At 29.9% G+C, this 72,089-nt stretch overlaps 4 protein-coding genes across 4 annotated transcripts; 1 reads left to right on the top strand and 3 right to left on the bottom strand.

Moving 5' to 3' along the window:
- Positions 1-21,829: 21,829 nt before the first annotated feature.
- On the bottom strand, positions 21,830-25,167 carry LOC130939116 (uncharacterized). Its single transcript, XM_057867208.1, has 7 exons — positions 25,091-25,167; positions 24,757-24,831; positions 23,573-24,046; positions 23,056-23,148; positions 22,590-22,987; positions 22,011-22,255; positions 21,830-21,936 (listed from the first exon to the last, which is right to left on the bottom strand). The coding sequence occupies exons 1-7, from the start codon at positions 25,137-25,139 to the stop codon at positions 21,903-21,905; spliced, it is 1,368 nt and encodes a 455-aa protein (XP_057723191.1). The 5' UTR covers positions 25,140-25,167; the 3' UTR covers positions 21,830-21,902.
- A 14,564-nt stretch (positions 25,168-39,731) lies between these two features.
- LOC130939502 (uncharacterized) lies at positions 39,732-43,462 on the bottom strand. The gene is made up of 5 exons (XM_057867604.1): positions 43,414-43,462; positions 43,036-43,110; positions 41,864-42,340; positions 40,620-41,017; positions 39,732-40,319 (listed from the first exon to the last, which is right to left on the bottom strand). The coding sequence occupies exons 1-5, from the start codon at positions 43,460-43,462 to the stop codon at positions 39,732-39,734; spliced, it is 1,587 nt and encodes a 528-aa protein (XP_057723587.1).
- A 2,705-nt stretch (positions 43,463-46,167) lies between these two features.
- LOC130940479 (ADP-ribosylation factor-like protein 8c) lies at positions 46,168-49,122 on the top strand. Its single transcript, XM_057868608.1, has 6 exons — positions 46,168-46,390; positions 46,678-46,759; positions 46,886-46,918; positions 47,026-47,147; positions 48,136-48,297; positions 48,729-49,122. Exons 1-6 carry the CDS (start codon positions 46,353-46,355, stop codon positions 48,844-48,846), a joined length of 555 nt encoding a protein of 184 aa, XP_057724591.1. The 5' UTR covers positions 46,168-46,352; the 3' UTR covers positions 48,847-49,122.
- Positions 49,123-58,702: 9,580 nt separating this feature from the next.
- LOC130941912 (probable inactive receptor kinase At1g48480) lies at positions 58,703-61,900 on the bottom strand. The gene is made up of 2 exons (XM_057870552.1): positions 60,463-61,900; positions 58,703-59,609 (listed from the first exon to the last, which is right to left on the bottom strand). The coding sequence occupies exons 1-2, from the start codon at positions 61,748-61,750 to the stop codon at positions 58,966-58,968; spliced, it is 1,932 nt and encodes a 643-aa protein (XP_057726535.1). The 5' UTR covers positions 61,751-61,900; the 3' UTR covers positions 58,703-58,965.
- Between the last annotated feature and the right edge of the window lie 10,189 nt (positions 61,901-72,089).

Raw genomic sequence — 72,089 nt, 5'->3', positions numbered from 1 at the left:
TGTTGGTTATATATCCAATCCGATATGTCCTGGTAGCTAACCATGGGCAGACCCTCTATGTGCGCATCCCCAAACTCAAAATTATCCATGGAAAAAATCCCAAGTTCAAATCAATATATATATATAGTTAACAGAGTATCGAGTCTCAATCTGGAGCAAGTGTCCAGGAAAACTCGTGTCTTAAATAATTTAATCACAATTCATCATTGCCAATGTCATTCTCGATCATGTCTCATTCGATCTCAAATTCATCATTATTGTCTCCATCATAATCAATTGCTTCTCTTCCAGCATTATCAACACCCCATTACGTAGTTAATCATTTCACAGATCTCCTTCAATATCTACTTAACCTATTCAACATGCTCACCCTAAGTCTATAGCTTAACAACTCACTATGGGACCTGACCTAAACAGATGTTAAAGAGGTTTGAAAGCTAGAGAATAGGTTTTAAACTCAAAAGTTTAACTTTTACCCAAAAATACCAAACCACAAGTTTTTCCAAAATTTTCAATTCAAAGCCCATCATATCACAACCCAAAATAGCCCTCATGTCACAAACCATATTCACATGCTTTCCAAATCACTTTACAACATACCAACACTCAAAATCACACAATCTATTCAACAAATTCATTCATACAATCTCACCAAATCTAATGCTAACCATTAACACTTCATATCAAATACATATATCATATTTACTCCCAATCTCCAACCACAATGTGTAACACCCTACCACACTGAGCTTCATGCTTAAGTCGTAAAACAGAGGTGGAGTGGTATTACGACCTCTAAAATAAAATGTGTATATATAATAGCAGAATGATTATAATATACTAAGTGCCTTGAAGAATAGAGGAAATAAAAATCGCGAAATAAAAGCGCAATGCTCAAGAAACGAGTTATCTTGCATACTAAGAAAGCTATAGCTGTTAAGTATAAAGTAACCAAAACCAGGAACAGAGGGTCAAAGATACAAAGTAACAAGCTCCTAACTTAGCCCGCGAAGTCAAGACTGGCCAGAGAACACACACACACACACACACACACACACACACACACACATATACATATCCAAAACCCAAATGTATATAAAGAAAATCCTGTCTCTTCATAAACCTCTAAGAAGATAAAAAAGAATAAGTTATGCGAAGAGAAAGTTAAGTATATATAATATATATATATATATATATATATATATATATATATATATATATATTATACATCAATGTACAACAAAATAACCCAGTAACTACTTCGCTTTAGGAGTCCAGACGCCTAACGAGATGCCTCTCCACCTGCATATGAAAAATAACAACTTAGTATGGGGTGAGAACCAGAAGTTCTAAGTATGGTAAAGGTGTTACACACATAATATATAAGGTCATGGAAATGTCAGAGGCAATCCTAGAATGCCGACACACAGATTATAGAGTTTAAAGTATTAAATAGAAGCCATAAAAGGTGGTTTTCTAAGAGTATCTAAGCCTAACATAACTTAATCTTAAATCTAAGTCCCATACTTCCATTCCTCCATACATCCATCTCCATTAGCATTTCACAGGCAAATAAATAGATAAAGGTAAGCACAAGAAGGTTACAAGTACTGCAGGTAGCAAATATACACTTAACATAGTAAATGCAGTTAAGCAAACCCAGTTAGAGCACAAACAAGTAATTCAAGTAATATGCACATGATGTATGCCTGTCCTATGGCTAATGAGCTCATATGTCGGTTATACAGCCAACTCGACGAGTCCGATTTGCTAAACCATTGGACTATCCCTCGACGTGTATCTCCATGAGTCTATGCATAGCTTTTACTCATATATATATCAAATCGCTCAATGGGGGTACCATTCCCGGGAATTTATAAGTGTCCAGTCACCCTTACGTCGTAAGGTCAACAGAGTATCGAGTTTTCAACCTGGTACACGTGGTGGCAAGCCATGGTACTTTATCCACAAAATCTCGTATCTCAGATCATTTAATCATTCAAGCCAAGTATCATACATGATCATTCGTAATATTTCATAATCAATTCATCACTTTTCAGCTTTACTTCACCTCCAAGTTATCCCCATTTCCTAGCTTCATCTGATTATCAGGTTCAATACTACTATTTATGACTAAAGGAATAAAAATAGAGGTTTAGAAGTTTGAAATAGGATTTAAAACTCAAAATTATGTTTGCTGGAACAGAGGCCACGCGTACGCGTGGGAATGCAAAAGTGCAGCTCGCGCGCGCGTCCCTTTGTCATGCGTACGCATGGACATGCTTGTTAGCTCTTTACGCGTATGCATAGGACCAGACATGTACGCATTGCCAAAATTCCATGCCACATGTACGCATGGATGCACGTTCTTTTAAAAAAAATTAGATTCAGTAGCAAGCTATAGAATTATAAAAGATACAATTTTCAGGTATAATCTTCCAACACCCATAACTCTTTCGATTTAAAACATTTTTCACCTGTTCTTTGAATGGTATAAACTTCATAAATCAAATTTTTATTTTAAAATAAGTTGGAAGCAAATTGAGGGTCCGGAAGCCAAGTTATGCCTCGCCAAAGTTCGGATAAAAACCAAGATTTTATAAACTTTCAAAACTTCTTCTTCATTCCAACCAAAACCCATGAGATCAACACAACAACCTACACTTACTACACAAGGTGTCCTCCATTCTCAATGCAATAACCACATAAAGGTCATACTTTAATCCAACAATAATTACATACACACATACCAAATCCTGCAACTAAAACCATAGCTCACAAGATACATAATGATATCCTCAATTCAATAATTACAATTTGTCAAACCATCAACTAATCGACAGCTCCATACCAATCCACATATAACAACAAGATGCTAAACAACAACACACGCATACATTCCAACCTATCCTATGGTCGTCTAGCCTAAGTTTTCACAGAACATTATATATTAAATGCACAAAACCTAAACCATACCTTGACCAACTCCCACGTAGCGACCAAAGCAATTCACCCAACACAAACATAGCCACAAAGCTCAATCAAAATACTAATGCCCAGCCTTCACCAAAATTCCAACGTCCACAATTTCAAGCTTCAATTATTTATTCATAACCTAATACATATATATCCAATTTAATACCCAAATCTCAAATTCAGTATTTTAAATTGAATTTATGATATCCTCACCTTACCCAAGCTTCACATAAGCAAGAGTGAACGTTTTTCTCAAGCTAATTGGATCCTAAAACATCAAAAAGCAAAGAAATTCAACATCTCTATTCAATTTTCAAAAAATTGGAGGAAAGGAGTGGCTGAGAGTGATTAATGGCTTACCTATAAAATTGTTCTGGTAGAAACGTAGAGCTCGATGCGGTGGTCGCGTGGCCGCAAACAGTGCGGCGATCGGAGCTCGAACGGAAGAGTTACGGGATTTTGAAATCACCGTAAAGGTTTTCGGCAAACTTCTCTACTCCTTCCCCCCTAATTGCTTCAGCGCTGTATATTGCTGAATTGGGGAAGAGAAGGAACGTGGGTTCATTTAAAGGCTGGTCCGGTTGGACCTACGGGCCCGGTTTGAATCCGGTTCAACTCGTTCGGTCTAATCTTAGACCGTTTTTTTCGAAATTAGTGTCAAAATTCTCGTTTCAATGAGCTCTATCCTAATTTAATATAATATTTACATTTCTAATTTTCGTTATTAAAAACTAATTTATTGACTAATTATTTACTAATTTAATGGGATTTACACAATGCACATTAGACTTCCACAATCATTTTCTATATCCACAGAACATGAACAATTCACATAATTCAGCTTATCCTACGATCAACTAGCCTAAGTTTTTAGGTAACATTAAATATTAACTACGAGAAATCAAAACCATGCCTTGAACGATTTCTCCAAAGCTTAAAACACCACAAAACCCCTCTTTGCAAGCTTTCTGACCTCCAAATCAAATTCAACGAGTCTCGACCACCAAAGCTTGATTCCAAGCACTCTAATTCACCGATTCAATCTCCAATTCAACTTAAATTCAATCTAATTCGTACAAATCACCACAATTAACACTAGGATTTACAAAATTGGGCAAACCACAAGGGTTTAGAGTTTTCTTACCTTACCCATTGATAAATGGGGTAAAACTCAACAATTATCCGCCACTAGATCGAACATAAATCATAAAAAATATCAAAATCTTCAATACCCATAACCAAGATTTACGAATTCAGTAAAAGGGAGAACTAGGATTGAATAATAAAGTTTTTTACCACTTTGTTCATATATAATTGAAGAGGATTCTGAGACGAATGCGTGGTTGTAAACGGCTCGTCAATCGGAATTCCAGATTGAAAGTTATGATAGATTGAAAATTGGGAATGGATTAGACTTAGGGTTTTTTAGCTTGCTTCATCCCTAGCGTGAAATGAAGTGTGGAAATGGAAAGGAGTGGTTGAAGCCAATTAAGTTTGGTGAATGGGTTGGATCTTGGGCCCAATATGGATCTGATTCAACTGGTTCGGCCCAATAACTTAATTTTGAATTAAAATTTTTAAAATTAGTGTTAAAAATTTGTATTTTAATTATTTTTACATCTTGAAATAATAAAATTTAATTTTTTAATTTTTTTAAATAATAATTATTTTATTGACTAATTATTTATTTACTTCGCAGAATTTACATTCAACGATGAAATTTTTAATAATAAAAAATGACTATTTACTCATCAATAAATATAAAAGAGAGAAAAAAAACATCAATTGCATAACATAGCTTTTCTAGATTTAAAGGAATGAATACCCTGCAACTTGGCCATTAGTTTAACGATCTTATTCACACTTGATTCGCCACAAAAGGAATAACCATGTCATGATCCCCACTGATATGTGCTATCAATGCGTAAAATTTATTTTCCATTGAAATCTTAATGAAAGTTTTGTTTGATCAAGTTTTAAGTATTAAAAATTTTCCAGAATCAATTAGACAAATATAATGAATAAATATTTTTAAATTACTGTAAAGGAATTGTTACAATGACTTTTAAAGGTTATATTTAGCAGTATTTTTGTAGAAATTAAAAAAAGATTAATTGAGTGTCAGAATATTCTAGAAATACTCTAAAAATACTACAAGGGATAAGATATTTTTCGATGCCAAAATTGACAGCCAAAAATTTTTGTCTTTTCGATAGTTTGTCGTCAATACAGTAAAAAAAATATAAATAAAAATAAAATATTCAAATTAATATGCAACCGTCTATTATTTTGGTGATATTAGAATGTGTTAATATTATTATCACGTTGTCGGCAGAGTAATGGGTCAAGAATGTTATTTTTTAAATAAATCAAAGAATATGTTATCTATTTTAACATTTATAATATCGACATCACTTTTCGTCGATAAATTTAGACGATAGAGATCCTTTTTAAATTCAGATAAATGGTGTAGATATATTATATAAAATAGACCACTAGGATGTTAATTTTCTACCAACTAAAATCGACGAAATTACCATCGATTTTTATCAATAAAAAATCTTACATGTGCATACTTTTCGCCACTCTCATTTCGCTCCACTTCATCATTTACATTTTACTCCAGAAATTAATTTGGGCATTTTTCATTTCACAGCCGCCATTTCACCAACTTTCTCTCTACTGTTGTCACACCGTAGTCGCTATGTTGTCGTTGCTCTGTCACACTCGCACCATCATCAAATCTACAATTAATCATTCTCTTAGATTTCATTTTTCTAGATTCTTTTCTGTAAGTTTTCTATCTTCTTACTCTATTTTATATTTTTCTATAACCTATTTGAATTGATTTACTGAAATTGAATCAATTTGTTGTTTATGTTGTGCAGGGTAGGGGAGAACACTTCGTACATGATGGTGGATCACGTGTCCTCTAACCTCATTCTTTCACTTTTCCAAAAAATGTGTTATCTTGCTTGTTTTTCAAAAAAAAAATGGACGGTTTATAACTGCTATCTTATAAAATAACATGTTAATTTAACTCGATAAAAATAACAGTTGATGGTTTATACACTACAAGAAACATCGTTAAAATCGACGGCAGAAGTGGTCGCTTTGAAACTTGTCGATTTTTCAAAATTCTATTAAAATCGACGGCTTGCCAAGATGTCGATAATAATCTAATAAAATCGACAGTATTTCTGTCTATAATATGAGTTTGAGAAGTTTGCTTGCTTAATAAAATCGACAATTTTGCCGTCGATATTATTATATAATTAAAATCGACAAAGCGGCCGTCGATTTAATTATTTAGATATTGAAAAATGATTAATAAAATGGACAACATTGTCGTCGATATTATTATATAAAATCGACAATATTTGTCGATATTTGATTCATTAAAATCGACAAGATTGCCGTTGATTTAATTATTTAGATACCGACGGCTTCTTTGTCTGTATTTTGTTTTTTTTTTGTCTATTTTATATTTAAAAAGAGACAACAATGCCGTCGATTTTAATAGCTATATTTTTTATTTTTTTATTTGAAAAATAATAGACAATTAATACAAATAAATTTTTAAATATAAAAATAAAATTTATACAAAATATTAGATAAATAAACTTCTAAATATAAAAATAAATTTTATGCTAAATATTAGATAATGAGTTTACAAACTTATCAAAATAATAAATAATCCTCTAACATAAAGACTCAAGACAAGATAAATAACTAAATTTAGACTTATATTCGTTTAAACTGCAATCTACTAATAATACAAAATATTCAAAGCAAAGTAAATAATCCTATTCATACTCATCTAAATAATGATGTATTATGTTTGGGGGACCCGTGAAAATTGTGTTTCTTCTTGTTGCAAGGTATGGTCTCCAGTTGGTACCAGCCACAAATTTCACCTGAATCCATATATTAGAGATTAACTAAAGAATCTACATATAAAAGCTTAATAGTAATAATAAATATGAGAAAAACGATATTGATGAGGAGCAAGGAAGAAATGCAGCCTATAGTAATAATATAGTTTTCCTTCAAAAGGTATAAAAGAGACAGAGCATACCATGAGCTGAATCATTGGTGCCACACACGCTATAGATTATAAAGAGGCATGGAACTATATATATGCATGCAACGGAGAAAAGTGATGATATAGTTTATTACTGGACAAAAAAGGACCAACTTCTCAATGTGTTAAATTTGGAGTGCAGTTTCAAGAACAAATGAAAGTCAGACTGCAAACAAGGCAAATTGGCAACACAAAGGGCAAGGAAAACACAAAGAGGTTCCGTAAATAACTCACCTGGAACCAACCAGTCAAGTGTTACCATGTAGTTGGAAAGGATGGCAACTAGAATATCCCCCTATCAATGGAAAGCATTGAAATTTATCAATAAGTAGTTCCAAATTTTTTGCCAGCTAACTATAATTATGTAATTGTGGTTCAATATATAGGTGTTTTCATGCGCAAATACTCTTGCACCAGTGATTGAGAGTGTCAACTGCCCTGCAGCAGTCAATTCATGATTTTGTTACCTGAATAACATCATCTATTACAACACAAGAAGTATTTGCCCAAGATGGTAGCTGCTGCACACGCAAAAGTCGAAAAGTGGAAGGTATTTTTTCAGAAGGGATATGGAAATTGCGAATAGCCTCTGCATTACTGTGTTCACCGGATTGAGAATGACTAGGCTTGTGTGCCGCTGCATTTCTTCCTTGCTCCTGACTGCAAGTCCCGTTCCTAATAAATGCAAATTTTAAGCCTATAAAATCTAATGCAAGAAACTAAATAAAATAAAATCCCAGCAGGAAAGCTTCCTGAATCAGATCCTGATATGCACTATATTGGGAGGCAATGGCTTGAGAACAAATTCCTGCAGTGTGAACCAAACTACCATGACTGTATAGTTAGTCATGTTCTCCAAGTGACCAATACACAACATCAAACAGTTTACAGCAGAGTCAACTACATATTTTCCAACCAAAGCAAAAGAGAACGAGATTGGGAAAGAAGCCAGCAGAAAAAATTATAATTGAGGTGATTTACGTACCTCCTTGCCATGTTTAGCAATGCATCCATTATGGCCCAAAGTTACCACAGCCCTTTTGCAATACTTAGCTAGAAATTCTACAGCAACAACTGGATCGGCATTATGCTCATCCCTAAATGGATGTAATGTATCAAAAGAGTGGAAAAAGACTGGAGAATACATATGAAAATTATGACAATTAATAGCATAAAAAATGGTTTATTTATTCATTTGGGGTTCAGAAACCTCCTATATGCCACAAGGTACAATCCAAATCCAAATCCAAATGACAGTCACCTCACCTTAGAGGTTTCGTTGCTTCATCCTGATTGGGAAAACAGAGGTCTATATTGCCAGACTCTAATAACTTCATAAGTGGTGGCTTAAATTTTCTCACCATCTTGTCAAAGAAAAGAAGTATTAGAAAACAGTTAGCTTCATTAATTTTTTCATGGAAGAGAATAATAAAAGAAGAAGAAAAACAAATTGTGGTGGTTAGTACCTCAAAACTGGCCAAATCCAAAGAAACAAGAAGACCTTCCTGTTTGGCCAAAGAGATTGCTGCTTGAATAACTTCTAAATTGAGAATTGCATACCTCAAAACCAGCCACAAGTGCTACAAAAAAGAAATAAATGTAATTGCTTCTTTATAATACAGAGACATTTTAGGAAACATGTGTAGAGAATCAATGAAAATTTACTCTTGAGAAACTTCGATGCATTTGGAAATGTCTTCAATAGCTGAGAAGTTTCAGAAATAAATATATGAAAAGGATTGATCACATTTAATAAAAAATCATGCTTTGTAAGAAGACACTAATGTAACAAATAATTTTTAGTAGAAAAACCTCGGGTATCTTCTTTTCTTCTACAAAAGCAATTGAGATCTCTGCATGGCATATAATAAACTCCACTGCTCCAGCACCTGAGCATACACATACATATGAATGCTAATAAAAGTCAAACTTTGAAAAATAAAGATTAAAATATTAATACAGAAGATATTCTTGGTATGAAAAGAACCTAGGAACAAAAGTTATAAACACTAAGACTTCTGATATAGTATATCTATTATCAACGAGATTCTGTGTTCTTTAAACTTAGGACAATGAATTCAAACTTAAAAGGATCTTTTAAATAATTAGTCATGCTAAACAAGTTAAGGACTCACCTAATTTATGTTGCACTTAGTCAACAAGAAACATTGAGAGGATGACGAAACAAAATGTGAAAGCAAAGAAATGAAAATGAACCTCCATGCTTATTATCCACCAGCACAATTGGCACCATAGATACCGCATTTCACTCCCTGAAAATTGGCATCATATTGATTAATCTCATACTGTAAGAGATGATTCTTCCCTAAGAAAAATAAAATAACTAAATGATCATTTCTAAGCTCTTCATGAAAAGATAGCAGCAGCATCAAAGAAGTACCATACAAGAGCATTGATCAAAACAAGTGGAAAAAAAGTTTCCTTTTGTGGTAAATAGGCATAGGTGACTTACTTGCCCGTAACCACAACTACGGATAGAGCTTCTAACTTTCTGTATCACCTCGTACACTTCTTTGTAAGTTTGCCACTTGTACTTGCCAGCCTATAAATAGTAACACAAAATTCACAACACAATGGCATCAGAAATGATCAGTAAACTTTTTATATAACTCACATGTCCTTTATGCAAAAGCTTAAAGTGTCTCTAATATATCTAGTATAACACCCTAAGTTTTATACTATCGTGGAGGTCTTTAAAATAAGGTGCCACACTTGACCAAGAAAAAGAATGACTTGATCGTTACGCAAGGAAGGAGTAAATGCGCGTAGAGCGGAAAATGAGTAGCACTAAAACGTTGGAATTTTTAAAAGACATCTTAACTATGAGTACGTTTCAAAATAAAATACTTATAGGAAACTAAAACAAGAAAAGAAACTAATTACGTCCTAAACTAATCTCGTCGAAGAGGCTTCCATACTTGCATCCTATCCTATCCTTGATCAGGACTCTTCAGTTATTCACGAATCGAGGTACCCGGGGTCTCCCTCCAACACCTTTTTGCGCAGTGAAGACCCAGTTCCGTTGCGTGGGATGAACCAAAACTCGACGGAGTACCGAAGTGGGGAAATAGGGCACGTGTTCCACCTTTAGACTTTCGCAAGGGTTCAACTCCTCCTCTGGATCCTCCTTCATGGTGTCTTCCTTCTGGCCAGGGTTGTCGGATTCCCCTTCCTCGATCTCGGAGTCGGACTCGAGGTGTACCACCTTAGGTGACCGCTACCTAGATGTTGAAGCGTTCCTATCCAGGAAGGTTACGACGGGCAGCTGGGGTCCTTCCTCCACAAGTTCTCGACCTAAGTAGATAGTTTGGAGCACGGTAGTAGTGGTCGCAACTACCCACGCGTGCTTCGAGGGGTCATACTCAGAAGTTACCCTCGGGGCACTGCGTCGTCTCTATCCGCTGTGCCATGTTCCTCTGGAGACAATATGGGAAAAGAAAGGGAGTGAGAACCTAACGTCTCAGTAGGAGTGCTATGCAACACCTCCATATCCATCTCCAGCCCACGTGCGGGGTTTAAAAAAGAGCGTATAACGTGGCATGTAATATGTATCTTTCTTGTAAAACATGTGTGCAAAAAGGAAATCATATAGGAAAATAGAAGGATAACATCTTAAGTAACATCAACATAATCATAATTAAATCTAAAGAAAAAAACATAAACATAAAACTTTCATTCATGCTTTCTTCTTTCTTAACTTTTAACTTTTATGGAAGGTATTGAGCTCAAACCGGTATAAATGAGAGTCCCCTTCCCTTACCGAAGGTTTTTATCTCGAGTGTCTTGGTGATCACCTTCCCTTACCGAAGGATCATCTCGATCGATCACCCTCCCTTACCGAGGGATCGTCTCGATATCTTGTCTTTGGGGGTCACCTTCCCTTACCGAAGGATCACTCCCTCGGTTCAATTTACAATCAAGGTTATTTAGACATACATAAGAAAAGAGTTATATCAACAAAGATATCTTATTATATAAAATTGATGGGAGTTCCCTTCCCTTATCGAAAGTTCCCAAAGGTTTGCCGATCACCTTCCTTTACCGAAGGATCATCTCGATTCGATCACCTTCCCTTACCGAAGGATCATCTCGATTATCTTGTCTTTGGGGGTCACCTTCCCTTACCGAAGGATCATTCCCTCAGTTCAATTTACAATTAGGTTGTTTAAACATACACGAGAGAAAAATCATATAAGAAGAGATCATGGAAGAAAAGGGACAATTGTGATAATAAAGGGATATATGAAAATCATGAGACTCTAGCATGTGTATAGATTTTCTAATTAAAAGATCTTGGTAATATAATAGCATGGATTGAAAGAGGTCATATCAAAGTGCAGAAAATAGGGCATTTTAAATAATTGCACAAAATATTAAAGAAATTATGTATTCTCGATCCTAAAGGAGTAATATAATGATGCAACGATCATATAATAAGAATAGAGTGTATTATATATTTGAATAAACATTTAAGAAAGCATGTACTCTTGACTTTGAAGGAGTAATAATAATGATATGCACATAATAGAATAGGGTATATAAATATTTGAATAAAATGTTTAAGAAAGCATGTACTCTTGACTTTAAAGGAGTAATAATGACATAATGATATGCACATAGTAGAATATGGTATATTAGATGTTTGAATAAAATATTTAAGAAAGCATGTACTCTTGGCTTTAAAGGAGTATGACATAATAATATAACAGGTCACATAGATGCACATAATAGAATAGGGTATATTAAATTTTTGAATAAAATACTTAAGAAAGCATGTACTCTTGACTTTAAAGGAGTAATAATAACATAATGATATGCACATAAAATATTTGAATAAAATAATATAAATAATAATAATAATGTAAGAGATCACACATGCATATAATAGAATATGGTATGTTGAACAAGACTATAGAAGGCATGTACTCTCGGCCCTAAGGAAATATTAATATAATATAGGAGGAATTGAATATTATAAAAGGCATGTACTCTCGACCTAAGAGAATATTAACAATATAATCATATGAAAGAGCACAAAATGAGTATAGTGAATAATTGAATGAACATCACAAGGAGACATATACCAACGATTCAAGAAGACATGAATGACATGGTGGACAGACATGATCAACATGGATAAAGGATGAGTGAAAGATAATTAATGCCATGATAACATTCGTGAATGGAAGAAAATAAAAAATGGAACATAACACATGCCAAGAATTTTTAAAAAAACATAATTCCCTACTCTTTTTCCTAACGCTTCTTCTTCGAGCTTGCCTCTTGTGTTTGCCCACAGAATATTATTTCTTTGTAGAGAGAGAAGGGAGAGGATTAGTGTTTGAGAGGAGTGATTTTCTACCTATGGGTGCTCCCCTATTTATATACATTTGGGGATAGGGTGGTTGGGATATTTTAAATTTCAAACGGAGGGTGGTTACTAGGTTCCTATCCAAAATTTCAAAATTCTAAGCTTATCTCCTAACTGATTTTCAAATTTCGAATTTAATTTTGTTTCTAGAAGGGGTGGTTGTTACATCTAGTAAAAAGCGTTGCAAGACACTGAAGTTCTTTACAGATTTCTTCAGCATAAAACTAGGTTACATATAGTTGATCCGCACATTGAATCTAACTTAATAAAAAATTAGAGAACTAACACCGAAAATAGAGAAGAATCCTATAAATCTATGTCAGTCATGAAGAAAGAATACAAAATTGCAGGATAACACAGAAAAATGAACAAAAGTAGTGATAATACCCGCAATGCCTTTCTTCCTTCATCAATCTTTGAATTGAAGACCTATATCATTGAGAAAAATAGTGAATCATCTACAAATGCTGAGCAAATTTTTTATTGATGAAAAAAAATCAATTGAAGAACGAAAGAGAGAGAGTAACTGATTTTGATTGAGCACGGTCAATTGAAGGCAGCAGCAACAACGACATAGAGAGACGAAGCGATTGATGAAATGTGATGAATTGATTATGCTAACTAGGTTTTAGTAATATTGATGATTGTTATTAACAAACACAAATTCAGAATTTTATTATGAAAATAGTAGATACAACAACTGCAAAAATAAGTATAATAATCAGAGAGACTGAGAGGAACTTACATGAACAGGATGGCGCGGTGGCGGGCTCGACAGAGGAAGAGGAGAAGAAGAAGAAGAAGAAGAAGAAGCTCGGCTTTCTGATGGAGGACGGCGGGTTTTCTCAGTCGTCGGAGAAGAAGAAGCTTTACTGATATGCTCTCTGCCTCTCTCCATGACGGTGACTCCGTCCCTAGTCTCTACTCTCAAGCGTTGGAGAATAAGAAGCAGCAGCAGCTTCACTCTGAACTTTGATTTTCTGGAGGTTTGGGGTTAATGTCTAGGAAATTGATCGAAATGAAAGACGCGGGTAATAAAGGTGGGCATAATTTTTTGTTGATAAAAATTGACGGTAGGTTCGTCGATTTTAGTTAAAACAAAAAATCAACATATTAACTGTCTATTTTATATAATAAATTTATACCATCCATCCTACTTTAAAAGAAGATCTCCATTATTTAAATTTATCGACAACAAAAGTTGTTAATATTATAATTATTAAAATAGACAACTGATCCGTCGATTTTAAAGAAAACAATTCTCATCGGCAATGTGACGATAAGAGGAAGGTGTTAAAAGTTGCTAAAATAATAAATAGCATTGTCATTGATTTTAATAATTTCTTTTTTCATTTTATCGATGTCAAGCCGTCGAAAAATATCGATAAAAAGTTTGGCCGTCAATTTTTAGTATTGATAATTATATTATTTTTTGTAGTGATAACTGCCTTTTAATTAGTAAAAAAATTATTATTTTATCTAGATATAACGACATTTTCTAATCGTTATTTTAAACGTTTAAAAAATATCATTTTAACTATAAAAATTGTAGCAATTTTTATTGCCGTAATTATCATAATTTTTAAAATGGCACCTCAGATTACGGTTTTTTTTTGGATATAATGATAATTAAAACAGCTGTAATTATTCAAAAAAAAACTGCCGTAATAACTTTTTTTTTTTTTTGTAGTATTCCACCACTAAAATTTCCAGTTCGCCAAAATCTGTTATTCTTGCAAGGCACATAAACACAGGTTATCATGCTCATTGTTATCCATTCAATTATTAATTTATAATAATATGCGGGAATTTGGAATAGAAAATATACATCATCACATATACAAACTTAATAATTGAGTAAATAACAATGAGAAGAATTGAGAAGAATATATACTTACTTATGGTTGAGAAGAATTGAGATCTTACTTATCTTGTTGGTTACTTGTCGTATATTTGTGCATGTTTTATTATTTTTATACGTTACAGTTTCGTATTTGTCTAATATACACTCTCAATGTATATTTTTAGGAGTAATGTTATATGATTAGTAAATATTATTATTTTTGTTTAGTGCTTAATTAATAATAATTTATATTTATATTTATATATATTTTATATACAAAAAAACATATAATTTATATCTATATTTATTAAGATTTTGCACATATAAATTAATACAGTTTATTTTTATATTTTTTAAAATTTATACACATAAATTCATAAAATTTATTTATTAAAAATATTTTAATATTTATATTTGTCAAAATATATTAAAAATTGCTAACCGAAAATTTTTTCATATTTTTAGTGTAATATTAATAATAATAAAATTAGAGAGATAGTATGTTATTATCTGTTGTAGTTGCTAATGAGATACTACTTGTACTCCCGATTTAGACGGACATTTTTTTTTTTTTTTTTTGAAGAAGAGAGTATTAGATTAAAGCGGATCTAACAAATCTAAATAGGCCAGATTACAAATTTCAAGAGGAGCTTCCTCCACCCATATAGGCATATAGTATCTAAATTGGATAGGACTAATTTTGCTAAACTATGTGCAACAAGGTTTCTATTTCTTTTTACATGAAGAATATGAAAAGTTCTAAACCTATTCAAAAGATGATTGCAGTTTGAGAGAATTAAGTTCAGACTATTCTTGTAAGACTGGGCATTCCTTAGCCCCCTAATAATATTTATATTATCACCCTCTATGATTATATAAAAAAAAAAACACCCCTGTAACGTCATATTTAGGCCAAGAAGAAACGTGGTTGCTTCTGCTTCAGCAATTGATAAATCAGTTGAGAGCTTCCATATGCCAGCTACCATAATAACTCCCTCACCATTTCTAATTACTGCTCCTGCTCCCCTCTCCCCATCGCTAGAACAAGATGCATCAAAATTGAGTTTGTACGCTCCTGATGGTGGCATATTCCATGAACTGTGACTGAGACTCCCCGATGGAGGTGCTGCAACGGGTGAAGAACGATGATTTTTTGTCTCTTTAAATTCGCAAAATCTAGCGGCAGCGCGCTCGATGACTTCTTTCGAGTTGAAGGAGATTCCATCGAAAATCAACCTGTTCTTCTAGGACATTATTAATTGGGAGGAAATAGTTAAATTTATTTTTTTAAAATTATTTATTTTTTAAATTGATTTTTAAAAAATATTTTTAATCAAATTCATCCTAAAAAAATTTAAGTTAGTTACATTAGTTCTTTTATCATTTTCGTTGCTTATGACGTCAAAATTTATTTATGATACGTTAAGCTAAGTAACATCACAATATACACTTGACAATCCTAATTGACTGCTAACATAATAAGTTTATGAAATTAAATCAATTAATTTTAAATTGAAAAATTCTAATACTTCAAAGTTCTCTTTAATTTGGTATTAATTTAATTTAATTGTATAAATTTATTATATTAACAGCTAATTAGAACTGTCAAGTACGTGTTGTAATTAGTGTGGTGTCACTTAATATATCACATCAGCAAATTTTGACGTGATTAATAATGAAAGCGATGAAAGAATTAATGTAACTAATTTAAAATCTTTAAAAAATAAATTTAATTTAAAAAAATATTTTAGAAATTAATTTAAAAGTAAATAATTTTTTAAAGATGAATTTGATTATTTCTCTATTAATTGGTGGTAAATCACAGAATTAGTATGGTGATTATTACGGATTAGAACGTGCATTTATAAGAGAAGGCCATGGACTAATAGTAGTATCCTAATCATTAATAAGATATGTTTTTGATTAAATAATATGAATCAAGTATAACATATTCTAAAGTGTTTACTAATTTCTTGATAATCAAGAATGGAATGTTGGGACTTTTGGCAAATTTATTTATTTCTACATGACCTATCTACTTTTAGGCCCTTTTTTTCCCTTGAAAAGAAGGAAAAGATTATTTTATTTAAGAGTAAAGTATCGTTTTTATCTCTAACGTTTGGGGTAAGTCTCAAAGTTGTCTCTAACATTTCAATCGTCCTATTTAAGTCCCTAATGTTTTAAAATTGACTCAATGTTGTCCTTCCGTTAGGGATCCATTAACAGAATTGATGGCAGGATAAAATTGAGACGATTTTGAAACATTAGGGACTTAAATAGGACGAAAACGTTGGGGACAAAACCAATACATAGAAATAAATTTTAATTTTATTCTTCAATAATATCAATTTTTTACTATACATAGTATTCAATTATTTTTTAATCACATCTAAGTAAATTACACTTAATCATATTACTTTTATTCTAAATAAATTATTTTTTTATAATTTTACTCTTAAAGATTTTTAGTTATCTTGAAATGTTTATAGAATGACTAGTATATAAACTTGTGAAAAAGAAAAAAAAAAAATATATATATATATATATATATATATATATATATATATATATATATACTATAAAATATAAATTATACCTTTTGTCTCTAATGTATCAAAATTCTTTAAAATTATAAAAAATTAATTTATTTAAAATGAAAGTAATGTGATTAAGTGTAATTTACTTAGATGTGATTAAAAAATAATTGAATACTATATATAGTAAAAAATTGATATTATTGAAAGATAAAATTAAATTAAAAAAATTTTTTATGTATCGTTTTTTTCCCAATATTTTCGTTCTATTTAAGTCCCTAACGTTTAGAAATTGTCTCAATTTTGTCCTGCCATCAATTCTATTAACGGATCCCTAACGGCAGAACAACATTGAGTCAATTTTAAAACGTCAGAGATTTAAATAGGATAATTGACACGTTAAGGACAACTTTAGAACTTATGCCAAACATTGGAGACGGAAATTATACTTTACTCTTTATTTAAAGATACAGTTCGGACACACTCTTATGCTTTTGTCGTGAGACCAAGAGACAATAAAATATAATTTATTAAATTAAAATGCTAAAACAGAATATATATATAATACAAAACTATATTAACAATTCAGTAAAAAATGTATAAATAATTAAAGAGATTACGTTCAATTTTAATTAAAAAAAATTCGCTTGATGTTTTATATATATGTTTTGTTACTCAATTTATTTTGTGGAAGAGGAACAACCACTTTATAAAGTTACGGATGAAATTTGAGTTAAACCTAAAATGGTTTTTGAGATTGGTGTTTTGCACTAAAATCGTTCATGAGATTTCAATTGCACCAATTACGTCCTTGAGATTGAAAAAAATGCACCATATTAGTCCCTGACCTATTTTTCATTAACGACGTGATGACATGGCATGATGACATGGACTGTAAATGACACGTGTCACTTCATGATTTGGCCACGTGTAATGATATGATGATGTGGTTACCAGTGAACACGTGACATGCTGACGTGGATGGTTGTGCCACGTGTCACAATGTTATTTGGCCATGTGTCCGGTTGTGCCACGTGTCGCAACAGTATCCGTCCACGTGTCATCCATTATGTCATCGTTGTATATGCACCAAATTAGTCACTCACTTTGCATTAAGTGACTCATTTTAATCCCTGAAATTGAATGTCGTGCACCAAACTAGTCCCTTCACCAGTTTTTTCTCATTTTTTTCGATAAATTCAAAATTCTCAATATTTTTTAATGCATTAATTTCAATTCTATTTTTCACATGTTTTTCAAATAAAAGTGTTTTTATAAAAAAAAAATTCTCTTGCAAATACCCTAATCGCCGACTTGGAGTTGATGTGAAGGCTTTTCAAACACCTCCACTACCATCTCCGACCTCTTTCAGTACTTTTATAAAATATTTTTTCTTGCGGATACCTCTAATAACCGCCGTCTTGGAGTTGACGTGAAGGCATTTCAAGCTTCCCTCATTACCATCTCCGACCTCTTTCGTCTAGACTGCAGAGGTCAAAGGTGGTAGTGAGGGTGCTTGAAGTTCCTTCAATCTAGCTCATTTATACATAACGAAAACGTATATTTCATAAGAAAAAATATTTATTTTAATTATTAATTTCTTATTAAAAACACATGTTTCTTTATGAAAAAAATGTGTCTAATCAATCATATAATTATTTTTTTATAATAACATATTTATATATTACAAAATTTACCAATGTTAAATTATTAAAAAAATTATATAATTAAAACTAAAATCTTAAAAATTTTTATAAAAGCACTTGTATTTAAACGATATATGAAAAAATAGAATTGAAATTAGTGTATCCAAGATATTAAAATTTTAAATTAAAAAAAAATGAAAAAAAAATTTGTGAAGGGACTAGTTTGGTGCACAACATTCAATTTCAGGGACTAAAATGAGTCACTTAATGCAAAGTGAGGGACTAATTTGGTGCATATACAACGATGACATAATGGATGACACGTGGACGAATACTATTGCGACACGTGGCACAACCGGACACATGGCCAAATAACATTGTGACACGTGGCACAACCATCCACGTCAGCATGCCACGTGTCACTGGTCACCACATCATCATATCATTACACGTGGCCAAATCATGAAGTGACATGCGTCACTTACAGTCCACATCATCATGCCATGTCATTACGTCGTTAATGAAAAATAGGTCAGGGACTAATATGGTACATTTTTTTCAATCTCAAGAACGTAATTGGTGCAATTGAAATCTCAGGGACTATTTTAGTGCAAAACGCCAATCTCAGGGACCATTTTGGGGTTTAACTCGATGAAATTACTATAAAAATAAAAAGTAAAATCCCCAGACAGGCAAACACCAAAGACGTAACATGGGGTCTTATTCAAACAAATTAAAGAGGACCATAGTTTTTTATTGCGGATGGCGGTTCATGGCGGAGAGTAAAAAATTCACCATAAAATAATAGCGGATGATATTGCGAAAAATAGCGAAAATGGCGGATTACTTTAAAAGTGCATATATATGTACAAAAAAAATATGTAAAAAAATTATAAATATAATAAATTATAAAATTTAATCTATATAATCATTTTTTTAGTTATAAGACATCCAATTAATGCAGCAAATATAATAGAAAATTTAGCAAATAAACATAAGACATGGAACATAAAAACTAAAAACTTAAAAGAAAGACCAAAGTCATTGTCTCATCATGTCTTTAAACTAAAGAATGATGAAATAAACCATCTAAATTCTAGCTCTCATAAACTTAGTTTCCTGTTTGGAGTTTTCTTTTTCTATTTTGTTGTCTTCTCCTAGTATTTTTAGTAAACTCATTTCCCCCATTGCTTCAATTCTACTAGAACGGACAGTAGTTACAGGATGAGCAGGAGCAGTGCCAGTAGCATGACCAACAGAGACAGGGGTATTAGAATTAGAGGCTGGTCTAGAAGTTGACATTGAATGGGAAAAAATTGGAGGAAGAGAGGTTTGTGAGGGAAGAGAAGGAGATGATGAACTGAACGAAAAACGAAGAAAAAAAAGGGAATGTATGTAACTACGAACCAGAAAGAGAGGGAACTGTGGTGATGAGCGGCGGCAACCACCAGCGGCGACGGGTGGCGACCACCAGCGACGATGGGCGGCGACGAATGACGACGGACAACGGCGAAGATCGGCGCCGACGACAGATACAGAGAAGAAAGAACAGAGACGGAGAGCCGTTTTTTACGTGAATAAGAGAGGAAGAGAAGTTTTTGAATAACAGAGACTAATTAAGTTTACAGGTATCACTTAGGGTTTCCTAAATTACCCAATTACCCCCAATTTTTTTCAAAAAATCCGAAAATTCCTACCATTTCCGCCATTTCAATGGCGTTCTGCCATGGCGCTACCGCAATTGCGGCCGCCTTTTCACCTGCCGTGAAAACCACGTTGTGGTGGCCTCTGTATGGCGGCGAGGCCAAATTCCTCCATGCCATACCGCCATAGTGCCATAACCGATATTTTAAAACACTGAAGAAGGCCTTATTATTACATTTAGGAGTATAAATATATATAATTTAAAATAGTACTGTTGTCCAAATAATTCAAAAAGTATGGTATTATGTAAACTATATTCTAGATTGATGAAAAAGGGTATGATATGAATAAAAAAAGTGAATTTGGTCATCGAATTGATCATAAAACAAAACATATATACAAAGGATCAAGTGATTTATGTCTATATATTCACATTTCTTATCCTATATTAACTATTTTTGTTTCCCACCAAAACAAATAAGTACTTTTTCTTCTAACTGATGTGATGTCATGTTTGAAAGGATAATGACAGCAATGACTTAGAACACCAGCAACTACACTAAAGAAGAGAATTACGTAGCAGAAAAACAGAAGTGATGAGTATTTTGCAGAAAAACAAAAACTGAATTGCTATTAGAAAAATCATACTGAGTAATACTTGGCTAATGCCTTATATACACTTCCTCTACCTCAAGAATCTAACCCGAAACTAACATAACAGATTGTACTTCTTTATTAATCTTATTCTTGAGTATCTTGATTATTTAAAATAAAAAAATTACTCTCCTTTACAATTCTCAAGGTTGCTAGTTTTTCATGTGTCACATGATTATAACACTGTTAATTTCAGTAATATATAGGGTTAGCAACATATACTCTATCCGCGGGTATCTAATGTGGACCAACCTATTTAGATAGGGTTGTTTACTCGATCCGCTGCGAGTAGGGTAGAGTACGGTGCGAGTTTGCCTGCGGGTAGGATAGGGTACAGGTTTAGAGTATACCGTATCCTATCCTACCCGTACCCCTAATATATTATATAATATATATGTAAAAATTATGTATGTAGTGAAAAAAGTAAGTGTTGAATTCACAATCCTCTTCTTATAAAAATTGAAATAACCACTAAACTAGTTGATGATCTTATTATTTGTAATTTTATGTTAAATTTCTTTAAGATTTTATTATTTTTAATTTTAATTTAAACTTAGTTTTTTATTTTCTATTTTATTAATATGTATGAAATTTAAAATGGTTGAATTTTATATTTGCTGAAAATTTTTTATTTTTCTACTAGTAGAGTAGGGTTTAGTACTTTAGGGTGCGAATAGGATTAGGGTTGAGAGATTCTCAACCGTGAGTAAAACATGATAGAATTTTAAAAAATTTTCAATCCACGGGTAAGGTTAACAAAAAATTTTGACAACAACTTTAATGTTTCTAGAAAGAAACATCTTACAAACATTCTTGATAGCCTTTTTGTTCTTATATTGGTCTTATTTTAAAATTGGTCACTATTCAGATAATTTCTTATATTGGAATGAGCCTTCAGAAAAGATCATTCTTATGTACCAAAAGACTTATTGGGGTAACAAAATCATAGATCTTACATGAGAAGACGAGTGGCACAGAAGCAAGTGCCATTATGAAAATGAAGATCCATTTGGGGAAGAAAGAGAAGATTAAAATACCAGCACAAAGAGCAGTGAAAGTAATGGTGATTATAGAAAGAAAAAGAAACAAACACCCGATTGCAATCTTCCGATGACGAGCAATGACCTGGTCAAACATTTTCTGCTTGCGTGGGCTGTGTATAACTGAAGTGAAGAAGAGCATTGAAAAAACAAGGAGGGTTGTTATAACAACGATTGACAGAAGGAATATGATGTACCATGTGGTCTCTTTAAAGATAGGAGTTGGTCCTTGAACAGGGTTGGTCCGAATAGTGAGAGCAGCAGTTACAGCCAATGTGGTAACAAGAGTTACAATAATCATAAAATTGTTTGCTGTTTCATTCTGTTCTGACATAGCTCTTTCATGAAGCTCTTTGTGTTCCTTATAAAATAGTTCCTCTGGAGTTCGTCCTTTCACATTTTTCATGCTTTTAAATGCACCTGGAACTATGCTTGCCACTTCCTATGTATGATTCAGATCAAAACAAGTTAGTTTAGATTGGATCATTCTTAGTTGTTTTCTGAATCAACCAATTTATATCCTAAAGTCACTTTATATTTGTTATGGCTTGTTATTCAACTAATAAAATAGTGCAACAATTATAATTTGAAGAAAACTCAGTGCAGTTATGTTCATGTGAAGTTATTAGTTTGTTATTAGTGGAAAATTGTTAGATAGTTTAACATATTTGACTAAATTATTATTTAAGGATTCTCAACTAATAACTTCACATGAAAACAATTACAAGTGAGTTTCCACCGTATAATTTACTCTTAGAATTAATGTGTAAATTGACCTGAAACCATCGTTCCTCACTGATAAGTAGAGAATGACAAGGTGTTCCAAATCTTTCTGCAGCTGAAAGCTTTCCAGCACAGTGAAGAATATTGTTTCCCTTAAAATCAAGGAATTGCAGAATAGCATTGGTGTATGCACCCTTGCTCAATATTAATTGGTAAGTGGTTACTCGGCGATTTAGAATGGCTATGTGAAGTAAGCTTTGCCCCTTTGAATTCACTTCCATCAACAAATTTGCATTGTATCCAAACATAAATTCCAAAATCATGTCATTTCCTAATTTTGCTGCATCAAACATTGCTTTTGAAATTCTTGCACACTCAAACTCTTCCCCTTCCATATGCTCAAAAACCGTACGCACAATGTCTCTATATCCAGCTCCATCACCCTCCAAGGCTAATACAAAAACAACTAATAAATAAAATAAAATAAAAATTTAAGATTTGGGATTTGAGAAAACTCACGCAATTTGGCAATGACTTCCAATGTAGTTAGTCCGTCATTGTTTTCAGCCCTCGCAAGTTCGGAATACATATCCAACAACGAAGATGCCACACCTATAAACCACTTTTGCGTTTTCATAAATATATATTATTAAAAAAAATTAATTATTCTGTTAATCCTATAATTTTATTAAAATTTTAATTAAATTTCTATATTTTTTATTGAATCTTTATACCATATCAGATTTTGTAATTAATAAATTCTTACGGTGACAAAAATATTAGAATTAATAGTATATTCTATTAAACAAAACGAATATGTTTAATATTTATTGAATAATTTTTATAGTTTAATATTCTGCTAATTTCAATATTTTTGACACAATAGGGATTTAGTTACAAAATCGGATATGATATAGAGACCTAATTATTAAAAAGAAACAAAGTATTGAAAATTCGATAAAACTCTAGAAAACAATGAAGTAATTAAACCAAAAAAAAAAGAAAGAAAGAAAGAAAGAAGGAGAGTTTGACTTACTATAATTGCTGGTGGTAAGTGCCAAGAAAAACACCCTAACAATGTCTTCAATGGATAATAACCGACGGTTCAAATAATCCAGTCGAGTATTTTCAAACAAATAATTCACCAAAAGAGGCTGATTAGCCCAACATGCCAATTCAATTGGAAGCATGTTTTTGTGTCCTTTAATCCAAACCAATCCTGGATTCTTGTGAAGTAGTAATTTAGCAATTTGCAGGTTTCCTGAAATGGCAGCCATAGAAAAGGCAGTGTTGCCATCTACCTTGCGAATTTGCATGTCTTCCAGACTGATATGATCTATTAAGTTTTCTACAAAGCTGGTTTGTTCCATGCTCACTGCAATGTGAAGAGCTGTGTCTCCTTGCTTAGTCAAAACAGAACAGAGCCGAGTAGGATCAGTTATATTATATCTTAAAGCTTTACTCCAATCCCCTGTAATCGCTGCCTTATATATCTGCCTTTTATACGCACCTGTGCAAATTTCAAAACACATATATAAGAGTTTTCATAAGGTAGAAACTCAGGTGCAGTCGACTTCACGTGAAGTTGATATTTGAGAGTGGTTAGATAATTTGACTGATTTGACTAAATTTTCATCTAACGACTCTCAAATATCAAATTTACGTGAAGTCGACTTCACCTGAGTTTTCATCCTTTTATAAATATTTGAAAACTGCAAAAAAATGTGCTGTATAAAAATGCTTTCTTGCATTACAAGAAGCGATTGATTGAATATTTTTCCGTGATTTAAAATAGAAAAACTCACTAGTACAAATACTAAATTGTTTTTTAACAAATAAATTTTACTCATTTATGTGTGCAAATTCTAAAAAATATGGATACAAACTATATTGATTTATGTGTACGAAATTTTAGTAAATATAAGTGTAAAGTACAAATTATATACTTTCTGTATGTAAAATGTCTATAAATGAATGCAAATTATTACTTACTAAAAACAATAATATTTACTGATCATATAGCATTGTTCTTTAAAATATTAGTTAAAAAAAATGAAGTTATCTTTTGGAATGAAAACAGCCCAGGCGGTTGATAATCGTTCAATAGTTATATAAGGAGTGTAGTTGTTGATATAGTGATATTTTTCAGGGATAATATGGGAACAGCAATCTCTTTGTATACTCCACGATCTCTTTCCTTCAAAAAAACTGAAAACTTACTATCTGGTCCCCAAAAAATGCGTTCTCTTACATGCTCCGCTTCTTCCCCCACTACAATACCCAGTTCGTCGCAATCTGTTATTCTTGCAGGGTACATAAACACAGGTTATCATGCTCATTGTTATTCATTCAATTATTAAACTTTGAAATTGCATATTAATACGTTGGAACTTAATTGGGACACATTATATACATTACATATGTAAACTTATATGGTTGTGTGGTCTTAAATTATTCACTACTTCATATTTGACTCTTATCCACTATCAGTTTATTCCCAATATCTTTAATTTAGTGTAATAATAATAATTAAAAGAGATCGTATGCATGTTACCTGTTATAGCTGCTGATGAGGTACTACTTGCACCACCGGATATAGACATAACACTTTTATGGGACGTTACTAATGATGATTTAGGCTTCTTTTTTTTTCTCTTTTAATTGGCGTTTACCATAGAATTAGTATGGTCATTACTACGGATTAGAACATCTATTTATAAGAGAAGGCCATGGACTAATAGCTGTATCCTAATAATTAAGGGTATAATGGCTTGATTAAATGCCAAACATCAAGTAGTATAGCATATTCTAAAGTGTTTACTAATTTCTTGATAATCAAGAATGGAATGTTCGAATTTTTGGCAAATTTATTTATTTCTACATGCAACATATATATGACATATGCAACACTTTTATTGATTCCATTAAAAATTTCATAAAATTTTAAAATACTTTTTTTTATCACCTTCTTCAACTCTTAACCTCTTATTTCACCTTTCTCAGTTTCTCATTCTTTCCAACTTACCACTCTCAGCTAGCTCTCAACTAGGGGTGTTTACGGTGCGATTTGGATCGGTTTTGAGTCAAAAACTCATCTAATCTGAACACTAATTTTACTTGCGGTGCAATTTGGATTGGATGCTACTTTTAAAAAAATCTGATCTGATTTGATCTAATTTCAAGCGGTTGGAATTGGATTGGATTGGATTTGTGATTTTATAAATTAAAAAAATTAAATACATATAACAAGTCACAACATCAAATTTTAAATAATTAACAATAACATAACAAGTCTCAACAATATCTTAAAAAGCCAACAATAACATAACAATAGAAATAAAATTATATGTTAGTTTAAATAAATAAATAAATAACATTTTGAACATAAAATATTTATTAAATAATAATAATAATACATGAATAATATAAAAATGTATAAAAAATTGAACATGTTATAAGTATAATTGTAAATATAATAATAAAATAATAATATTATAGTACATTATGCAGTTTGGATTGAATTGGATCGGTTATGAAAATTAGATCCGAAATCCGATCCGATCCAACGGTTTGCAAAAAATAAGATCTAATCAAATCTAAATTAGTGCGATTTTAATCGACTTTCGGTTTGAATTGAATTAAAAAAACGGTTTAATTTAGATCCGTTTAGATTTAAACATCCTTGTTCTCAACCGTTTAAAATTAGCTTAATGTTACATACAAAATAAAGATTGAAAAAAAAGGAGAGGGGGTGGATTTCATCATAGCCAGCCTCTTGTACTTTATTTTAATTTTTGAGATGCCAAATCAATCTTACGCTTTTTTAAAGTTTAGATAAGAGGTCTATTTCAATTTAAATGATAAATCACGGTTACTTTAAGAAAAAGCATCCGAAAACTAAGTAGAGTATAAGATACTATAAATAAAAAATACTTCTTAAAGATACATGATTTGCAAATTTGCGCACAAGCTATATATATATATATATATAGTATAAGATACTATAAATAAAAAATACTTCTTAAAGATACATATATATATATATATATATACTAGATGATTACGAAAAAAATTACATAGGTAAAATAAACTATTTATTCTTTGCGATTTTTTTTTCAAAAAGACTAATATTTTATTAAATGAAAATAATTAGTTTGGTTCTCAAAAGAACAATAAAACAAAAGAGGTGATACTCGTCAAAATAAAGAATTACATTAACTAAGAAGAGTTCTAAGAGATATTTAAGAAAAAAAATTAAAAGTGAGAACTAGCAAAAGATAATTTCAGAAAACTCGTTCCTGGCTCTAGTAGCAACTTGAGCGATCTCTAAATTTGAGGAGTTTTTGTCTTTAAAAACCTTTGGATTTTGAGTTATCTAAATTTTTCAGAGGGTTAGAGGGTTATTGTAGCGAGAGATTTTTTTGTGTACCACTATTGTCTGAACCCATATTTTTTCATATTCAAGACCCATCATTTTCACAATTCGTCATAATATCCAATATGTTAGCAATTTCAATTTCTAACCAAACTTGAGCTGAGTATTAATATGTAATTAAACAGTGTAGAACAGTTTTTTTTTCTCAATTTAACATTTGGGACAGTTTGATAGGGTTATGGGAATTCTAACTTAAAGTTTCTAACTTATAGTTATGCCACCATGAATCGCTCTTCGAAAAAAAATCCTAACCTTAGCTGGACATCGAAGCTCCCAAATTGAACGTCATAGCTCTTTTTGGTGAAAAAGTTTTAAAAGGTACACCTGAGATGAATGGAAGGTTAGAAGCTAATCTAATAACCAGTATTTACCGAGTAAAAGTCCTTTTTTTCTTTTCCCTATATAAGCTTGTCTTGTTCACCAGTTTTAGGAGTTTGTAAGATCTTTTGAGCTACTGTATCTATGAAAAGTATTACAGATTAGATCTTCATTCCATATACCATTAGGAAGCATTAACTAGTTGATCTATATTAGTTTATTATTTAAAACATTCATCGGTTCTCTCTAAATACTGTCTTTATTATTCTCCTAAACATCCTCATAAATGGACTAGAGTACCTTGTTCAATTTGCATTTTAAATCTTTTTTGAGTAAGTTTTTGCCTTCAAGGATGCTTTTCTAAGCTCAAGAGAAGGTTCTGACCAATCTGAGCATTCATGAAAGGAGAATAGGAAAAGTATTTGATTTTGTAAATTTGGTGTAACAGAAAATCAGTTTTTTTCAGTATCCTCCAACTTTGCTTTTCTAACATTGTCAAATTAAAGGCTTTCAAGTCTTTGAAACCCAATCCTTCTTGATCTTTATTTCTACACACAGTGTCCCACTTAATCCACTGAAACTTTCTTTCATTCGCCTTCTGACCCTATCAAAACTGTATCATTTTTCTTTGTATGTTGTCAATGAGTAATTCTAATAGTTTGAAGCAGTTTAGGGTGTATATAGACACAGCAGAATCCACAACCTTAATAATAAGTACTTCTCCATTATTAGTCGATAGTAATGATCTCTTCCATTGATTAAGTTTTTCGGATATTTTATCTTCAATGTAGCTAAAGCTAGTGTTTTTTTATTTGTTCACAATTGCAGAGAGGCCTAACTATTTATCTTGTGAGCCAAAATGTAGCATTTGAAAAGTTTTCGCAAGCTCATGCCCGCGACATCCAAAGTAGCCACACGGTTCTTCTCAAATGGAGAATAATTATGACGAATTTGATAATTCAGATGAGGATTATTTAAACTAGTACGGGTAGAATTATTTACATTTTCTTAAAAATTATTATAAAAAATTAAACTTATTATCTGGTCTCCAAAAAAAGTGTTCTCTTGCTTGCTCTTCAAAAAAAAAATAGTAATTTACAACTGTCATTTTATAAAATAACATGTTAGTTTAATTCGATAAAAATAGCAATTGATGGTTCATAACTATCATTTTAATCTATTAAAAAACTATCATTTTATCTAGATATATAACGATAGTTTTTAATCATCATTTTAAATGTTTAGAAAATCACCATTTTAATTATAGAAATTATAGTGATTTTTTTAAAAATTACCGTAATTTTAAAATGGCACTTCAAATTACGACATTTTCTTGAATATAATAGCAGTTAAAATAGTTCTAATTATTCAAAAAAATTGCTATAATAACCAGATTTTTTGTTGTTGTAGTGTTTGGCCACTACGATACCAGTTCTTTGAAATCTGTTATTCTTGCAAAGTACATAAACATAGGTTATCATGCTCATTGTTATTCATTTAATTATTAATTATAATAATACGCTGGAATTTGGAACAGAATATATAATACATCACATATGCAAACTTAATAATTGAGTAAATAACAATGAGAAGAATTGAGGTCTTACTTATCTTGTTGGTTACTTGTCTTATATTTGTGTATGTTTTATTTTCATATGTTAAGAGTTTCGTATTTGTCTAATATGTCTAATATCCACTCTTAATGTATATCTGTAGGAATAATACTACATAATTAATAAATATTATTATTTTTGTTTAGTACTTAATTAATAATAATTTATTTATATTTATAGATATTTTATATACAAAAGATATATAATTTATATTTATATTTACTAAAATTTTATATACATAAATTAATACAATTTATATTTATATTTTTTAAAATTTATACACATAAATTAATAAAATTTATTTATTAATAATAATTTAATATTTATATTAATAAAAAATATTAAAAATTATTAACCCAAAAATTTCTCATATCTTTAGTGTAATATTAATAATAATAAAATTAGAAAGATCGTATGTTATTATCTGTTGTAGCTGCGGATGCTGTATTACTTGCACCCCAGATTTAATTTAGACATAGCACTTTTATGGGATATTATTAATTGGAAATATATGGTCAAACAATTATTTTCCGTATACAAGTGTTTTATTCATATAAGTCGTATAAGTCTATGTATTCTATTTCACGTTAGACGTGTCTCTTCTAGTACATCGGTTTTACGCGTCTCTTAATTTAACAGATTTTTCAATCAATGCGTGCATGTTTCTTTTTTGTCGTTACTGCACCTCCTCCTTCTTCTTCTTCTTTCGTTATCGGCGTCACCAACACCACATCCTCCTCCTCCTCTTTCTCCTTCTTTTTTCATTGGAATTTCTTCCCCCCCCCCCCCCCCTTCTTTTTTCTTCTTGTCATCCTTATCTCGTTGTTGAAGATATGAATAATTCAAGTTCAGATTATCAATTGAACCAAAACGAAATTGATTATTGTTTTAAATTCAATCAAGTAGCTAAGGTGTGGTTCGATTCTAGTTAATTTTTTTGTTAGTAGTTTATGATTTTGTAGTTGAATAATGTTTCATCGTTGATGGTTTGAATTGAATGTAATGTAAAAGTTCTGCGTTGAAGAAAATATTTTTCTATATTTGCAGTAAATTTAGATGTAACACAAAGATATTTGGGTGTAACACGAAGATAATTGTGTGTATTCTTTAAGAATTTTTGATGTATGTATGCTGATAAATTTTGCATAATTCAAAACTCTTCTTCTCCCTCCTTCTCATCTTCTACTACTTTTTTTTCTTCTTTTTCATCATCATCATCATCTTTTTTTTTTGTTATTTATCTTTTTTTTCTTATTTTATCTTCTCAAGTTTCTTCTTATTTTACTCTTTTAACATAATAAATTAACATTTGTACACATAAAAAAATACAGACGCTGACAAATGTATCCATATAAAAATAAAACGATAATTGTAACCACAGAAGATGGCATTCGTGTGCCAAGAATACCCTAATAGACCAATTGCGTAACCAACGTCCGAGTACTCTTGGCACACAAAGGCCATTTTTCGTGGTTACAATGGTCGTTTTATTCTTATATGGGTACATTTGTCAGCGTCTATATCTTTCATGGGTACAAATGGTAATTTATTCTCTTTTAACAAGAATAAAAATAAAAAAATCAAACAAAGAAGAAGAAGAAACACATAATAGTACAAAATTACTTGGAAGAGATGAACTTACATTCGTTCAACTAAAAAAAGAAAAAAATAAGAAAAAAAAGAACAAAAAAAATGCAGTATTAGAGGAAATATTTTTCTATATTTGCAGCAAATTTGGGTATAACACGAAGATATTTGGGTATATTATTGTTTAAAAATTTTCAGTGTATCTTCAAAACTCTTCCTCTTTCTTCTCCTCATTTTCTGCTGTTTCTTCTTTTTTTTTCATCATCATCACCATTTTCTTCTTCTTTTTTTGTTATTCATCTTTTCCTTTTTGTTTTACCTTCTCGAGTTTCTTCTTATTTTACTCTCTCACTAACACCACCACCTCCTCCTCCTCCTCTTCTTTCTCCTTCTTTTTTCATTGGAATTTCTTTTCATCATTCTTTTTCCTCATTTTCCTCCATCATCAGTTATCTCTTTGTTGAAGATAATGAATAATTCAAGTTCAGATTGTTAATTGAACAAGAACGAAATTGATTATTTTAAATCCAATCAAGTGGCTGAGGTGTGGTTCGATTTCTAGTTAATGTTTTCATTAGTAGTTTATAATTCTGTAGGTGAATAATGTTGCTTTTGTTTGTGAAAATTGTTATTCATCGTTGATAGTTTGAATTGAATGTAATGTAAAAGTTCTGCATTAAAGAAAATATTTTTCTATATTTGGGTGTACCACGAAGATATTTGGGTGTATTCTTTAAGAATTTTCGGTGTATGTGTGATGATAAGTTCTGCATAATTCAAAACTCTTCTTCTTCTTCTTTTTCATCATCATCATCATCTTCTTCTTTTTTTTATTTATCTTTTTTTCTTGTTTACCTTCTCAAATTTCTTCTTGTTGTACTCTTTTAACAAAAATGAAAACAAAAAAATCAAACAAAAAAGAAGAAGAAACACATAATAGTACAAAATTACTTGGAAGAGGATGAACTTATATTCGTTCAATTAAAAGAAAGAAATAAGAAAAAAAAAAGAAGAAAAACAGCATTAGAGGAAATATTTTTGTATTTGGGTGTAACACGAAAATATTTGGGTATGTATTGTTTAAGAATTTTTGGTGTATGTATGCTGATAAGTTTTGTATAATTCAAAACTCTTCCTCTTCCTCCTCCTCATCTTCTGCTGCCTCTTCTTCTTCATCTTCTTATTTCATATTCTCAGAATTTTTTTTGGGAGAAAAAAATCAAATAAAGAAGAAAAAAAATACATAATGTTTTCAAAATCAATAGTAAGAGAAGGAGGAAAAAAATGCAGCAACAACAACAGTAATAAAAAAACGACAATGGAGATAAAACACGCAAAGAAAAAGGAGGAGAAACGCAAAGAAGAAGGAGAAAAAGAAGGAAGAGGAGGATGAAGAGGAGGAACGCGAAACGCGCTATGGAAACCGTTGAGTAGCGCGCTTGTTTAAACGCTCGTATGGGTGAGTGTCCTTTTTGTTGGATTTGGCCCAATTTAAATGACTTGTAAATTTGACTTGTATGTGTAGAACTTCTGATGGTCAAATTCATCTTAAATTTTTTTTTTCAAATTGATCCTCACAAACTATTTTTAATCAAATTCATCCTTCAAAAATTTTAAATTTGATTACATTAGACGTTTCATCACTTCTGTTGCTCATGACGTCAAAGTTTATTTATATGATACGTTAAGTGACACCCCAATATACAATTGGCAATCCTAATTGACATGATAAATTTATAAAATTAAATCAAATTAATTCTAAATTGAGAAATTTTAATACCTCAAAAATTCTCTTTAATTTGGTATTAATTTAATTTAATTGTATAAATTTATTATATTAGCAGCTAATTATTAGAACTGCCAAGTATATGCTGTAGTTAGTGTGATGTTATTCATATCAATAAATTTTGATGTAATTAATAATGAAAATGATAGAAGGACTAATATAATTAATTTAAAAATTTTAAAAAACAAATTTAATTAAAAAATATTTTAAAAATCAATTTAAAAAATAAATAATTTTTTAAAATTGAATTTAGCCATTTACTGGTAAATCACAGAATTAGTATGGTGATTATTACGGATTAGAACGTGCATTTATAAGAGAAGGCCATGGACTAATAGTAGTATCCTAATCATTAATAAGATATGTTTTTGATTAAATAATGTGAATCAAGTATAACATATTCTAAACTGTTTAGTGTTTACTAATTTCTTGATAATCAAGAATGGAATGTTGGGACTTTTGGCAAATGTATTTATTTCTACATGACCTATGTAATTTTAGGCCCTTTTTTTCCCTTGAAAAGAAGGAAAAGGATTAAGAAAATATTATTTAATTTAAAGATACAGTTCGGACACACTCTTATGCTTTTGTCGTGAGAGCAAGAGACAATAAAGTATAATTTATTAAATTAAAATGTTAAAACAGAGAATATATATAATAAATACAAAAATTATATTAATAATTCAGTAAAAAATGTATAAAGAATATAATCTAATTAAAGAGATTACGTTCAATTTTAATTACAGAAAAATCGCTTGATCTTTTATATATATGTTTTGTTACTCAATTCATTTTGTGGAAGAGGAACAAACCACTTTAATAAAGTTACGGATGAAATTACTACAAAAGTAAAGGAAAAGTAAAACCTCCGGACAGGTAGAGTGGCAGACACCAAAGACGTAACAGATTGTACTTCTTTAATGGGAAGCGATTGCATACTCCCTAAAGTTTTGGAGTACTAAAACTCGTGTTAAACAGTAAAAAAAAAAGTTAGCATTTATGATTGTTTTATATTTTTATTTAAAATTTGTTTGGGCTAGAATTAAAATTTTACATTGGATCCATTAGATTTAGAGTCCGTTTGGGAAGTAGCAGAAGTTACTTTTTCTGACTTTTAGATTATGAAAAGTCACGATCTGTGTGTTTGGCACCATTTTAAAGAAAAGTTTTTAACTTTTCGAAAAGTTAATTTTTAGCTTTTTGAAGAAGTAGAAATAGATGACTTCTCTCCTTCTCGATAAGTCATTCTACCACTTATTTAAAAAAAATAATTGCAAAACAAAAAAATCTACTCTTCTTTTTGACTCTGTGAAAAATACTGACAATTCACCACCATTTTCACGCAAGGTCTGCTAGAAGCACTGACCTTCCACCATCATTTCCACGTAATGTTCCAAATCTCACCATTTTCACGTAATGTTTCATCTAATGTAAGTATTGATCCTCCACCACTATTTTTAGACAATTTTGTATCTGAACAACCTACTACATATGTTCCTTCTAAGTATTTTTTTATCATTTTATCACTCTATTTTTTATTATTAAATTTGTATTTAACCGTTGTATGAAATTTCAGTTTTAATTTTATTTTTTTCACATGTGATTTTATAGCTTGTTATTATTTTCATAGTTAATTATAACAAGTTCTTGACCTCAATAAAAGAAAAGGGAGTTCTAATAGGAGTAAAAAAAAATAAAAAATAGTAACAAAATATACATTGACACATATTTTATATTTATTTTTTATTTTCACCTACCATATCATACACAATATTAGTGATTAGGTTATGTAAAATCAACATTCAATATTAGAAAGTATTTGTTATTATCGTTATTTTAATATTTATTCTTTTTTTTAAAAAAAATTATTTTTTGAGTTATTTATCCAAATGCTACAACTTTAAAATAAGTACTTTTATAACTAAAAATCCAAACATAAAATAACTTATTTATAAGCTGCTATTAATAAAAGTCCTTATGATTTAAGTTCTTTTTCCAAAAAAACTTATTTAAGTTATTTACCCAAACTAGGCCTTATAAGGCCACTTTGGACTTATTACACTTTTTGATTAATATTACCCATATTAGATTATTATAACATTTAAAAAAATTATTATAACATTATAATTAAAAAAAATAAAAAGTTTAAAAAATTTAAAAATCAAAACATATTTTTAGTTTTAATTTTAAAAGACTAAAAAATACCCTTTAATATTAAAATTATTCAACTTTAATTTTAATTTTATTTAATTAAAAAGACAAAAATATTCTTTTAGTATTAATATTATTTAAATGTATTAAAATAAAAAGACCAAAATATCATTTATTTTGTGGAAGCATATTAAAAGGGAAAAAAATTCTATGCCATTAATTATTTATAAATATTTATGAATTTAACTTTAATTTTAAAAATTTAAATTTATATGTATACTATATAACATAAAATAAATACTTCGTATAAAGAGAATGAATTTAATTATTGTTCTTCTTTCTAATTTTAAAAAATTAATTATATTAAGCATTTTGTATCTTAATTTTACTGATTTATACTTAATTCATTCTATTATACTCAAAATTTATTTTTATTATACTATACATACTAAAACATATTTATATTGTGATTTTTTTTATATTCTGTATCTTCTTATTTAAACACCAATTCATAAAAATAAACATAAATATATAATAAAAAATTATTTATTTAAGTATTATAAAAAGAATATTATTCACAAAAATAAAAACTATTCTTAAAATTATTATTGAAATTTAAAGAAAAAATAAATATAATTTAAATAATTTATATACATAATTTAATTAAATAGATTTAACTCTCTAATATATTTTAAAGAGGAGAAGATACAAGTTTGAGACAAAAATATTTTTTTTAAAAAAATCTAGAAATCACCACTAATTTTATTGAAAAAATAAAAAATTTTAAATTTCACAGAATATTTTGTTTAGAGTTTGGGACTCGCTAATTATCTTATATATTAAAAAAATAAAAATATACAATTTATATAACTTTTACTTAACCTTAATCAAACTTTAACCATCATTTACATTTTTTTTATTCTTATTTTTCTTCGTTGCAAAATTTTTTTCCTTTTCTTATTTTTTTAGAAATTTAATTCTAATTCGATATTCAAATCAATGCAAAATGATATGATCGGTCCGGAACAACTATTCTACTTTTTTTTCCTAACTTCATGAATTAAACATCAGAAGGAACAACTCTAGTTACAAATCTGATAATAATGTAACACTATTCTACTTTTTAATTTGTGATTACTTTTTTAAAAATATTTTTAAATTTAGTTTTAACTATAAAAATCTAAAATTAAATTTAACTAAGTCAGTGAGACGAAGTGGCTCCGAGACGGTGACGCGACAATAGAAATGATGAAAGAGATATAACGTTGAACGAGACACCGGCGACGGTGGTGAACGACCGTGATGGATTTGGTTAGAAGTGAGATTTGGAAAAGAGAGCTATCAGGTAAAATAAATATAAAGAATTTTTTAATTTAAAGCAGAAGAGGTAAAACAAATATAAAGAAAATAATAGAAATTTCAGCTACAAAGAACTAATTTAAAAATAAAAATATATGGAGTATTGGTTCATTAAATAATTAAAAATTTTATACATTGTTAATTAACCAAACTATAAAAGAGTATTGTAAACATAATCGTATTAAAAATAATATGAGTATATTAATTTTTTAATTTATAATTAACGATTTTAAATCGTTATTTTTTTAAATTGAATAAATATAATTAATCATATAAATATAATAATACGAATACGTTTATTTTTATTAAATTAAATTAAGTTATTAATTAATTATATTTATTTAAACTTTAATTTAAAATTTTATAATTTTAAATTTTAAATTATGTGAATAAAATTAAATTAAATAAAAATAAAAATATACCAGTACAATTTAGATCGTATTGTAATGAGTTTATAAAATTCTAAAACAAAATAAATCTTAAAAGATAAAAATAAAAAAATTGTTATGGGAAATAATAATTTTTTATTTTATTTCAGTAAAAAAATTAACACTAATAAAACATTAATTAAAAAAACGTTGCTTAATAAATAAAGATGGAAGATTAATATTTTATGATTATTTTATAATTTTTATTTAAAAGTATAATTTTAAGTTAGTGTTAATTTTGTAAATATTAACCTTTTAAAAAAATATAATTTGTTGGTATTAATTATTTAACGATGTTATCAATATATAATAAAAGCTCTATTAATAGAATACCTGTTAGAATACTTAGCCAACACACATTACAATATTGATATTGTAAAAGAGTTTCAAAACTCCAAACATTAGGGGAGTATTGTAACATCCACCTTCTTTAATCTTGATCTTGAACATCTTGATTATTTAAAACAAAAGAGTTACTCTCCTTTACAATTCTCAAGGTCGCTAATGAATTCCATGGTTCTGGACTATTAAATGGTTCTATAGTTTTTAAATTTTTTTAACAATTATTAAATAATTCTTTTTTAATTTTAATTACAAATTAACCTATATATTTTATTTAATTATAAAAATATTTTTTATTTTATAAATTATTATTTTATCATTCATCTATTATGTTTATTAACAATCAAAATAAAAAATAATAACGAATTAGATCTTTCATTGATCGTAATAAACTTTTTGGCCATTCCAATCGATTAAAAGTTTATATTTGATCTATGGCGTTCGTCAGGGCTGTGAAATCATCTTTATTTAAAAATCAATCAATTGGATTATCAAAACAATCCATAACTCAATCGATTGACATTGAAAATTGCAAGGCAGCATGATTTTCGCAAAAATCAATCGATTGTTCATATTACCCAATCGATTGAACGACCACTAAAATGTTGGTGTTTTAAAATTCAATCGATTGGTTGTGTTACCCAATCGATTGAATTGTATACTACGCCATTTTCAATTTTCTTATTGTTTTTATAAATTATTATCTTATTATTCATCTATCTTAACTTTAAAATTCTATCTTCAAATTTTAACACTTTATTTTGATTTAGATACTCTAATCTTATCTTTTTTTAATATTAACATTATAAATTGGTGAATAATCTATCACCAATTATTCAATTTCACCATTATAATCGTGTATCAATCTCTTTATGTATAATGAGAGAGTGGTGTAGGCTTATGACTCGATGCCTGGTAGTTATAATGTCTCTTGACTTACCTTTTTTGAAATAATGTATTGGCTGGTAATAAATGTTCTTATTTTTTATAGAAAATTCGTTGATTGAAATATTCCTCCTTTTTGAGAAATTCATATCAAACACCTCCAACTGGAAATACCGGTGGTGCAGGGAATATCGGCGGTGCAGGAGATATTCAATATTCCCCTGCTTTAACTGCTTTTTATGTCTGCTCAAATATTTTGTATTGAAATCCAATTATCCTTCTGTGCTCTTCATCGTGTAGAATGGCGAATTGGCAAATTGTCGAGTGATGCTGGTGTCATCTTCGGAGTTGTGAAACAGATGTTATATATATTGGAGGCTCAGAATGCAGAGCACAACATGAAAGTAACGTTATTAGAGCTTTACAATGAGAAAATAACGGATCGTGTGCCTCCTGAGAAAACTATAAAATCTAAAGATGATAAGTCTAAAAGTCTTATCACTCTAATGGAGGATTGGAAAGGGGACTTCTATTGTTAATTTAGGAAAAATTGATTAAAAATTTGTAATATATATACTTCATATATATCTTAGCAATATATGAACAGATTATTAAAATGCTTTGATATATATTGCATGGTATTTTTTTTCTAGTCAAAATTCAATAGAGAGGTCAAATCTTGAACAAATGAAAAGAACAAAATAGAATGCAAACATATAAAAAGATATGAAATTTTTTTACATAAATTAATTATATAAAATAAAATATAATTCACAAGACATAAAATTTGTATGGCATTGTTGTTGAAATAATAAATGAAAATGACATTACTTCATCATAAAAATATGAGCTTTTTAAACTAAAATATCTCTATAGTGCATAGAAATAGAGAAAAATTGTAAAAGCTTTCAATCGATTGAGTAACATAACCAATCGATTGAATTGGACAAATCCATATTGCTTTGAAGCTTTCAATCGATTGGGTAACACAACCAATCGATTGAATTTGGCAAATCCGTATTGTTTTGATGACTTCAATAGATTGGGTAACATACCAATCGATTGAATTATGAAACTTCAGGTTGTTTTGAAGCATTCAATCGATTGGGCAGTATAAGCAATGAATTGATTTTAAAAAAACTCACATTTTAGTCATCGTTCAATCGATTGGGTAATATGACCAATGGATTGATTTTTGAGAAAATCATGCTGTCTTGCAATTTTCAATCGATTATTTTGTGATAACCTGTAGTCAAACCGATTGAGTTATGAGAAACTTGAAATTCAATCGATTGTTTTGATAATCCAATTTTCAAAGAAACACGATTTTACAGTCTTGGACGAACGTCATGGATCAAATATAAACTTTTAATCGATTGGAATGGCCAAAAAATTTATTACGATCAATGGAAGATCTAATTTGTTATTGTTTTTTATTTTGATTGTTAATAAACATAATAGATGAATGATAAAATAATAATTTATAAAATAAAAAATAAATTTTATAATTAAATAAAATATATGAAATTAATTTGTAATTAAAATTAAAAAAGAACTATTTAACAGTTATTAAAAAAACTTAAAAAATATGTTTTGTTATGAAACCATTTAATGATCCAAACGTTTTGGGACCATCGAATTTTTGTGTCAATTTTTTAAGTGTCAAATGATTATAACACTTAATTTCAGCAATACAAGATGGAGGTACTTGTAAGATGTAAGGCATGCATAATGTAATTTACGGAGAGAATTAAGGAACGCTAGTTAGGAATTGCAAATAGAATAATATACATTCAAATTTTTTTATTAATAAAGTTTAATCAAATTAGTCTAATATAATAAAAATTAGTTATAACTAGTATTATTTTAAATTTTATTCTTTATCTTGATTGGATTTAGTTTATAAAAAGACTTGAATATATAACATTACTCTTACGAATAATTGTGGAATATATATATATATATATATATATATATATATATATATAACTGAAAAAATTTGGCAAAAGAGGTGAGAACTTTGATGTTTCTAGAAAGAATCATCTTACAAACATTTTTAATAGCCTTTTTTTTTTTACAATGTATTAAGCAACTTAATCAAAGAAACATTACAAGAAACTTTTGGATAGAGACTGATTTTACCGACCAATTCGATCGATTGATTTTTTCCATGACCAAAAACAATTAGTCTCTCGCCAATGACCAATTTGATTTGGCATTTGTTTGAACTTTGACGGCCTTATTTTAAAATTAGTTGCTATTCAGATAATTTCTTATTTCGGAACGAGCCTTCAGAAAAGATCATTCTTATGTACCAAAAGACTTATTGAGGTAGCAAAACCATAGATCTTACCACAGAAGACCAATGGCACAGAAGAAAGTGCAATTATGAAAATGAAGATCCATTTGGGGAAGAAAGAGAAGATTAAAACAGCAGAACAAAGAGCAGTGAAAGTAATGGTGATTATAGAAAGAAAAAGAAGCAAACACCCTATTGCAATCTTCCGATGACGAGCATTGACCTGGTCAAACATTTTCTGCTTGCGTGGGCTGTGTATAACTGAAGTGAAGAAGAGCATTGAAAGAACAAGGACGGTTGTTACAACAACGACTGATAGAAGGAATAATATGTACCATGTGGTCTCTTTAAAGACAGGAGTTGGTCCTTGAACAGTGTTGGTCCGAATAGTGAGAGCAGCAGTTACAGCCAATGTGGTAACAAGAGTTCCCATAATCATAAAATTGTTTGCTGTTTCATTCTGTTCTGACATAGCTCTTTCATGAAGCTCTTTGTGTTTCTTATAAAATATTTCCTCTGGAGTTCGTCCTTTCACATTTTTCATGCTTTTAAATGCACCTGGAACTATGCTTGCCACTTCCTACGTATAATTCAGATCAAAACAAGTTGGTTTAGATTGAATCATTCTTAGTTTTATATCCTTATGACTTGTTATTCAACTAATAAATTAGTGTAACAATTATAATTTGGATAAGACTCACGTACAGTTATCTTCATATAAAGTTATTAGTGGAAAATTACGATTCTCAACCAGCAACTTCACATGAAAATAATTGCAGGTGAGTTTTTACCTTATAATTTACACTTAGAATACCTAAAAAAATTTTATTTAGAATTAATTTAGTTAGAGTTTTCAAAAGAAAAACATTTTTTAATTGACCTGAAACCATCGTTCCTCACTGAGAAGTAGAGAATGACAAGGTGTTCCAAATCTTTCTGCAGCTGAAAGCTTTCCAGCATAGTGAAGAATATTGTTTCCCTTAAAATCAAGGAATTGCAGAATAGCATTGGTGTATGCACCCTTGCTCAATATTAGTTGGTATGTAGTTACTCGTCGATTTAGAATGGCTATGTGAAGTAAGCTTTGCCCCTTTGAATTCACTTCCATCAACAAATTTGCATTGTATCCAAACATAAATTCTAAAATTATGTCGTTTCCTAATTTTGCTGCATCAAACATTGCTTTTGAAATTCTTGCACACTCAAACTCTTCCCCTTCCATATGCTCAAATACCATACGCACAATGTCTCTATATCCAACATCATCACCCTCCGAGGCTAATACAAAAACAAATAATAAATAAAATAAAATAAGAATTTAAAATTATCATCTGTTAGCGCGTATGTCAAGTTTTATTTATTTTTTTTCTTTCAATTTTTAATTTTAGACTCTGTGAACTTGATACATTACTAATAACTTTTAATATAACTTTGATACTATATTAGAAATTAAATAGAACTAAATTAGAATGAAAAATGCTAGGTGAGTAGCAATGTTTTTTTTTATATTTAAACTAATATTGACTAATTCTGCACTAAAATATTAACCTGTAGCATTTTTCATGCAGAATAGTTAAATTAAGATTTGAGAAAACTCACGCAATTTGGCGATGACTTCCAATGTAGTTAGTCCGTCATTGTTTTCGGCTCTGGCAAGTTCGGAATACATATCCAACAATGAAGATGCCACACCTATAATGTCACAGGATTGCCACTTTTGCGTTTATTATATATATATCATAAAAAAAAAAATAATTACTCTTGTCCGTTCTTATAATTTTATTGAATTTTTAATTAAGTCTCTATACTTTATTTTCTTTTCGATTGAGTCTTCATATCATATCAGGTTTGTAATTAAGTTGACAAAAATTTAAAATTAATTGAATATTCTGTTAAACAAAATGAATATACTTAATATTTGACTGAATGTTTCCTATAGTTCAATAGAATATTCTGTTAATTTTAACGTTTTTGTCACGGTAAAGATTTAATTACAAAATCTGACATGGTATAAAGATTCAATTAAAAAGAAATAAAGTATATGGACTTAATTGAAAATTCGATGAAACTATATGAAGTAATTAAACCAAAGAAAAAGAAAGAAAGAAGGAGAGTTTGACTTACTATAATTGCTGGTGGTAAGAGCCAAGAAAAACACCCTAACAATGTCTTCTTCAATGGATAATAACTGACGGTTCAAATAATCCAGTCGAGTATTTTCAAACAAATAATTCACCATAAGAGGCTGATTAGCCCAACATGCCAATTCAATTGGAAGCATGTTTTTGTGTCCTTTAATCCAAACCAATCCTGGATTCTTGTGAAGTAGTAATTTAGCAATTTGCAGGTTTCCTGAAATGGCAGCCATAGAAAAGGCAGTGTTGCCATCTACCTTGCGAATTTGCATGTCTTCCAGACTGATATGATCTATTAAGTTTTCTACAAAGCTGGTTTGTTCCATGCTCACTGCAATGTGAAGAGCTGTGTCTCCTTGCTTAGTCAAAACAGAACAGAGCCGAGTAGGATCAGTTATATTATATCTTAAAGCTTTACTCCAATCCCCTGTAATCGCTGCCTTATATATCTGCCTTTTATACGCACCTGTGCAAATTTCAAAACACGTAAGCTGGAAACTCAGGACCAATTAACTTCACGTGAAGTTGATACCTGAAAATTATTAGATGATTTGACTGATTTGACTAAATTTTCATTTAACAACTCTCAAATATCACCTTCACGTGAAGTTGATTTCACCTGAGTTTTCATCTTTCATAAATATTTGAAAACTGCAAAAAAATGTGCTTTATAAAAATTCTTTCTTGCATTACAAGAAGCGATTGATTGAATATTTTTCTCTAATTTAAAATAGAGAAACTCTTGGAGGTATCAATTTTTAGTATTTTTGATTATCATTTGACAAGTATAAATATTAAATTGTGTTTAACAAATAAATTTTATTAATTCATGTGTGTAAATTTTGAAAAAATGTGGATGCAAATGGTATTAATTAATGTATCGAAATTTTAGTAAATATAAGTGCAGAGTGTAAATTATATGCTTTTTGTATACAAAATATCTATAAATATGAATATAAATTATTACTTAACGAAAATAATAATATTTACTGATCACGTAACATTGCTCTTTAAAATATTTAGTTAAAAAAAAATTGAAGTTATCTTTTAGAATGAAAACAGCCGAGGCTGTTGATAATAGTTTAATATAGGACTATCAATCTCTTTATATGCTCCACCGATCTCTTTCTTTCAAAAAAAAATTATGAACAGAAAACTTACTATCCAGTCCCCAAAAAATGCGTTCTCTTACGAGCTCCGCTTCTTCCGCCACTACAATACCCAGTTCGTCGCAATCTGTTATTCTTGCAAGGTACATAAACACAGGTTATCATGCTCATTGTTATTCATTCAATTATTAAACTTTGAAATTGCATATTAAAACGTTGGAACTTAATTAGAACACATTATATACATTACATATGTAAATTTATATGGTTGCGGTCTTAAATAATTGACTACTTTTATACATGTCATATGTGTGTGTTTTATTTTTACTTTCTAGAGTTTCGAATTTGACTCTTATCCACTATCAGTTTATTCCCAATATCTTTAATTTAGTGTAATAATAATAATTAAAAGAGATCGTATGCATGTTACCTGTTATAGCTGCTGATGAGGTACTACTTGCACCACCGGATATAGACATAACACTTTTATGGGACGTTACTAATGATGATTTAGGCTTTTTTTTTTTTTCCTTTTAATCGGTGTTTACCATAGAATTAGTATGGTCATTACTACGGATTAGAACATCCATTTATAAGAGAAGGCCATGGACTAATAGTTGTATCGTAATAATTAAGAGTATAATGTCTTTGATTAAATGCTAAACATCAAGTATAGCATATTCTAAAGTGTTTACTAATTTCTTGATAATCAAGAATGGAATGTTGGAATTTTTGGCAAATTTATTTATTTCTACATGCAACATGTATATGACATATGTACTTTTGACCTTTTTTTCTCTGCTTGAAAAGGAGGGAAAGGATTAACAAAAGATTATTTAATTTAAAGATATAGTTCGAACACATTCTTTTTAATATAAGTTTCAAGGGATAAACTAAAAACTGCTATATGTTATTTTTTTTTTCAATTACAAGAGCAATATGAATTTTTAAGAGAATATTTTTTTTATAAATAGGACTAAATCATTTGTTCAAGATATGCATAAATAATTGATCAAGACAGTAGTTAATAACTACGAAAAACTAAACATCTTATTATTTTCAAGCTGTATTGAATACTCTTATTAATTAGTCAAGTTGAATCAAATATACATCGCTTTATTAGTATCTATTTTAAGATTTATTTTATATTTAGTTTATTATATTTTACTTTTTATTATTTTAGATCCAATTATAATTTGATCCATATTATCTTAATGAACTTATGAATTAAAATTTTAAAAATTAGAGTCAAGAGGTATTAAAATTTCTAAATTTTGTAGTTACTTTTTTTTATAAAAAATAATATTTTTAAATTTTATAATTTATTAATTAATTTATATTTATTTTATTATACCATACACTGAAATATTTATTGAAAATTATTAATATAATAAATATCATAACAGTACAAAAGAAAAAGTGAATTGAAAAAGAATATTTTCTGAAAAATTTTGTAGGAATACATTTGATTTAAGAGAAGAATAATAGTTGCCTATCCTTATTTGAGTAGATGAGTTTCTTTTAAAATAAAAAAAAAAATAAAAGGTAAGGTCATGTGAATAAAATTTAAAAATAAGAAACATTTTGAATACAATAGAGGAATCTTAACGGAAAAATAGTAATTGATTATGTTAGCTGCAAATCTGAGATTTTCTAGTAATATGGTAACATAAACAGTACATCTAGGATAATATTTGAACTAACATGTTCATGCACATCAGCACATGTAAATAAGATTGGGTGAATTTTATAGTATTTATAATTTGGTGTCTAATTTTTATTTAATTTATTTTTTATGATAAATTTTAAATATTTAATAATTATTTATTTTTATATTTTTAAAATTAAATATTAATTTTTTATTTTTTTTATAAGTTAAACAAATATTTTTAAATACTATAACAATCATTATTTGATAAATAAGTGATTGACTATTTGATGTTAAAATAATATTATTTTATTGAAAAAATTTTATTCTTCTCTTATGAGAGATGCTAAAATAACACTTCTTTTTTTTTATTTATAAAATATACATTCTCCTCTCTTATAACTTTTAAAAAACCTTCTCTTTAATTTATTTTAAATTTTTTGTGTTAACTAATATTAACTTTATTTATTTTTCAAGAAAAAATAAATTATTTTTTACGAAAATGTCTTTTAACAAAAATTTTATTTTTTTGTCATTAAATTTTACTTATCAAAATATTCTTTAATAAATTATTTTTTATTGATTAAATTATATTTTTCTAAGATACCCTTCAATAATTTTTAATTATTAAATATGATTTTACCAAAATTTTTTATTTTGTTAACAATTATTTTTATATTTTACTATTAATTTTCCAATATCAATATACATTATTTTAATATTAAATAAAAAAATCTTATCATTGTTAATATGTATAAAAATTAATATATATTGATATCGAAAAATAATCATACTAAGATTTTTCTATTTAATATTAAAATATTATATATTGATATCAAAAAATAATAGTAAAATATAAAAATAATTGTTAACGAAAATTTTGGTAAAATCACAATTTAATAATTAAAAGATTATTGAAGGATATCTTAAAAAAGATAATTTAATTATTAATTTTTTTAAATATTTTAATAAAAATATAATTTAATCAATAAAAAAATAATTTATTAAAAGATATTTTGGTAAACAAAATTTAATGACAAAAAAATTTTGTTAAAGGATATTTTGTAAAAAATAATTTATTTTTTTTGAAAAATGGATAAAGTTAATATTAGTTAATATAAAAATTTAAAATAAATTAAAAAAATTTTTAAAATTATAAAAATAAAAATACATATTTTATAAATAAAAAAATATCATTTTAGCATCTCTCTCGAAAAAAAAAAAAAAGTAGAATTTTCTTTATTTTATTTGAATAGAACAATAACACAGTAGTACTTAACAACCAACTTATCATCTAGAAGACTAGACATGAGAGAGGAATTGCGTTGTCTCACTAAAACAGTTAAAGATATTTATTTGATCACAACAGTGTTATACAGATATTAGATAGCGATTATCCCAACACAACACAAGGTACTAGAATACAGCACAATAGATTACAAATGTTATGGATCCATTATGTTTATATTTCTCGTATATTTTTATTAAATATGATTAATTAAAATGTATTTAAAAAAAAAAAGGAAAAGTTATGCAAATAATGTTATTGTTTGTCGTCGTATCCTGTGTTAACCGGTAGCCACCTCTCTTTGGATTCCAATCTTTCAAAACTCAAGTTTTTATTGTCGTTTTCCTCATCGCCGAAGTTTCTCCTCTTCTCTACACCTCTTTCTTCCCATTTCTCAATTCTCATCCCTTTCATTCAAATTCATTCCCTAACAATGGGTCTTTGGGATTCCCTTCTCAATTGGCTGCGCAGGTATATATATTTATTATACATCTTCTCATTCAATTACATAATTTGTTAATCTTTACATATTCTATGTTCAATTTCATGTGTTTCTTTTTCTCATGATAGGGCTTCGATCTTTGTACATGCTTACAATTTCATGTTACTTTTATTGATTCACAAGCCCTTAAAAGATAGGATAGTGTTTGATTTTATGTAAAGGGGTTACCTTGAGGGTTAGCTCCATGAATGTTCTTACTTATAAGTTCTAACTCTGTGTTTATTTATTTATTGTTCTTTTGCTATTTGTTTTTCAGCTTGTTTTTTAAACAGGAGATGGAGCTTTCCCTTGTTGGCCTTCAGAATGCGGGGAAGACTTCTCTTGTTAATTCAATTGCTGTGAGTTTCATGCGTTCTGAATTTCATGCCCTGAAAATTCAATTCAGTTCAATACAATACAGTTTAGTGGATTAATGACTGAAATTTTTATTCCTAATATTTGATTTTTTTTTTTTTTTTTACCAGACTGGGGGCTATAGTGAGGACATGATTCCAACTGTGGGTATCTTTCTTCTTTTGTTCATTTTTTCAATTGCACGTTTGAATATTCTAAGCACTTTGTTTGTATTTGTAATAGGACACTAATGTTTTGGTATGAAAACCAGGTTGGGTTCAACATGAGGAAAGTCACCAAGGGGAATGTAACTATAAAGCTTTGGGACCTTGGTGGCCAGAGGAGGTTCAGAACAATGTGGGAGCGTTACTGTCGCGGCGTCTCAGCTATAGTGTATTGTCTCCCTTAATGTTCTCTCTTACTCTTACGACTTGTACATTCTTGGCACGTATACTTTGATGGCTTTTTATATTGGTTTTGAATCATAAGTTGTGTGTTGTTAGATTAACTTTTGGGTTTAAGGTACTTGATAATATCGGTTTTTGAATTTATATGAATTTGTTTAGGCATTAAAATCAAACTTTCTGCAGCATAGGATTTCATTATGGGGATTACTTCCTATTTGTAAGATAAAATACTGCAAATCATGTGGTTTAAGTATTTTGTGCATATGATACAAAGCACCAGAAAATAAAGGGATATGTAGACAAAAGGATTCAAAATGAGTGAATGAAAATTAAAGTGTGCTCTAGTGTTATTTTGTAATAGAAAAATGTGATTAAGGAAACAAGACCTGTGGTGTTGGCAACTAAAAAAGCCAAGAACTTAGCTCAATTTTACAGAGATGAGAATGTTAAGTTGGACGAGTGGACACTGTAAACAAGATAGGATTAAGAATGGTTATATAGTAGAGAAAGTTGAAGTATTAAATATTCTGGAAACAGTTGGAAGAATCTCACCTTAGATAATTTGGTTAGTGAGCAGAATATCTATAGAAGCTCTTATAATGAGAGTAGATCAAATAGAAGGTAACTCTGTAGTTTCAGGGTTTAGGATTAAAAGTTAAAACCTTACAATAGGGCGCAATAGCATTCGGGATTTCAAACAATGCCTTCATGGTTTCCTTTCCCTAAGAATTTTTCATCAAAGGGGGGTTAAATTGAAAGTCTACATAATTAATAATGACCTATGTGAAGGGTTAACTATATCCTAAAAGTTTTATTATCAAGAGAAGTTACCTGGGAATGGTTTTGAACAGAAAACGCAGTACTTGCTCTTATCAATATCTACTGTTGCCCGTTAACGAAACAAAGATTCTTGTGCATTGTTCTTTTTGTCATGTGTATTAAAGCTCTCTCAATTGATGGATGTGCAAAAACAGGTATGTTGTAGATGCTGCTGACAGAGACAGTGTTCCTATATCTCGAAGCGAGTTGCATGAACTCTTGACGAAACCTTCTCTAGGTGGAATTCCTTTGCTTGTTCTTGGAAATAAAATTGACAAGTCAGAAGCACTCTCCAAGCAAGCATTGGTAGATCAGCTGTGAGTTCAGAGCACTTAAGATATCTTTCCACAAACCAATAATATATTCCCCCCCCCCCCCCCCCCCCCCTTCTCTTTTAGGTTAAGTAAATTTTGGTCCTTGTAAATCAACAATTTATAATGTTAGTCCTTGTAAATCTTCTCGTGGTTTCAGTTCAAAAAATTTTCTAGAAAGAGTGAAAGAAATTGGTCTGTGTTATCATCCCACATACGAATCGGTTTCTGGCCTATGATTCAAATTACAAATAACTCTCTAAGTTCATGTCTATGTGAGATGATGAGAGGGACTAATTTCACCCCTGAAAGATTTTGGACCAAAACCACAAAAGAAAGTTTACAGGGACCAAAGATAAATTGCTAATCAAGGATCAAAAGCATATTTAACCCCTTTTTTTTCTTATGTAAATCTTTTTCTCCATGTGTTCTTTCAGAGAACTTGAGTCAATTAAAGACAGAGAGGTATGCTGCTATATGATCTCATGCAAGGATTCTGTAAACATAGATGTGGTCATTGACTGGCTAATCAAACATTCCAAAACTGCAAAATGATCCTTCTTTTCGATCAATATCTCAATTTTTAGTCATAGATGTTCAAGGTGTTGATGAAGCTTCCTTGTTGAATACATTCCCTTTAGCCTTAGTTGTGGTCCTTTTTTTCCACCATGAGTATTAGTTGTGATACTTTTTTGTTCCCCTCACCATGAATTTAGTTGTGGTTCAAGAAAGAGTGCATGTACTTTGTACAGTAATAAAACTATGTCAAATCTCTTACCTGCAATGAACTTATCTTTTCATTAAAACTATGTCTGAATTTTAAATATGGAATGGTAAAATGGCCTTAGTTTTCAAATCCTGTAATTAGGAAGGATCTATGAAGGAGACTTTACTAAATTGTCGTGTTTGTGTGTTAGACACATTTCAAACATGACATTTATCGACACTCGTCCGACACGCATGTTTGCTGTGTTTAACCGTGTCTTAATAAAAAATAAAAAATTCTTTTTTGGACATGTTTGGACAAACTTAAATACCATTATATGTCAGTGTGTGCAATTTTATTCTTAACCTGTATTCTTGAAATAAATTTAAAAATAATAGATATTATTATTTATTAAAATAAATAAATATTTTATATAATTAAAATAAGATTAAAAATAATTAAAAATTAATTTATATTATAATAGTAATAAAATATTAAATATTGTTACGCTTTTTTTTAAATATTTTATATTTTATATGTCTTATAAGATTTTAAAATTTATATGTCGACGTGTTTTGTATCGTGTTCGTGCATCATAGCAAAGGACTTAAGGATACTACATACTAGTTTGAGGGCAATTTACTCAATTAAAATGGATGCGAAGATTCTCTACTCAAATGCAACATTTCCAATTCGTTTAGGTGAGTGTTCTTTTTTGTTATTATGTAAACCGTAGTAGGTAATCACGGTCTTCAATTTGTGCATAAACCGTAGGAGGTTGGCACAGTTTACACTTGTTGGCACGGTTTACATTTAGGAAACGTTGTATATAAACCAGCCTGCTACTTACCACGGATATGAAGAAAAAATGCTACTAGAAACCGTGGTTAGTCACCACGGTTTATTAAAAAAAGCTGAGCTTAAAATCTTGTTAGCTACCACGGTTTATGCTTAGAGTAGTATAAATACATAATCCGTATTAAGTGTTCTAAGTGTAAATTTGCCTTATGAATACATGTGAGTATACAGCAAATTCATTGGTTAAATATCAAATTTTTAAATAAAATTCTGATCCATACTTGATCCGTCGTACTCGAATGTACTAAAACATATGTAAGAAATAAATAAAAATACTAAATTCTAAATTCTTAAAAAATAAGTTTAAAAAATAATTTAACAATCAAAATAATTGTAAAATGTTATTTAATTAAACATTGGTTCTTTCTTACTGATTAAATATTGTAAATTTAACTATTTAATTTTATTAATGAAAATTTGTTTTTTAAAATATATTATTAGGATCTTTCTAACAGCTATATTTATTATTACTTTTAATGGAAGTCAATTTAATTTTTGTATGCTAGTCAAAATAACTTTAAATTATAGCGCTACTAATAAGATTTATTCAATCTAATAATTACAATTAAATCATAGCATTGCAATTGACATCAAATGATGTTCAAACTTTTTGAAAATCCTTCTGCTCATCACTATTTAATTTGTTGAACATTAATAATTTTATTCATCAAATGGTGTTCAAGCTTTTTCTCACTCATATAGAATTCTTCTCCTCATATGTATAAAATTCTTCTTCTCACATATATGTAAAAATTAATTTATATTATAATATTAATAAAATATCAAATATTATTACGATTTTCTTTTAAATATTTTATATTTTATATATCTTATAAGATTTTAAAATGTATATGTCGATGTGTTTTGTAGGTATGTGTCTGTGCATCACTGACAGGATTAAAAAAAAAGAAAAAAGACAGATAGGTCTCTAACTTTTTAAATTTTTAACAAATACATCCCTGACAAAATTTAAATACAAAAAAGTTCCTAACTTTAACAAACTGAGGACAATTTAATCCTTCTGTCTATTTGCCTCTCATACACCAAATAGAACTGGCTGACGTAGCTGAAACGGTGTCCAGGTGTCCGTTACGGTGTCACGTTAGAAGGGGAATAAAGTTCGAAGGACAAATAAGTCCTTGACGTCATTTTGCAAATAAAGTTCGAAGGACAAAATAAGTCTTTGAGAATTTAGTTCATTATACTTCTATATGTATCATATATTACTATCTAATTTAATAATCAAATGTGTCACATGACACTCTTATTAAAATTGAGAGAAAATATTTTTTTTTTAAATTAATAAACTCCTTTCCTAAATTCCCTTATCTACCTCTCTCTATTTTTCTATTTCTCTCTACTATTTTTACTCTGTATATAATTATATTTTGTATTAGTAATTTGACAAATCAAAATATATCATCCGATATTTTTTTACAATTAAAATATTTTAAATGTAAAAGTATACACATTAAATTATTTTAAATTTTAGATAACAATTGCTAAAATTAATTATTAATAAAAAATTAAACTTTTTCATATAAAAAAAATAACTAAAAATCTTATTATTTAATTTTTTATCTGCAAATATCTTGGCCTTCTTAGCCAGAGACTTTTGTCAACTTATGACTTTTTTATAAAAGTAGTTTGATTTTATAAATTTTTTGTGCCATGCATAATTTATACCGTTAGAACAAAGTGAACTATAATTTTAAAAAAACTTTATTCTCGTAATGTTATTATGGATAAAAATACTAGTTATAATATAATACACAAATGCACTAATACTAACTTAATACATGAATGATGCACAAATGAACTAATGCTAACTTGATACATAAATGAACTTATGCTAACTAATGCCACTGGTATGATGAAAACTGGACTAATGCAATTTAACAAATTATAATATAAATATATAATACACAAATGAACTAAAACTGAACTAATGCAATTTAAGAAAAAAAAGTAGAAACAAAACAAGCCAAATTTCTACAATTTTAATACAAATAAGTTAAATTGCAGAATATAATAAGTTGGGTAAAAAACGTATATGAGCCAAGGAGAGTTTAAAATTACCTAAATCAGCCAAACAAAATTCTGATACATCATTCTACCAAAGAACAAATTAATGTAATTCGAATAAATACAATTCGAATTAGATTTGTATGTAATTCGAATTGATATAATTCGAATTACTTGAAAGCATTGACAACACGTAATTCGAATCAATATGTCACGAATTATAAACTTAGAGTTCGAATTGTATCAATTCGAATTAGTAGGGAGACGTGCTTTGAAGGGAGTTCGAATCAAGTTGATTCGAATTACTCCCTTTTCGTAACAAATTCTAATAAATTTTTTTAATAAATTTATTTAAATTATACTACAAAAAATATTTTATTCTATGTAAAATAATTTTAAAAAATGGCTTAAAAAATGTTAGGAGTACTATAAAAATTTGTAATGTTCTAATGACTTAGGTACTCAAATTTTAAATAAAGTACTCTACGTAGTCAATAATAATTTAGAAATTAAAGAAAATATTTTATTCGATACAAAACAATTAAAAATATATTTTATTTATTTTTTCACACATATTTCCTGTCATTATATTGCCATTGGAATCCTCATATATTTCTAATTTCTCAACCTAACCTTCACAAATTCTAACACAATCTTCATATAATTTTACTTGAGATATGTGTCTCATATTTTGTGATTTGTATAAGTGAGTCAATATATATAAATGGGTAATAGATGTATCAGTACAAGTTTTATTATTGACTAATGATAACTCTATTTATATTAATATAGAGAGTAAATCAAATAAATATTTAAATTATTGGTCTCTAAAATTTGAAAAAAAATATTATTCTTCGTTATAAATATGTTTATTATATTTTTTTAATTTTTAAAAGCTATTTTACCAAACACAATTATAGTACTTGTGCTTATTAAAAACTATTTTTAATGTGATTTTACCAAACGCAAATGCTGTAGCTTTTAAAAAGTCGTCTTTTAAAAGACAGCTTTCATAAGCTACTCTTAAAAAGTAAAAGCTTTACAAAACCAAGCCTTATTCAAATTATACGGTGAGCAATTCGAATTTTATACAATACTCTTCTGCCCATTCTTGATAGCTGATGAATATTTTTTAATAAATTTATTTAAATTATACCACAAAAAAATATTTTATTGTATGCAAAATAATTTAAAAAATATTTTTTAAGCTATTTTTTTAAAATTATTTTGCATTGAATAAAATATTTTTTGTAGTATAATTTAAATAAATTCATTAAAAAAATTTATTAGAATTTGTTATGAAAAGGGAGTAATTCGAATTATATCGTTTCGAATTACTACTAGTTTTGAAAATAGAGTAATTTGAATCAACTTGATTCGAACTCCCTTCAAAGCATGTCTCCCTACTAATTCGAATTGATACAATTCGAACTCTAAGTTTATAATTCGTGACATATTGATTCGAATTACGTGTTGTCAATGCTTTCAAGTAATTCGAATTATATCAATTCGAATTACATACAAATCTAATTCGAATTGTATTGATTCGAATTACATTAATTTGTTCTTTGGTAGAATGATGTATCGAAATTTTGTTTGGCTAATTTTAAACTCCCCTTGGCTCATATACCCTAATAAGTTAACTAGATTTCAAAATACAAGCATAAATTTATAAACTAAATTCTCATAATAGAAGCATAATAGAGATATAATGAACTAAATTCTCAAGGACCCATTTGTCCTTCGAATTTTATTTGCAAAATGATGCAAGGACTTATTTGTCCTTCAAACTTTATTCCCTTCCAGCGTGACACTGTAACGGACACCTGGACACCGTTTCAGTCACGTCAGTCAGTTCCGTTTGGTGTATGAGAGGCAAATAGACAGAAGGACTAAATTGTCCTCCATTTGTTAAAGTCAGGAATTTTTTGTATTTAAATTTTGTCAAAGATGTATTTGTCAAAAATTTAAAAAGTTAGGACCTATCTATCTTTTTCTCAAAAAAAATAATAGGCCTATGGCCATAATAGGCTATGGCCCAGAAGAAAGATCCAAATTTTAGATGCTCATTGATATGCCAACGTGGTTTACTGGTAATTCAGAAAAACAAACATAATAGGCTAAGGCCTATGCCCCGTTTTCCATAAAAGGAAACATAGTAGGACTGAGATTCTGAGAATTGTTTAAACAAAAAAAAGGGACTCAGAATTGAGACAAATGACATCTATGACTAAATTTCCTTGTTATAAATTGAAGTTTTGAAATGAACCTTAATCTCTCAAGTTTTTTAATACCTAAGTTCGTGATTCAGATATTGATGCTGCATTGCTGCTATTTCTCAAATATTTTTTGTGGCCTCAAATTAATTATATCATAGAGACCTTTCAATATAAATAGAGCTTACATCCCATTTTTAGTGCATAGATAATATGTTAATATAAATATAAAATAACAACTATTGTTTAAATAATAATAATATTCAATGATTATTTGATGGGGAGGCATGACTCAAGAGTCAAGACCCAGGGTCCTAATTGAAAAACCATACACATATTATCTTTGTTTAAGAAAGGAAAAAATAAAACAATCATGTGATGGAATATTTGTACACTTAAGCTAAGATCATTACTTTTCAAACCAACTGGAACAACCAAGTTTCAACGAATCAAAATTGCATCACAAGCTAAAGCAAGCTAACTAGCTAGCTACATTTCTCTGTTATATACACATGTCTTTTTCTCCTTTTTGTCTCTCGAATGGCTATAATTTCAGATTATGAGTTATAAAGCATAGTTCTTTAGTCTTTACAACTAAGTTTCAACAAACCCCCAAGTTTTTTTCAAAAAGCAAACGTTTTTGACAGTCTAAAATTATTCAAAAGAATAATGAATATGTCACTCTAAAAAGAAGTGCAACAAATAACAACATATGTCAATATCCACGAAAAAGAATAAATGCCTTCAAAGTAAAGCACGTAGTAGAAAAAAATTTCACAATCTATCTTTTTTTTTTAGCGCTAGATCTATCTTGGAATTTGAAGACACCGTCACACAGATGATGTTCAATCCTTAAAGAGAGCCGTAACAGTATCTTTGTGAATTGTGAAGGCTGCTAAATTATTATTGTTGCTGTTGTTTATGTTTTTTAAAGGGGGAAACTGGGAAAGAAAAGAAGAAATAATATTTAAACGAAAGTAAACAAAGCGGTAATTGTTTTCACTGTGGGTGAGGAAAAGCTGAATTTGCGTAAGATGGGATGAAGCAACAAAAAATTTGCCTAATAGGGTAGTATTAAAAAATGGTAAAAATAAAAATAGGGTTAATACTTAATAGTCAAATTAGTATCCGAAAGATGTGACGTTCTCCAAATTCGTTCCGAAAGATTTTATTAATCAAATTTACTAATTAATCATATTTGTCTTTCAGTTATTTAATTAACAACTTTTTTTAACGATTGATGATGTGAAATGTTAATTGATAACATACATGATACTTAATATATCTAATTGGACGTTAATCAAATATGTTTTGAAAATTTATCAATTTAGTCACTAGATCATATTGGGAATAGAGTTTATGTAATTGAAAAAAAAACTAAATTAATAAGTTTTTATAAACATATTTGGTCAATATTCAATTAGATATGTCAAATATCTTATATATTGTCAATTAACATTTATAACACCATTCGTTGACGAAAATTATTAATGGAATGACTGAATGATAAATATGATTAATTTTTAATCTTTAATAGATCAATTTGATTAAAAAAATCTATAAATTTAAAAAATATTTTATCTTTTAAAAAGTAATTTAATTATTAATTCATCTCAGTGATTTTTTGAGGGAGTGTTTACATGTGTCTTAGGAGTCTACTTTCTCTATTTAATATATTATTTCACTTCTTTAAATTGTGCTAGCATGACTGGTTTGGAGTGCAGTTGATTGAGTTGAAATTTTGTGTTTTTTTTTTAAAGAGTGATGAAGAAGAGAAAGTGTTGAAATAGAAGAGGAGTGATTTTTAATACGTGTTATTATAGTATAATAAGATATTGGTGATAGTGGAAAATGCTTGTATCAAATTTTTAAGTAATATATTTTAGAATAGAAAGGATTTCAAATATATACAATTGAATGTAAAATTATAAAAATTCAAAATTATTTCTCTGACTTCAATTTATAAGTGTGTAACCCAATGAATAAGCCAAGTGGTAAGAGGAACTAAATAATGCTTCTAAATTCTAAAATCTCTCTCACCACAGTCAGTGGCGTATGTTAATGGATGAAATTGAAGGAAACTTCATAGTGAGAAATTGATGAAACATCCGCTCTTGTCTTAACTCATTTAGTGAACTGTAAGTACAATATACTTTTGAAATCCAATAAATAAAATTTAATTTTGATACACTATAAAATAATTTTACAAGTATATTTAATATCAATAAAAATAATTATCTTTTATATTAATCGTGTAAATGATCATTTAAAAAAATAGATGTAATTATACTATTATGTAAAATATTTTATACTATTAGTGTATCAAAATTAAACTCCTTAAAAATAATTATTCCTTTAAATTTTCATGTGAAGATAAATTCAATTAGAAAAATGTTAATATTAGAGTAAAATGTCAGACACGGCATAAACAAAAGCAAGACAAAGTTATGCAGTTTCCTATAGCATCAAAATAATTAGATGAAAGGTCTGATTTAGGTTCTGTAAGGGGAAGAGTATTGTATAGGAAAGAATAAGAGTGAATTAGGTAAGAATTAAATTAAATTAGAGCGAGAGACGAAGAATATAATTTTATTGAAGAGGAATTTTTTTTTTTTTGAAATAAAGGAAGCTTAATACATTAAAGTGGAGCATACAAAATAAAAAAGAAGACACATAACGAGCTATCCACAAAACCAACTCCTACTAACCCCGTCCTATCAACAGCCTCTCCCAGGATTACTTCTCCGCCATTCTGTGTAGCTCATCACCGTCCTTGTGTGGATGACCTCCAGACTTGCTCTCGTATTCTTAAAGATTCGTGCATTATGTTTCAATCAGATGTTTCAAATTACTGCAAAGAATACTGTCATCCACATCTTTTGCCCTTGTTATCTATTATGCATGCCATGCCAGCTCTCAAACATTTCTCTAATGGTTTCAGGGATCACCCACTCCCTTCCTAGAGCCTTCAACCACTTGCACTACACCTGCCATGTTACTTCACACTTAAGGAATAAATGCTCAGCAGATTCGAATTCCTTAGTACACATTACACACATACTATCACCCAGGAAGTTGACTCCTATTTTAGTCAGCCGCTCTTTGGTGTTGACTCGATCAACTAACACAAACCACCCAAAGAGCTCAATTCTATAACTTGTTATCTCAGCCGGTAGAGTCTCTGCTTGTATAGCCTGTATCACAGAACCAGTAGTGAAAACACCTGTATTTTCAAACTTTCACACCACACTGTCCTCCCGACCTGGTGACAATCTCACTGGCCTTAACCTCTCATGAAGCTGATTGACAAGTTCCACCTCCCATTGGAACAACTCCCTTCTCCATTGGAAATTCCATATCCAATCAAGTCCATTCCAAAAACCACAATCCCCAATTAGAAGTCCTTGCTGGCTTGAGATAGAATAGAGTCTCGGATAACTTCCTTTGAGAACACCACATTGAATCCAGTTATCTTCCCAAAACTGGGTTTGCATACCATTGCCTATTACCATTGTCAGTCCACTTACCACTTTATCCCGAATTCGCGGTTCTTTTATATTCAGCTGACATATATCTTTTCAAGGCCCTCCTTTTACTGGTAAAGGCTAAGTTGCTAACATTACATTCGGGTTCAACTTGTTACACGAACAAACAATCTTCTTCCACAGCGGGCAATCTTCCTTTGAAAACCGCCACCACCACTTAAACAGAAGCGCTGTGTTCCTTAGCACTGCATCACCAACCCCAAACCCCCAACCTTTTTTAGAGCCTGGACCAACTCCCACTTAACCATGTTGAAGAAGAATTTTACAAAGAAAAATACTCTAATTTACATTCCTATTATTTCTATTTATAATAATTCACACTAACTAATAAAACTATCCTAAGTAAACCTTGGATTCACTTTTCCTCTTGGAAGTTGGAAGTAATGCTTAATCAAAAGAAAATGATTCAGAATTGAAAAATTAGTAGTTCATCTACTATAGATGACCACCTTAAGAATATGGGTGGCAGAGCAAATTGTATTAACATAATTTAAAATTTGGTACCAATTTAAAATTTGGTAACACTTATCATGATTATATGTATTTGTTTATATAACATTATTCTCTCTTTTGAGGAAGATAATTTTCTATTTATACAAGTGTTTAGCGTATATTTTACGAAATATAAAAATAGTTTAATTTTGATAATTTTGATATAATGACCGTATAAATACAGTCTTGCAATCACATTCATTTTTTTAAATAATTACTCAGTAGTTATTCTTTTAGTATTTTTACTGATGTATCATTACGTAACTAAATACAAATCTAAAATTACATTACACTGTCAGTGCATCAAAATTAAATTCATATAAAAATATCAAATATATTATTACCTAAATTCTGAGATTAATTTATATTTTATGAACCAGGAAAAAGTCGGTTAAATTTCATCAAACATAAAGAGACGAATATAATTTGCTAAAAAAATTATGACACAACAATCCAACAATAATCAGGAAGAAGTGAAGGAGAAACATATTCTAGATATCCAAACAGAGTATTCACAAGTCACCAAAACAAAACAAAAAAACAAAGTATTCACATTTCACACCAAATCCTGTGAAAATAAAAATAAAAATAAATAGATGTCTTTTTGTGAATGTAATGTAAATGAATTTGGGGCTATAGTAACATTGAAACCCCAAAACAAGACTCAAGGCAAATGACAAAAGGGAATTGAGGGGTTAAGACAAAAGGGATCATGAACAACTGGTTCTATGAAAGTTCAATGAATAAACAAACAAACAAACTACAATAATATGCTATGCCAAAAATAGGCCAATGATGAAATAATGAAGGGTTTCTCTCTTCAATTCTATGTTCAAGCTTGTGGGGGACCAGAATCAACAGAGTAGTACTGTTGTGAAAATTCATTTTTTTCTTCTTCTTCCTCTTTCTCTAAACTAGAACGTGAAATTTCCTGAATCCTGCTTTCAACCACCTCCATTGAAGGTCTCTTGTCGGGGTATTGAGCTGTGCATTCGAGCGCGAGCTGCAAGAGCTTCACCATTTCATCCTCAATGTTCTGGTACCTAAGGAGCTCCACGTCGAAAACTTCAGTGTTCCACTCGTCTTGAACCACCGACTGGACCCATCGTGGGAGGTCTACACCATCTTCATTCAGTGAGGAATGAGTGGGAGCCTTCCCCGTTAGGAGTTCCAAGAGCATTATACCAAAGCTGTAGACGTCTGCCTTTTGTGATACTTTGCGAGAGTCAGTGACCTCTGGGGCGCGATAACCGGAAATACGGTTGGGTGTGGCGGTCGGGAGAGCAAGATGAGCAAGACCAAAGTCGGAGACACGAGCTTCAAATGACTTGGTGAGAAGGATATTTGAGGATTTGATGTTTCCATGTGAGGATGTTGGTCCGTGTGAATGTAGGTATGCGACCCCACGAGCAGCGCCAAGCGCAATGGCAGACCTTGTTTCCCAATTCAGGGGAGTCCTGCCGGCGCCATTATTCGCTGTAACAAGAAAACCAAGAAGCAAACTATGTCAAATAAGCTGTACTAATACTAAATTCATTCATTTGCATCCAAGTTCTGAAAATTTGTATGTTCATTCAACTTAAAAGTTGCAAAAAGGATCATAAATGTTGATCATTTTTCATTCTAACAAGCATGACATCATATCTAAGACCAATGCACATTTGAGGTGAAAGTAGTACCATTTAGAAATTAGAACACCACAGGAGCTTACCAAAGAAATTCCTATTGAACTATTTGACATAAAGGGCAGTCCAGTGCACAAGCACCTTGTGTTAGGGAGGAGCCGCACCCAAAGGGCGTAATGTAGACAGCCTAACTTGATAATTACATATCAATGGCTGCTTCCACGGCTTGAGCCCTTGACATATAACCACCAAAATAAACTCAAGCAAAGAAATCACAATTACGAAAATTCAGGATCAGCTAAGATGAACAAAACTTCTGATTTCTCAGAAAATACTTTAGATAATTACTCTTGAAGCAAGATTTCATCTGCCATGTGCAATGGCCACCAAAACCCGTTATGATAACAATGTTGTCACTAACTACAAGCCTTCCTATTCAGAAAAACAAATTAGAAACACAAAGGGACAAATAAAAAGCAACAACTAGTTACACAATGATCTACCCTAAAGTAGACACAACAACAACAGCCACAATCATTCACTTAACTTGTAAACTAAAGAATCAGCATCATGACACACACACAGAATAAAATATATACATATAGAATTGAAAGTTGAAACAGTCCAAAAATGACAACAAAGCAAACAAGAAAAAGAAAGAAAAAAACCACATTCTTTTTTTTTTTTTTTAATTTTAGTTTTACCATGTAATAATGCAGACAAGCTTCCCATTGGCATGTAATCATACACAACAAGCTTCTCATCTTTGCTGAAGTAGTAACCCCTGAGTGGAACCAAATTCTCATGAACCATCTTCCCAACTTGCTCTATCTTCTCCCTGAACTCCCTCTCTGGCAGGGTAACATCCTTCAGGCGCTTCACGGCGACACTGATCCCCAAATCCATCGTGGCCTTATAGGTGGTTCCGAATGTCCCTTTTCCAAGAACCTCAGCAGAAGCCCTCAGCAACTCTTCAAGATCAAACGGCCTATTCACATCACCAAAGAATACTAAACTTTTTGCACCACCACCATTGCTCTTGCTTTCAACCTTTGAACCCGCAACGGCCGAAGAACCACTAGCACCACCACCACCACCACCATCTCGTGCCACGTCAGCAACCTCCACACTTTTTGGAGGTGCAGCCGCAGAAACATCCCTGGAATCAGTTTTTCTGGATTTTCTGCATAACAAGAACAAAAGCAGCAGAATCAAAATCGCTCCAATTACAGACCCAATAACAATACCCGCAATTGCACCGCCAGAGAGCTTATTCTTCTTCTTATGGCTCCCTCCTCCACCATTGTTACTACCAGGGCAAGCTTCAAGGGGCTTCCCACAGAGCTCATTCCCGGAAAAAGCGCTTTCATTCAACCCCGAAAACCGCTCCGGAACCGAACCGTTCAACCGATTATTCGACACGTTGAACTGATGCAGAGGCGGAACACTAAGGTCAGGGATGCTCCCAGTGAAGTGATTATTCTCTAAATAGAGAGTATCCAAACGAGTAAGAGAATTGAACTTGGGAGAGATCTCGCCGCTGAAATTGTTCTTCCCCAAATTCAACCTAACCAAATTCTCCATAGAGAACAAGAAATCAGGGATTTGGCCATTGAAGAAGTTCCCCTGAAGGTAGAGGTTTCTGAGAGAGGTGAGTTTAGCGAAATCGGAGGGAATGGGACCGGTGAGTGCATTGAATCGGAGAGAGAGGGTCTGAAGCTCAGTGAGGTTTCCCAAACCCAATGGAAGGTTCCCTGAGAGACCCATGCCTGGGAGCCTCAACGTTGTTACTCTGTTTCTCTTTTCGTTTTCGCAGAACACACCCGTCCATGAGCATGGATTCTGTTCCGTCAGGTTCCAGAGGAGGGAGCGACCACCAACAGTGGCCCGTAGGGTTAGGAGGGTTGCTCTGTCGGAGGCTAGATCGCCGCCGGAAACAATGGCGGAGGATAACAGGACGAGGAGTGTGGATAGAAACAGAGTGTTGTTCATGGTTCTTTGGTTGGGGAATTGTTTCTGGGTGAATGTTTGTGGGGGTTTGGGTGGGCTATAGTGTCGGCGCCATGGCGATGTGGCGTTTGGAACGTGAGAAAAGGGGAAGAAAACGGAGAGGAAGTGAGCGAGAAAAAAGAAAGTGGTGAGAGAGAAAAAGATTTATATAAAGAGAAAGAGAGAGAGAGTGGCAAGTGGGTGTCACGTATATTATAACATAGAGCTCCACCTAGCAGATTTGCCTCCTTTATTCCCTTATTTCCTTCCCGCTTTGTGTTTTACTGTTTTACGCTGTAGATATTTACTTTGATTTCTTTTCCTTTTTGTTCTTTGAAGTTTGTAGATATTTTGTCTTATAATTAAAATTGTGTGTTTCAATTTTAAGTTTAATTTTGATTTATTTAGTGTAAAGGATTTGACAGGTAAAAATTTTATACCATTATTCAATTAGATTTATGTAAGAGAGTTTTTGAAACCATTAAGTCGATCTAAATAAAAAAAATTTGTGTAAAATCAATTTGGATTGCTCTAATAATTAATTTATTAGTTTATTTAAATAAATATTAAAAATTTAAATTTTGTCTGTGTATATATTAATTTATTAATTAATGACAAATTTTTAAATAAAACTTAAATCTTAAACAGAATAATCTTTAACGTGCTAAAAAAATAAAAAAAATTGCAAAGATTAGAATTATATAACATACTTTAAGCAAGTGTTAAATAATTTATTTATTTTTGGAGAGTGAATTTGAAAAAAATCTGAAAATAAATTCATTTGTGACATACATAAAATCTTATTTATATATAATTCAAATTTTGTCCCTTCAAAATCAACATATTTTTAAAAGAGATGTTTCGGTCATACTTTTAAGTTCAATTTGAGATTTGAAGTGTAATAAATAATTTTTTAAATAATAAATTTATAAATTATTTTTTATTAATGTGGTCATATACTAATTAATTGTTTGTGTAAAATTGTTTTATATTAATGATGTATAAAATTTAAATTCTTTCATTTTATAAGAAAAAAATATTTTGTTCCAAAACTTTAATTAGATTAAGGGTAATAAAAAATTTAGAAAGTCAATTTTTTGTTAATAATTAACTAATATCTTAAACTTTTGATATTTTCTTACACACGTTTGTACGCGTGAATTATAGAATATAACTTATATTGATATTATAAAGAATTTATACATATAATTTGACAATATCTTTATATTTTGCACAATTATTAATATTGACTACATAGTGACTAAAATTCAACAAATTAGTGAATTTTTTTATAATAAAATTCAAATGTTAGTTGTTAAATAAAAAGAGCAAGATGTAAATTATAGAATAAAATTCTCTCCTAAAAAAAAGTTCTAAATTGAAAAAAAAAAATCTCCATTTACCTAAGAAATGATCCCACAAACATATGTTCTGAATAAAATTTTATCAAATTATATTATAAAACCATTTTATAAAACAATAAAATATCTAATTGAAATTATTTGTATTAATTATGATTTTGTCTTTTAAATTTTGTTTGGATATAGAAAAAAAATAGAAGAAAAGAAGATAAAAAGAAAGAAAATGAGAGGAGAGAAAATAAAAGAAAAAGTAAAGTTATTTGTGTGTTGTTTGGATAAAGAGAAAATGAATGGAAAAAAAATAAAGACAAAATTTTCTTTTGCTTGAATAAAGAAAAGAATGAAAAAAAAATCATAATGATAGAAAATTACATTAATACCATTATAATAAAATAAAATATAAATATTTTTATTTATTTATATTTTATTACATTTTATAAATATTATAAAATATTATAATTTTACAAATTATTTATCTAATATATATATATATATATATAATATTTTAAATGTGAATTTCTACTATAATAATATATTAAACTATTAAAACTAAATTTATATTAATAATTATTAATAATAATAGAATTAGAAATAATATTATAAAAACACTAAAAATAACATTTTTTTATTTTTTTACTTATAATAAATAAAAAAAATTTTAATGAAACCCACACTAAAATTTTTTTTGCTTTCTATTTGTTTTGGCATTCAAACAAAACAAAATAAAATTTTTCACTCATTTTTCTTCCGTCATTTTTTAATCCTCCAATTTTCCCCTAAACCAAACATAGTGTTACAGTCTACTCTGAAATTCCGAAAGCAAAAGCCACCATCCATTCTAAAAGAGAATCAAATTCACCATTTGTGGAGGGAACTGTTATAGTGCGTGCACGTGCACTGGACTTCCGTTGGCCACTCAGTGGTGATCAATGGATTAATATTGGTGATTAGTGTCTACTGTCTAGTGATTAGTTTGATTAAAATATTTGAGGAAGGTTCGGAGTGGACCCACATATTCGAAAATCTTTGCAATGAGAGGGCACTGATCCGGTGGGTGCGCGTGCCGATGCCTCCAAGCTGGATCATATGTATGGATAAAAAATCTATTTTAAATTCAAGTTGGCCCTATCGAATAATTTTTTTCTTTCTAAAAGTTTTTATCATTTAAGCTAATTAAAACTTACTTTTCGTTGCTGCTTGAATCTATTTATGGTAAATTAGAATTTAGAAATAGCATGTCTTTAGAGGACAAAATCCGGTAAATCCAAATTAGTAACACCCTTTCCTTTCATCCACCTTAATGGACAAGTTTCATTTAGATTTTTTTTTTTTAAGACAGTAAGTTTCATTTAGATTTTGTTAATGGTATCTGTTAAAAATATTCGTAAATATTGATCATAATAAAAATTGAAAACATTTTTTTAATAAGTATCAATATTATTATCTTCTATTCATCTTCGTACATGATTTTAGAATATATTTAGCTAAACTATTCTCTTCATTTTAATTGGAGGGTTCTAGAATTTTACTATTCTCAATAATTCTCATACATATATATTTTTTTGATAAATTTGTATTTTAAGGATGACTAATTTTATAGTATTTTTTATTTGGTATCTAATTTTTGTTTAAATTATTTTTTATAATAATTTTAAAATATTTAAAAAATTTTAATTTTTATATTTTAAAATTGAAAATTAATTATTCAACCTATTTTAGCAATTACACAATATCTTTTAAGTATCATAACAAACACCATTAATTAATATTTATAAAACTATCTTTGTCTCAAAAATTCTAAACATAATTAATATTATTCATCTAACAATATAACAAATTTGCCACACATCCAAGTCTTATTGCCATCCAAGTCCAACTAAGTAGGTCCAACACCAACAAAAATTACTCTCATTAAAAAAGCGTATAATACACACCCGAAACACCAAAAAACGTTACCTCTCCCTTTGCGCTCTAATATGAAAAATTGTTCATATCTCCTACTCAAAACTGCAATAAAATAATTTAAAATCTCTCAAAAATCTTTCAAATTCTCTGCGAGAAATACAGAAAAATTCGGTGCTTCATTTGAGATCATCAACAAAAAATACAAAAAAAAGAACAACAAATATTCCTCAAGATACTGACAAAACTACTTGTTCATTATGTTCTGTTTTCTCCTTTGCATTTCTGGCATTTCTACTAGTTCAGTTTAAGATTTAGTGGATCGAGTTCGTTTATTTAGTATATCGAATTTCTCTAATTCAATTTTTTCTTGTTTTTCTCTGTAACTAGGGCATCGAATGAAACAATATTATTAGTTTATTGGTTCTGATAAATAATTTCGGTTCATTTCTTAATTTATTTGAGGTTCATTTGGATCCAGAAATGAATTCGATGTGTTTTTGTTGATGATTGAGTCTTTTTTACTGCTTGTTCAAAAATAAACTAATTTCGGTTCATTTGTGAATTAACTGAGGTTCATTTGATGCTGCTGTTAAGTATTGACTAAATTTTTTATTTCTTAAAAAATTTTGATTCATTTCTTAATTTAATTTATGTTCATTTGGTTTCATTTTGCTTGAATATAATGAGCTTGTTCATGTGTGGTTGTTTAGTTATTTTTTATTCAAATATGAACTAATTTTGGTTTATTTGCGAATTAACTGAGGTTCACTTGATGCTACTATTAAGTATTGACCAAATTTTTTATTTCTTAAAAAGTTTCGGTTCATTTCTTAGTTTAATTTAGGTTTATTTGGTTTTATTTTGCATGAATTTGCTGAACTTGTTCATGTGTGATTGTTTAGTTAGTTTTTGTTCAAATCTAAACTAATTTCGGTTTATTTGTGAATTAACTGAGGTTCACTTGATATTGTTGTTAACTGTTGATCAAATTTTTTATTTTTTAAGAAATTTCGGTTCATTTCTTAGTTTAATTTAGTTCATTTGGTTTTGTTTCGCTTGAATTTGCTGATGAACTTGTTCATGTGTGGTTGTTTAGTTAGTTTTTTTTCAAATCTAAACTAATTTTGGTTCATTTGTGAATTAACTGAGGTTCACTTGATACTGTTGTTAACTATTGACCAAATTTTTTATTCTTTAAGAAATTTCGGTTCATTTCTTAGTTTAATTTAGGTTCATTTGGTTTCGTTTCGCTTGAATTTGCTGAACTTGTTCATGTGTGGTTGTTTAGTTAGTTTTTGTTTAAATATAAACTAATTTCAGTTTATTTATGAATTAACTGAGGTTCACTTGGTGTTGCTATTAAGTATTGACCAAATTTTTTATTCCTTACAGTCAAAATAATAAAGAAGACCATCTCAAAAAAGGAGAATTCACTTTACGATGTAAGCATATACACATCAAATCAACTCTATTTTTGTATTATAAATATATCATATAACATAATATTTCAAATCTTTGCAAAAAACTCATGATTATAGATGCTCAACGAGAATTATAGCTAAGGTATTCGCTAACATGAATAATCGAAAGAAAGCTATCGTCAATGAAATAGAATTTGGTGCACTGAGACATATTCCATCATTGAATGTTTTGCACAAGCTTTTGAGGGAATTGATACTTTCCTTTGATCTATATAAAGCATTTTTGGAGACGCGCTATGAAAAAATTTACATAATCGCGGCCAAGATAAGATATGCATTAGGTTTAAATTCAAGCAGTAAAAAAACGTTTTCAACTATATTCTATCAATAAAGTTTTGCTATTGTTTTATATTAATTTGTTTATATTAAACTATTTTGGTGCTGGTGCTATTATAGGGGCTAATTTTTTTGAAAAAGTTGATTACAACAAACTGAATGAGGAGTAGAACAAAATTATTGACAACTTCAAAGGTGCTACTTTGACGTCTTTGATAAAATTTGTGCTGGAGATTCTTAGAAAACCTGATGAAATTCAAGAGGACATTCATCCTCTTCATCCATAAATACTTTTTGTTGTCAACAACAATAAGCACAGCCTTCTCAGTTCATAAGTCACCTATTATTCATGTGGACACCGTCCGAAAATAAAATTGGGCGTCTCATGTACTCAGCTTCTTGATCAAAGGGATCAAAGCCCAGAAAACAGGAGAGAAACTTTTATTTGATGGCTACATCTTTGTATTGATGATAATCTATTTCCATGAATTGATGTTCGTTGACGCAGCAGTAGATGATGCTCCCGAGCCACCATGGGTGACTTATTGGACACGAAAGAGGCTGGTCGACAGGATTGCCTTTGAGGCAAAGAATGAAATGGTAACTAAAAAAAGCATTTCCCTTAAAATTTTGGTTCAGTTGCTTCTAAGTTATTGTGCTAACTAAATAAATTTCTGTTTTAAGATCTCATAAAAAGAGCAAAACTAAAAGGGGAAAAGAAAGAAGAAAAGAAAGGAAAAATGAAGGGAAAAAAGAAGAAAGAAAAAAAAGAAACATGTCGTCTTGCATTCGTCTTCAAAAGAAGAAATTAATTCTGAGTATGAGTATGTTTCTCTTTATAACTTATCAGAAACTATCTATTTATTTAAAGTTATATATTATTATTTCAACAAATTTTTTTGTATATATTGCAGAGAGGAAGAAATGCAGAATTTTAATCAACTCTCTATAGTACACTAAAACTAAAAAACTATCATCACTAGTCTTGTGATTTTTATTCTAATGAATTCATAACGTTCTGATCATTTTTATATAAAAACTAATCCTTTATAAATTGAATTAGTTGAATTCGATTTATATCACTTGTTGGGTATCATAGTAATTCAAAGGGGAGTAAGTATTGTTTTGGTCCCTAACGTTGAGGCTGAAAATCGAAACCGTCCCTCATCTAATTTTCGATTTAGAATCGTCCTTAACGTTTTTTTTTCGTATTAAAATCGTCATTTTTATTTAAACTTTAAATTTTATTCCTAAACTACCCCTACTTTAAAAAAATTATAAAATTTAAAAAAAAATGAATAAAACAACGCGTGTGGGGGGGGAGGGAAAAGGATGCGGGGTGGGGGTGGGGGACACAGGGAGGGGGAAGGGGAAAAGGGGGCAGGGGGATGGCGGCGACGAAGCTTGGAGCCGCCGTCGCCGTCGTCATGGCCGTCGCCGTTGGGGATCGCGAGGGAGAGAGGAGACGCGAGCCACTGCCGCCGCCTCTCCATGGTTGTCAAACTCGCGAGTTAACTCGTAAACTCGTACGAGTTTACGAGTTTAGGTAGTGGAATCGAGTTGATTCGGACACAAACTCGTTTCTGGGTAGACTCGGGTAGACTCAGACAGAATCGTTCAAACTCGCAAATTTGATAGCGAGTCATCGAGTTTGAATTGGGTGCCCATTTTCGCCAAAATGGCGTCGTTTTGGGCCCAAAAAAAAAAGAAAAGCTACAGCTGACCACTAACCCACCCAGTAACCCTAATTCGAACGGCGCATCCAAGCTCTCACTGGCTCACTCTCTGCCAAGCCTTCACTCTCTTCTTCTCCAACGTTCGCCGAATCGCCACCATCCACCGGCACCGCTGTCTGCGCCACCACGCCAGAGGCCTGAGGCCGGACGGATCCCTCATCCCTCGCCTGTCGCCTCGCCTAACCAGTAACCACTAACCAGTTTTCCTTGTGGAGTCGTCAGTCGTGGTACATCGCCGACACCGCCCCCAGCTGTCCAGCCCACCACCCCCATCGTTCATGTCCTGATGTCCTGAACTGGTGCAGGTTCCTCGTGCAGACATCGCCGACACCAGCCCACCATCCACCTCGGTGAACTCGACGATTCACGGCACGCTATACACCACCCCTGTTCTGCGTTCGTCGGTCGTTGCCCCTTCCACTTCTACTTCTGATTGACTGCGTTTGCCTCCCCTGTTCGTCACCCTTGTTCTGTACTGCCGATCTACTTCAATTCTGCCCCTGTTCTCGAAGGTAATTTTTTTAAACAAATTCAAATATTAACAATTTTGGTATCATGGTATGAATTCTGGAATTTTGATTCTGAAATTTTGATATTAACTTTTCAAATTTTTTTAGTTTAGTTTTTGGTTAATGGGATTTGATATGATGGAAAGAAAATTAAACTGATGCTGCTTCATGCTTTAATAAGTTAGTTAGTAATGTATCAAAAAAACTAAAATGTGTGGTTTACTGGTTGTCTGGTTTAAACTGTTAGTTACTTAGTTAGTGTTTTTTCTTTGTTAATGAATCTGAATATCTTACTGAAATTTTGAAGTCTGAAATGTTAGTGTTAGTTATGAATGATCTGAATCTGAATTTGTTAGTCTTAATTATGAATAATCTGAATCTGAATCTGAAATCTGAATTTAGTTAGTGGATAATTTGAATCTGAATTTGTTATCTGGGTTGTTGATTTTTAGGGATAAAAATACAAAATGTCTGAGAATGTTGGCTCAGGGACAAGGTCTTCGCTTCCTAGTATTCCTAGACCTACACCTGCTGTTTCTAGGAGAAAAATGCAACTGAAAATAGAAGTGATATAGGATGGAAACATGGGATTGATGTTCAAGGCAATGGTAGAAAAGTGAATATGGTGAAGATGATGCTGTTGATGCCATGGAAGTGAAGATATTGTAGGATTTTTTAGACTTTATTAGAACATTTAATTGTTGCTTTGATGTTTTTTTTTGTTTTTTTGGTTGTTATATGAGGCTTTGATTGTGTGATTCAGTGATTGTGTGTTTTATGTTGAACTAGATACATACTTGTGAAGGATTTAAATGTGTGATTTAGAGTACTTATTGTAACTTGTAATTGTAGTATTATGTTAATTTATTATGTGTTTTTATGTTAAAATTGTTAAGTTTGGATGTCTATATCTGAGTAAATATATATATTATACATGATATATATATTTTTTTGTAAAAAATGCATAACAGGTAAACTCGTACGAGTCTACGAGTCGAGTCTAGGTCAGCTCCACGAGTTTACCTAGACTCGCGAGTTTGACAACCTTGCGCCTCGCAACCTCGCCTCTCCGCCTCGCCGCCTCGCAACCTCGCCGCCTCCGCCTCGCAACCTCGCCGCCTCCGCCTCACAACCTCGTTGCCTCCACCTCGCCACCTCGCTGCCTCGCAACCTCGCCGCCTCACAACCTCACCGCCTCATCTACATCACTTTCTGCTTCGCCGCTTCATCATGCTTCTGCTTTCTTGTTTTCTATTTTTTTGCTTTCTGTTTCTGCTTCTTGGTTTGGTGTTGTTTGGTGTTGTTGCTGTTGTTTGGTGTTCTTGGTGTTAGTGTTAGTGTTGGTGTTGGTGTTGGTGGTGTTGGTGTTGGTGTTGGTGTTGGTGTTGGTGTTGGTGGAGGAGGTAATTGTGTTGGTAGTGGTGAGGGTATTTTTGTCTAAAAAAAATAAAAAGGACGATTTTAATACGAAAAAAAACGTTAAGGACGATTCTAAATCAGATGAGGGACGGTTTCGATTTTCAGTCTCAACGTTAGGGACCAAAACAAGACTTGCCCCTAATCCAAATTAAGTAGACTTAATTTATTTTGGTTATTTTAAACAGTAAATTGAAATAGTATATATTGTTTATTTATTGATCCCTCGTCTTTATAAATTAATTCAGGTAATTTTGATTTACTGTTAGGTCTTAGTAAATTGAGTCTAACTAATTTAATTTACTTATTTTTTAGTAGATCGATCTTACTTAATTCGATTTATATTATATGCTTATAAATCGAATTTTTTAACTTCGATTTATATAGATTTGATTTAAAAAAAAAACATATATAATGTTTTAAATTTTAAAACTTTACACTATGTTTGTTTGAGGTGAAAATGGGAGGAAAGAAAAAGGAGAAAAAGAAATTAGAAGAAAAATAATTATTTTTCCTTGTTTGGTTGAGGAGATAAATAGGAGAGAAAGGAAAATGAGTGAAAAAATATTGGTGGGATTCACTAATTTTTTTTTCTCCAACAATGAAGAGAAAATGGAGAAAAAATTAAATCTCTCTCTACTTCTAATATTACCCTTTTATTTTTTTAATATATTTTATAATATAAAGATAAAATTATTTTTTTATAATATTTCTTTTCTTCTTATTTTTCTTTCATCTAAATACATTTAAAAAAAATAAAAATTCATTCAATTTTTTTTTTATTTTTTTTTCTTTATTTCTTTTTTTCCAACCAAACATAGCTTTAGTGAGATATTGGATAGAATTTGTATTGTTTATGGATTTATCCCAAAATAAGTAATTCTGTGAGGCATAAAAAATAAAAAGAATAAATGGCGGCACCGAAGTATTAATTTCGAACATACACGACAGTATATGCTTCCAATTAGTTACGCTGCTTTTTCGGTGCCGCCCACCAAGTCGATAATGATTGTTGTTGTATTTGGGTATTTGTGTCTTTGTCTAATTAGATATTCTATCTTCCTTTAATTAAAAAAGAAAATTGTTATACATTACTCTATAATATTTTTTCATTTATTTTTTTATTCTTCCTATGTAGTATATATAAAAAAATATATCTTAATTAATAATCTTTTAGAATATATAAATTTAGTATTATTGGTGATAATAATTTAGTCAGAAATAAAAAAAAAAAAGAAAAAAAAGTGGAAATAATTAAACGCTATCAAAGCAAGTTCATATATACGATCCGAAGAATGTTGTAGGCACACAGAGGTAATGCCTATTTCTTGAAATAATTAATACGAGGAATCAATTTCTTCTTTAATTTTAAATTTTTTAAAATCATAAACTAAGTCTTTAACTTAAATTTTCGTCTCATAACACTGAAATACGGATATGGACCATTAAATGCTATCTTAACTGTATTACTTAGTTGACATAAATATTGAGAGTTTTTTTTTTTTTAAGTTGAAAAGAGGATTGAATTAAAAAACAAAAGAAATTATATACTTTAAGATAATTGGTGCAGTAAATCAAAAAAATAGGATATTATTTTTGCTTTTGAATTTATTTGAATGACATTAAATTGTTAAAAAAACATTTTTTAATAAAAAATA

Source organism: Arachis stenosperma, chromosome 7 (assembly GCF_014773155.1).
Source record: "Arachis stenosperma cultivar V10309 chromosome 7, arast.V10309.gnm1.PFL2, whole genome shotgun sequence".
NCBI classification, from domain to species: Eukaryota; Viridiplantae; Streptophyta; class Magnoliopsida; order Fabales; family Fabaceae; genus Arachis; species Arachis stenosperma.
Note: the sequence above shows the minus strand (reverse complement) of the source record. Positions and strands in the feature narration are given on the sequence as shown.

Bases quoted from the DNA above. Each gene is read 5' to 3' on its own strand.
- LOC130939116 (XM_057867208.1), bottom strand. From the start codon at position 25,139: ATGTCTATATCCGGTGGTGCAAGTAGTACCTCATCAGCAGCTATAACA. The intron at 24,047-24,756 runs GTAAGTTTTCAG...AAATTTGCACAG, and splicing joins CATTTTTTGGGGACCAGATA to GTGCGTATAAAAGGCAGATA. The intron at 22,256-22,589 runs GTCAATTTACAC...AATCATACATAG, and splicing joins GTGAGGAACGATGGTTTCAG to GAAGTGGCAAGCATAGTTCC.
- LOC130941912 (XM_057870552.1), bottom strand. From the start codon at position 61,750: ATGAACAACACTCTGTTTCTATCCACACTCCTCGTCCTGTTATCCTCC. The intron at 59,610-60,462 runs GTAAAACTAAAA...TTCTTGTTACAG, and splicing joins CTTGTCTGCATTATTACATG to CGAATAATGGCGCCGGCAGG.
- LOC130939502 (XM_057867604.1), bottom strand. From the start codon at position 43,462: ATGTCTATATCCGGTGGTGCAAGTAGTACCTCATCAGCAGCTATAACA. The intron at 42,341-43,035 runs GTAAGTTTTCTG...AAATTTGCACAG, and splicing joins CATTTTTTGGGGACTGGATA to GTGCGTATAAAAGGCAGATA. The intron at 40,320-40,619 runs GTCAATTAAAAA...AATTATACGTAG, and splicing joins GTGAGGAACGATGGTTTCAG to GAAGTGGCAAGCATAGTTCC.
- LOC130940479 (XM_057868608.1), top strand. From the start codon at position 46,353: ATGGGTCTTTGGGATTCCCTTCTCAATTGGCTGCGCAG. The intron at 46,760-46,885 runs GTGAGTTTCATG...TTTTTTTACCAG, and splicing joins CTCTTGTTAATTCAATTGCT to ACTGGGGGCTATAGTGAGGA. The intron at 46,919-47,025 runs GTGGGTATCTTT...TATGAAAACCAG, and splicing joins GTGAGGACATGATTCCAACT to GTTGGGTTCAACATGAGGAA.